Raw genomic sequence first — 72,089 nt, forward strand, 5'->3', positions numbered from 1 at the left:
GAAGTCGAGCAACTTCAAAGCCTTCGTGGTATGCCTTAGTAGAAGTTTCTTCTACTAAATGAGAGTATTAGGCCTATAGTATCCCCAATGATCTCTTGGTCTCAACTTCATTTTTTTTGGCCTGAGCTGCCTTGGCTGATTCAACATCTACTCTCAAGGAGCTTAGCTCAAGCTCCTATTGCTACATCTTCGTCGGAAGATCTACTAGCTCTACATCTCTTCTCTGCACTCTCTCTTTATAGTTGGCTAGTTCCAGTTGAAGAGTACCTTGGAGATCTATCAGCTTCCTGTTGGTGGCTTCCAAGACTAAGTTGGCCTTGAAAAATTGGGTCAAGTTAGCCTCCATCTCCTCTTTAGCCTCCTTAGAAAATTGGTTAGAAAAGGCCAGCTCAACCTGAAGTTGATTTATTTTTTCTTCATGCTCCCTAACTAGGACATCCGCCTGGTCCTCAAGCTTACATTATCTCAGGAAGGCCAAGGTTCCATAGATGTTGGCCTGCTAGAAGAGCAGAATAGTTAGACAAGTGCAAACCTAAAAAGTAAAAGACATGGTAAGAAAAACAGAGAGTTACCTGATAGAGGTCGTGAGCAAACCGACCAAAGCCCAGGTCGGCGTCAGCCTGATCTGCAACATCCCAATCCTTGGGAAGAATAGAGTGGGAAAGCAGAGAAGCAACTATGATAGGGTTCCTTACCCCACAACTTTTATTGTGGAATTAGTAGAAGGGAGGCTGAAAATCATAGTACCACCTTGGAGGAGGGCCTTACGACTCCTCCAAGGGAATATAGCTTCATCTAGAGGAGTTTTGATGTGGTAAACACCCTATTGTTCGGGCTCCTCTAGAGGAAAAGGATCCCTCAAAACTTTCTTGACCTGTCAACTCTTCTTTCGAGGTTGTAGGTCAGGAGTAGAGCTAGGCTCCTTGGGGGTTGGCAAAACTTTGCCCTGCCTTAGCCTGAATCTCTTCAAGGAGCTCAGTAGGAACAGTAACGGCTACAGTAGTACCATCAGTAGCAACCACAGTAGAAATAGAAGTAGAGATAAAAGTAAGGGCAGCCAACCCCCTAGGTATTATAGCCAGCTGTCCAGCATTCCTAGTGAGGGAAAAGCCTCGAGAAGCCAAATTCTTCTTCTTCTTGGCTGGGCCAGTGGGAGGAGCATCCCTGATGATAGGGGAACAAGAGAACGAGAATTCCGAGAGATCGATGTTCATGACATCGAAAGACCCTGGCAAAGTTGTAGACGAATAAGGAACAGAGACAAACGCTTCGAATGGATCTAAATATTCTAGGGTCTGTTCGGCCTGGACAAAGAAAGTCTGACCAGATAAGGCCCATTATCATAGAAAAGGTCGAAGGGGAGTAGAGGCGATGGGAATGGATCAAGATCTTCTAAGATTGGCTAGGCCAGATCAAGAGAGACTCGTCGTGCAAGTGACCGAGGCAAAACATGAAAGACATCTTCTACTACCATCCCCTTAGCAGCTCTGGTTTGGAGGTCCATTGGCACTAGCCTCTGATATTTGGATGCTCTGCGATGTTCCTTCCTAGCCTTAGTAGCAGCAAGGGTAGAATAATCTGTGAAGAAAGAAAAGTGAGAGTTAGAAGCAGGAAAATGCGTAAATCGAGTAAAAGACACAACCAATCAACCTCAAGATATTCTTATCTTGAAAGGTCTTAGGGACCCTAGATCCCTCATGAGGAACACCAGATAAACAGGAGGTCTTTGTGTCACCCTTTGTCAAAATTGGGGAAAAAAGAATTAGTGCCACTGTTGCACTCTTAGAGGACAATGAGTAGTACTTCAAGCATTGGGGGATGGCCTTTAGATTGTATCTGGAGAGGAAGTTCTTGGGTGCTAAATTTGGGTTTCAGGTTTCCATTGCAACTGTCACCTTATTAACAAGGATAAATAATACTTAACTACAACAGTTGAAATGAGTTATATTAATAAACTTGATCTCCTTGATTGGATCGTATTAATGAAAATCTATTTGAAAAGTACTCAACCACTGTTATTACTAAAAATAAAAACTCACACGTTTAAATTCTTATTATAGAACAAGATGAAATAATAATTCTTACCTTTTTCCAAAAACGCTTGGAATACAATGTTGAGTAATATTTGCACTATTGTCATTTAAGATGAGTACTAATCTGGAAAAAAAATTAAGAAAAAAAATTATTTAGTATGATGTTATTAGTTAAAACAAATTAATAAAGAAAAAAATATTACATACCCAATAGGTAGAAGTATTTCAAAAGGAGCAGAGAATTCTCTAGGGCCAATGATTTTTATGTTCAAATCGAATAAAATATTGCATTCTAATCAAAATGAAATAATACAAAAATGGCGTAGAAAATCGTGGTGGTCAATATGACGAGAGATACAATCTCCTTCATCATATATGCTGACTATGCAACTGTTTGTAATACAAGTTGGAGGAAGAATATTTTAATTAACAAGTCTTTTAATCATTGATTTAAAAAGATGATGCATAGGATCAATTTTTTTGTGTTTAATTATACCTGGAGGATTTTCATTTTTATCCTACAAAATAAGTTTTATCATTAAAAGCTAAATAAATAGAAAATTAAATAGTTAATGATATCAAAATCTTACAATAGCATAGTTATAACAATAACCAACTGGAATGTGGCACGTCTTTTTCTACACATCCATTTTTTAGGTTCTGAGTATGTTCATTCTGTAAATCATTTGAATAACACATTAATGATTCTAGAAAAAAAATAAAATAGATTAGTTAATTCTTAATTGTGTCTGTGTGTTTATATATTTATATACATACCTTGTAATTTTTCAATTTGCCCCATACGTTGGATGCTATGAACATAATCGACAATCCTTTTTTGTTCTTGAACATTGAAGATTGTTGTATAAAGCTCAAGTCCTTTGAGAATATTAATTAATTTTTTCTTAATGTTTTCAAAGTGTACAGAGTCATTTTTTTTTCTGGTAATTTGAAATAATCTTATCTGTTCATCATTCTGAACATTTAAATTAAATATTTTTGGGCCATGAGGTCAGTTAAAAATTTACTATTGACAAAAAAAGAAGTTATGAATACCAAAATTTTAAAAAGTTATGCATCCAATACAACTAAACATGAGAAATGTAGATTAAGAATATAAAATCACTAAAAATAATCAACATAAAATATTGATTATGAAAACATTTAAATATATGTGACATTTAATCAGATATTTCATTATCACTAATCTGGAAGTCTAAGTTATTATAAAATTGTGCATCATGAAGATGTTGATACAATAAGTTGTATATGTCTTGACCTCTATTAAATCAGCAATGGTAAAAAAAATATTTTTCACATTGCACAAGATTATCCACATGACTGGTATATTATGTTTCAAGTTTCTATCAATTGGGAATAGTATGTATCCACCATAAACCATATCAATTTGATCAATTTCATAATCGATAGTTAATAGTATATTGTAACAATACGTATACTTGAATTCAACATGCTACAATTCCATTGGGTGGAATAAAGTAAAGAATTTTATAAGTAAGTTTGGTAATTGTTGTAGATCAAGGACACACATGTTTCGAAATTTAAATGGAACAACATAACGACAACAAATATTTCATAACCAATAGTAACCTTCAATTTCAATGTTAAAATTAGAAAATTCAATGGGAAGTATGATTGAATGTAAATGAATTGGCTGATTTTCAAAGAAGTTACTACCACCTTCCCAATCAGTAACTTTCATCATAGCTTAAAATTGTTTAGCTAGTTTTTCTGTTCTCTGATATAAAATTAATTTTATAATAAATCATTGATTAGATATTTCAAGATTTGATAATCGTGTATAGATTGACGAAGATGATGCCATTAAATCCTAAGTATATGCATAGTAATAACAAATATTTGAGAAATAAATAAATAATAATAATGAAGACAAATTTTAATAAGAACTAAAAGATTCACAAAATTATTGATGATACTTATTAGATTAGTTAAAAATTAGTAACATATTTAATGAATCATTTTGGATTGTTAAGGTTTAAATATATTATCATTTAATGACATCAAATTGAATTTATTCAATTTAATGACATTATCATTTAAGTTATGTTGTAATAATCATGCATTGTTCTTTGGATTATACTATTTATTAAGTTGTGCATTGAAATTGATTGAGTTTAATTATATTTTTATTTTTTGAGTAGATGACTGTATTCATTTAATTTTTTTCTATAATAAGGATGGGTTAATCATACTGAATCAATCGATTAAAGAAGCAAAAGATATAGATTTTATTTAGATGTTTAAAATAAAATATTCTAAATAGATATTAGAAACTAAATAATTTAAATAGATATAAATATAACAAGATAGCTTGAACTCACATTGGTTTGACTTTCAACTCAAAATGTTTATTTAATTATTTTTAAAATTTACATATAATCTTAAAAGTTAATTTATCCATTCACATGTGCATAAAGTTTGATCACTTGAATAATGATCTTATAATATATTTATGATTAATTATAACCAAGGTAGTGTAGAAATGGAAGGTGAAAAAACTCATAAGTTTTGTAACTGTAGCTGGTGATAGTCACGTTTCTGTTGAGGTGTAATCTCATATGTGTGAATTCCTATCCCGTTTTGAATTGTTGATGATTCGCATTCCTTATTTTTTGTAATTGACTGTGATCTATTTAGGTAGTTGTACTCTAATGCTTTCATACTTAATTTTATACATCAAAATAATTTGATTAACTTGATTTAATAGTTGTTATGACAATAAAATTTCTTTACAAGTTGTTGTCTAGTTTTTTTTTTTTTTATAATTATATTTGGATATAAAATGTTATGCACACTAAGGATGTGAGATGACTTGCTAGTCTCATATATTTAGGTTGTTTTAATATTTGGATATAATTTGATACATTCGGACGTAACCATTGGTGATATTATTGCTACAATAATTTACTAAATCGATCAAGACCGTTGGGTTGCAGTATTGTTTTATTTAAAATAATTTTATATGAAACTAACATGGAACTACTAATAATTTAAATTCATTAAATTAATCTAAAATTCATTTTAGTAAATTTTAAAAGGTGTCAAACCAGAACCACACAACAATTGTAATTTTTGAAAACTTACAATTGGTTTAGAAGCTTAAAACAAGCATGTAGAGGTTTTATTTACTAATGTTTACGTAAGATAAACAATGACATATAGAGGAAATCAATAATAATTGTTTATTGAAATTTTGAAGTCCATTTATTTAAGAATGAAGATACAATAATAGATTGTATTATAATAATCATAACTAAAATATTAATTTTCCTATACCTTAATGTGGTTCAAAATGACAAAGAATTCAATTGAAGTTCTTCAACAATAATTTTTCTTCAAGTTATTCAATTGTAAAAAAAAAAATATTTCAACCACACGATTTTAAACATCAGCATGATAAAAAGAAGATAGTAATGTTTGCTGAAAATAAATGAATAGTAAATGATAAAAAGTTTTTGCGTGATTTAATTCACCAATGAAATCATGAGATATGAAATTTTTACTACATTAGTAAGTTGGGTGGGTTTAGATCATGAACCTAACCCAATTGAAGCCAAACTCAGACCATAGAGTTTCTTATTCTTAACGCAAGGTACTTATTTGATCTAATAATAGGTATGTGTATTTATTTGAAGGAAAAATGACCATTCAAATTGAAGATTATAATGGATTAAAGTAGTAAGAGTAGAGACAATCACATTTGCAATAACATAGATGTGGTTGAGGTTGACCTGAACAGGATTTGTTCAACTCCAAATTTTTGGATTAAGGTTTTGATGGTGATTATAAGACAGTTAAAATTTATTGAAAAACCAGGTTAATCTTACTTGATAAGATTTCAAATCTTACCAAGGATCTTTGGGCCAACATGGATTACCACATTGGCAATCCAACACCACAGACCTCTGGATTTAATGAAAAAAATTATATATAAATTTGATCCACGCTGTTGAAAATAGACAGATATGGAACTCCCAATTTAAAATTAAAATTCAACAGTGAAGATTAACTACTTTTCGAAAGAAAAAAAACAATGAAAGTTCTTAGAATTTTGTCCTCTGCCACTATGAGGCATTAGACAATGCTTTTGGATGGCACAATGTCATGCAATTAGGAAAATTTGCTTACGAACTGAGAAAGCAAAGTATTTTTCTTCATTGAAGTATGGTAGAGAAACCAATCGCCTCCGATGATTATAAGGCACATGTCATTGAAATTTATAGATGGTAACTCGTATTAATAGAGGGTTTAGAGCCTTAGACCCATAACTGGGTCTGACACATTGCAAAGCAACTTCAAGGTCGAAAAAGCAATAATAAATAATAAATATAAGAAATCACGCCACATACTCCTACCAACCATAAAGATTCCGACCCAATTGATACTCAAATGGTGGACGAACAGTTATTGGATGTCTCTGTTATGAACAAATGCAAACTGCCTATTACATCTTTTTTTTCTTTTTGGGTCTCAGATCACTTAACCAAAACATTCTGACAAAACTGCATGAGCCAATTGACCATAATACATTGTTTTCATGAATCAGTACAAAAGAGAATAAACATGATTCATTTGTCTATATATTCGATCTGATAGCACCCACCCATTGCAAGTATCCATGAAGTTGAATCACTAACGCTGGTCCAGTCCAACTTTAACTCATAAAGAAAACCATCTATGATGGTCCAACTGAATCTGATTGAAGATAGGGAGTGAAAACCTTCAAAACTTCCTCATAAATAAGCTTCTTGAAATCCAGACTGTTCTCAGAGTAATAGGAATCAAACATCATATTCCCATTATATTACGACAAGGATAGAATCAATGGGGAACTAGATTTTACTCACAAGGTCTATTACTAGTTGGGGTGTCATCCATGCCCACTCTGCAAACTCTGCCTTTTCAATCCCGTCACCCGAGAGATTGATTTCTTCATCATTGCCTGTGAATCTAATAAGAAAGCTATGTGATCAAAGGTTTAAATTTGATCAAACTAAAAGAAGCATGAAGCACTGGACATATTTGAGGCAGCTAATATGGCATAATAATCATTTCATACATTTATGGGAAAGAATGTAAGTCCATTTCAGGATATGAGATATCAAGAAAAGAATTCCCAAATCAATGAACAGTTATGAATTTTTTTTATCAGGAGCATTTTGGGATAAGGATGGTATCCCATTACTATCAAAAACGTAAATGAGTTGTCAATTTCAAATATAGCACGCAACCAAAGATATATGGTGCACCTAATATCCTTACCAGTTCTGAGCTTGATAGGAAATTCAATGTCAAAAATCAGTTTAATACCTACATCTAGCTAAAATTCCAATGTAAGCCAAGAATCCAAGTCAGTATATGAACCAATTTACAATAAATTTTCAAAAGTTTTACGTGATAATGTGATAAATGCAAGGCATGAAATTTTGATGATGGATATGGTAAAACAAAGAATGCCAAAATTACAAAGAGGAAGGAAAAGTCAATGCAGCAAACAAATTGCAGTAATAGTGTATCAACTTATTTGCATTGAGTCACGGAAATTCACCAAAACAGTAAGAAGTTTGTCGCATATGAGATGTAAAGCACGAGAGATAAATCTCTATATCAAACCTCTGCAATAACTTGAGTAGATGTAACTCCTGTTTCTTCTCCCAATTCTCTGAGAGCTGCAATTCTTGGATCTTCACATTCATCAACACCACCATGTATAAAATATTGATCAAGAACAATAAACTTTTTTTATCCCGAGTCCAAACCAAACTTTTCACACCTTGGGCAAAGCCAAATTAGGTCAAGTCAGCTTGAAAGGAAACCAGAAGCAGAGATAAGAAAGAAAGTGAGAAGGATAGACAACTGCCACTCTCTGTTTCTCATTTTTTCACTGCCGACAAGCAAGTTCCATTTCTTCCTCCACTTGTCATTGTCAATTTCAGGTTAGGTCTGGTAGACCTAACCCTCAGTTGGAGCCTGTATATGGTTGCTTTTTATAGCAGAGGAAGTGGAAATAAAAGGCCTTTTGGGGTTAGTATTAATCTCAAGGCTGACAAAAAAATGCTTAGAAAAGGCTTCTCTATATATGTAACACCCCAAAATTTTAATTCGTATCTCGAGGAAAAAATAAATAGTGAAATTTTAAGAAAATCTTGAAAGTGGGATTTAGGGGTAAAATTTTAGGATGTTTTTGATCATTTTTAATGGAATCTGACCTCACCATTAGATTCAAAATGATCGAAAAACATAGTTTAGCCTATAAGCACGCTCAAATGCGAGTCCGAATATAAAAGTTGCAAAATCCTCGATTACCGGGTCGGACCAGGCTAAAACAGTGACTTTTTGTTAGAGGAATAATTTTTAAAATTCAATCATACCATTGGGTTCATAACGAAAAATTATTCAACATAGACTATTTATTTGTCATTTTTGGAGATCAGGAAGTCGAATTATCGCCAAAAATGAAAACGACATCAAGTTTAGGGGTCACGTCAGGCCAAAAATGTAAATTTTTGATGGAGACATAATTTGTAGAAATTGACTATACCATTAGATCCGGAACGAAAAATTAGGCGAAATAGTATATTCGTTTGTCAGTTTTGGAGACCGAATGACCAAGTTATCGTCGATCAAAACAATAGGCGAAATACCGATTTCGTCCTAACTTTTATAAAAAAAAAAAAAAAATTAATTTTTTTTATATAACTCATCTTCCCCAACGCGTCATATGGCCGAGACATATAAAACGAAAATTTGTTTTTTTTCTCCGATTTTTCCACTTCAGATCTTTCGCAAACGGTCTATTTTCGACGATCGCCGCAGAAGAGAAAAAGGTCCGCAGCTACGTTCTCTACAAAACCCACCCAACCTATCTTCATTTTACTTTCTATTTCACCCGATATCGTCAAAAATCAGCCGTATTTGGATACGGAAATTTCGAAACTTTGACCTCGGATTTCGTCCGTTTCGGGGTCAAATCGCTTTCCGACGCAGAAGGGAGAAACGTCCGCAGCCTCATTCTCTACATAACCCAACCAAATTCCGCAGCCTCATACGAATGGTTTCTCGTATTTTTCACCCCGTATAGTCAAAAATCAGCCGTATTTTTATACGGAGATTTTCGTAACTTCGACCTCGATTTTCATCGGTTTCGGGGTCCAACCGCCTTTCGCCGTAGAAGGGAAAAGAGACGAGCACATCGAGATCTTCAAAACCATCAGGTCGATTTCAAAAATCAGCCGCTTCGAAGTTCGGTCCGCCTCGATTTCCACGCCGATCGCCTCGATTTTCGCGCACACGCTTTGATCCTTTCGCCTAGAGATTGTAAGGAACTCTCAATTTCTATTAGTAATCATAGATTGTGAAAATTGCATTTAGGATTTTATTGGAAAAATTTGGATGTATTTCCGAAATATAGAATTCTTTGTTTATTTCAAAATTCACGTCAGAAATTGCATGTTTGATATGTTTAATTGTATTTTTAACAAATTATACGTGGGTAGAGTATTTTAACGGGTTATTGCCATAAATTGGGTCTTGTGCACTGCTCGGACCCCGTTTTGATATGAAATCTGTATTTTTTTCAATATTATTGATAGAAATAAATTGTATAGTTGAAAAATGTGATTTAATATTCAATGAACTCATATTGAGTTGATGAATATCAGAAAATGGATATTTTATGAAGAGATTGAAAACTGTAAAAGTCAAAAAAAAGGGAAAAAGGGTATGAAACGGTAAAATGTCAGAGTCACACCCGAGGGGTGATGTCTGCATTTTATGTTGTTGTGTGGTATGCAGGTTGGTGAACGGATATCCAGGGATAATGTTACTGGTTGCATGTTTATTTACTTTCTGTTAGCGCGAGGCGCTCTGTTATGTTATTTATTTTAGGCCGGGTGGCCACACTTGCATGGTAGGAAACTGGATATCTATTCTCAACCTTGTATTGTTAATTTCTCTTTTGTTTTCAAATGAAAATAATATATATAAGTAACTATTTTGTGAGCTGTTAAAGAATTGTGAATGCCTGAAGGGATAGTGCATCATATCATCCGGAGTGGTGTACTATCCTGGGATGTACGGTAGGGACCACCAAACTCATACGTGGTATGGGACGCGTATGAGAGTGGAGTCACAACTGGAATCCGGGTTTATTCCTCTCTATCTTTACCAGTGAACTTGTAATGTAAAGGTGGTCGTATACGAATGGTTTGTATCTTTGGGAATCACATGTACGCCTGATAGGCATAGACGAAGATGATTAGTCAGTGATCACTAACAATCTATAGTAGTCGAACGTTCTGACACATCGAAAAGAGACCCATTGCTTACGGTCACGTCAAACGGCCAGCCTGAGCCGGATAAATGGTCAACCAAGCGTGGTAAACACCGACCAGCCACAAAATCAGGAACTAAAAGCCCGAGAAGAATTGTAACATCATGTCCCGACTGGGAGCGATCCAGTCGTGAATCCCAACTCTCTAATTCCAATACTCCACCATTGTGTATTATGTATCTGTTGCTTATTTTGATATATAAGATGAAATGAATGTTTATTGTTTCCATTTGATCAATTAGATTTGTATAAAAAGAGAATGTTATAGTGAGTACTGCTGATCGATGTAATGTGAGTTTTAAAATGTTTAGTTGCTCATCCCTGGCTATATGTACCAGTTAATCGTAGTTTTCTTCTGTAAAATTTTGTTTATTTTAAAATGATTCAGTATGTTTATTCGTTCATGTTAGGAGAGGTTATTGGCAGAAATTGTTGCTTCCTTACTGGGTAACCCTTGTTACTCACCCTTTCCTTCTCTATTTTTTTTAGTTTCAGATATAAAGCTTGGCGAGACAAGTATAGAGCACGAGTGAGAATCATCTGGTGGGTCAAATAGATAGCCAGACTTTGTCACTTGGTAAGTATTGGAGTTATACTCCATTTGTCTAGGAGTATTATAGATTTGTATTGAGCGTTAGGATTCTTGTTAGAGTGAGAAAATTTTGTATAATCCCGTAAATTTTCTTCTTCCGCACTCTGATAATTCGTACGTTATTAGACTTATATAGGCTTCCGCTAGTATTATATTTTGTGTATGTATGCAGGATTGTATGTCGTTTATCAGGTGCAGGTTGAACGCCTTGGAATGCTAACATAAACAGAGGAGACCATGCCGAAATTTCGAGGTGCTACATAATACCTCGAGATCTGACATGGGGATTTGTGTTAGCGTTTCGGCGGGGCGCCACAATATAGACTTGGAAGATACTGATGAAGTAGAAGGGATAGCTGGCTTGAAGGAGAAGTTATTGTCCGATTTTAAAAAGGAGGTATGTGTTTCAACAAGTGTGGATATAGAACATTTATACTCAGTAACGCTTTAAACTTACACATGGAACATTTAAGATTGGTTTGGAGCATGAATGGAGGATGTTAATGCAGTGCCAACCAACATGCTCTTAAGATATTCTAAGGCAACCTTTGCAGCCCTGTTTTGGGCAATTTCTTTCTTTAACCCATAAGTTGCTGTGCCCATCAATTTATTGTCAACAAGAACATCAACAGTTGAATTTTCTTTCCACTAGTCCTTCATAAATTTGACATTCAATCCCATTTTTTGACAAACCTCCAACAAATCGATCACTGAATGTGTCTCCAATGTTTCTCGAAGAATGATTGGTTCTAACATTTTCTTGAATACCTGCTCACAAGTCACAACATAATTAAATTATTTATCTAGAAATATATTTCAAAATGTTTGGGAAACAAAATAAAATTATATTTATTAATAACAATTCGTGATAATCTGACCACCCCACATGACACACTCAATCGACTCTCCTAACGTGACAGGTTTGGGAACCATAGATATGTACACCTCGAGATACACATCTTTATGGGGAAGTGCAGTTTTGTATCCCAAGGCGTACAGATCTACGGTTACGATTGAGTGTGCCACGTGGAGTTGTCAGATTATCACAATTTTAAGAATAATAATATTAGGGACAGTTAGAAGGATGTAAATTCATTCCTACAATATATACCTTCCATACAATGTCTAGAGAGAAATTACTGTCAATAAAGACAGCTCCGATTATCGACTCCACGAGCAACTTGGGTGTATCAATGAGCCCATTTGAATTCAATGGATAATCCAAAATTGCTTGTTTGAACTGTTGAATCTGGAAAAAATTTAAGAAGCAAATGAGACCAAAGTATGTGCAATATGAACAAAAAATCTATATTTATTTGGCTCAAATTTATTATCAATGTTATTTCTAGATCCTATTCAAATAGAAATTAAAATAATTTAAGCAATAAAAAATATTGAAAAAACATGCTATGATAAAAAGAAAATTATCAAAGACAACCTATGAGGTCAAAATTCACATTTGGATGTTCCGCATAATCAGATCCCAAAATTTGTTGTTTATTTTTTCAGATATACATCTATCTACTTTCATTGTACATCCTATTAAACATGCTTTTGTATTTGTTATAGTTCTCTATACTCATATACTTTCCATGAGCACGCTCATACATCCTCCTACAAACATACTAGGGACTACAATCGTGATTATAGAACCATAATTCTTTTTCTTGTGTATCCCGAAGTAAAGGATCAACGGTTCTATGATGAGGGTGACTAAAAAAAGAGCATCAAATCATCACAACTCAATTAAAAAACATTCCCAACCCTTAAACTGCAAAATCCATCTGTCAAAAATTTATATGTACCACAATAGTATGTATCCAGTAGACAATTGTAAAGGATGGAACTACTAACCCCCAGATGAGTGTCTTGACATTAGGACTTCCCATATACATGACATTATACATCAGCTTAATAATGCACACAATTTTTCTTGAATACATACACGGACCTACATAAAAACTTATGATCTTCTTCTCCTTTTCAATCTTTAATTATTATGAATATTACTAGTTCAGGTCAACTCACATGTTGTCTATCTAACTCAATTTGTTGAGATATTAGAGTCGAGTGGAGTTAATATGTTTCATACAACTAAGAAAGCAATTAAAAATGATTAGAAAATACCTTAATTTCCGATGCCACCCATTCCCAATAAATGCTCAGCATATCAATGGAAAACTACAAATATTAAAATTATTCTTCCACAAAGAATATAATACAATAGGCATTATAAGATCATTTAACTACCAAATTAATAAATATATAAAAAAAAAAGGTTTTAAATGTGCAGTCAACTAAAATTTGAATTGTGATACTTTCCAATTGAAAATTAACACAATCATCCATCCAATTGATCAAACTTGTAGATATAACAAATCAAATTCATCAATAATAAGTGGATGTCGCAAATATACAGTAAATGGCTAAGAACATTAATTAATGCACCTTGCAAGAGGGACCTCTTTCTCAATTTCCCCCACCCCCCTAATTTTTCCATCTTAACTTGATCGTCCATTAAATAATCTTTTTCTTTATTAATGCCCTGCAACGCCTATGAAATCGTGAGATTGACCAATTAAATTGTCGAGATCGAGAATTCAAATCCATTGAGATCAACCTTTCTTCCAATCATTGAGATCAACCTTTCTTCTAAATCGTTGAGATCGACAATTTATGACCCTCAAGATTAACGACTGTAAATCACTGATCTCGACTTTTGAACATGAATCATTCAAACTAAAATTGTCGAGATTGATCTTTTTATAATCCTCGTTCTAGACACTTGAACATGAATTGTTGAGACCATACATTTAAATCATGGTTCTAGATAATTTGAATGGTTGATCTCGATGATTTGTGTTCAAACGTCCATAACTGCAATTATAAAAAATTTAATGTTGATAATTTTAATCGTTGGTCTCAATGATTCATGTTCAAAAGTCAAGATCGGCAATTTAAAGTTGATCCCAATGATTTGAATAATGATTTGAATAAGGTATCACCCCACCCCCAAAACTCAATCTCCCCAAATCTCAACCCTATGCTTAATGGAGATTTAAAAATCTAAAACAATACATATAAAAGAAGTCCTTATTTTTTCACTTCTCAGCTATAGGGTTTGATGGAGAGCCCACATCTCAACCATAGGTTTTATGGAAAGCCTCCAAATCCCATAATTCTTATCTGCAAAAATCTCTTTTTCTCACATCTATGTTGTAGGTTCGATAAAGCGACTAAAAAAACTACGCATCAAATAAAAAAAAAGGACTCAAAATCCCACACCTTCTATTCGATGAACATTCAAGTAGAGTTTTAAAATTATGTTTTAATTATTTATATATTTTAATAAATCTAATATATATACATCGAATCAATGACCATAGTCATCTCCATCAACATCAACATCATCTGTGTGAGTTAAAAGATAACTAGTTTTGGGAAGAGAAATCAAGATTTTTTTTTTTCATTTAGATCATTTTTTTCATTGATCTATAAGAGATGAGGCCTAGTCAAGGAGCATATTATTAATCTTAAAACATAAGAGTACCTCAAATAAAGATGTTTCTGTAAACCTCAAAAATCGTTAAAAGGGTAATTACAACATTTTCACTTCAAAAATCCTTTTTTTTTATAAAGGACTTTTTGATAATTAAAATAAATAAATAAAATGGTCTTTGCAGTCATTGTCTCCCCCTTTTTTTCATTATTAAGAGCCCCAAAAAAGAAAAGCATAAATCTGTTTTTTTTTCCTCGACTCATCAGCATGTTAACCGGAAACTTCAAACATCTCCACGATGAGAACAATTAAATTCTTGATGAAGAAACAAAATATTAAGAAAAAAAATATGGAAATCTTCTTCTTTCCCCAAATCTTTAAAATAAACTCAAATCATTCAACTACACACCAAAGGAGAAGAATAAATCGATTATGAGGTAAAAAGACAACTTCTACTCTTCAAGATTCTTTAATTCAAATACATAAAGAGAGCACATATATCCATGTTAGCATGAGTCATTCAATGGAGGTGAAGTTACCAAAAATGATTTCTCGAAGAAAAATTTGCAATCACTCAAACATTCAAAATCAGTTGTCAATGAAAGTCCAGAAAAACAAAATATAGTAAACTAATATGAACTAATAAAGTAAGATTTCAAATTTCCAAAAAATTGAGAGAACCAAACATCATGTTTTCTCATCTAACTCCTTCATTTTCCCCTGTTTATCCTAATTTGTTTTCAATATATTAGAAGAGATGAACACAACAAAAACTCAACCTGGGTTTCCTTAGGAAACCAACAATTATAGATTTTCTAGTAGGGAAATTTGCAAATACTCAAACATTCAAAACCCATTGTACATTCCAGGAAACAAAATATATTAAAAAAGTAAAATGAGGAGAGATCCACTTAAACTAAAGCAATATTTAGAGAGCTTCTATTGGCACACCACCTTTTCTTAAGAACACCTCAAGTATCATATGAATTGGTGGGTTATTAGTAAAACTTGGTGTGCCAATAGAATCTCTATATTAAAATTCCAAACAAAACAAATGAGAGAACAAAATATCATGATTCACTCATCCTGAGTGTCTTTAGGAATCAAACAATTTTCATCCATGGGAATATCTAGAATATAAACTAAAAACATCCCATTTCAACTAATTAACAACAGGACCAAAACCTAAAAATGATAAAACCTTCCAAAACCTAAAGCAAAAGGTATGGTTAACTGTAACAAGGAAAAAAAACTCCAAAAACTGATAGAAAAAAAAAAATTAGAATCCAAAAACCTAAAACCAAATTTCATATCAAACGAAAAAACAAAAAAAAAAAAAAGAGTTGAAGAACAACTAACTATTGTTGAAGATGCAACTTCGACCCTTTGATGTTCAAGACGATTTGAGGTCATATTTCAGATAAATTCAGAACAAAAAGTCAAATGTATCCCCTTCTCTGTAGAGAGATAGGGAGAATGCGACCCTGCCTGTAGAGAGAAAGATGAAAAGGATGGATTGGAAATTTCTCACAATGCTCTCTTTAATAAGCATTTTCAGGGGAAAAAAACAGAGATTCGTCCGATCGAATCTCTGTTTCCGCAGAACTTTCAGTTGCTTTTTTGACTAAGATTTTCTTTTTTTTGCGCGGGCTACCTACGCCCACTTTTCTGCTCGTCGTTGATGTAAATAGTGTGTAAGATGGTAAATATCCATTTTCGATTTTATTATGTTTTACGTCGTACACCACCATCTAATCCTCACTTAACAAATGCAATATTCATATCGAAAAATCCTATCAAAAATCAATTACTTATTTTTTTCCCAGATTCTTCAGACAAATATATTTTGATCCATTTACGAGGACATTGTTCATTAAAATTTAAATTTTTTTATCATTATATAATATAATTAAGTATTTTGATAGATGAAAGTAAATTTTTATCATTTATTTTCATCATTTTTTATTTTTGGAATTAGTTCTAAACGTTTTACAAATGAATCATATTAAAAATCGATTTTATCTTTATTATTTGCATTAAAAAACCAAATTTTTAGTACATTCTGTTGAGTTTAGTCTCACATCGAATACAAGCTACCTTGTCTCTCTCCTTATAAGATCTTAGGCTTCTCCACTCATTGTCAATTGGCTTTGAATTGAATCCCCAAATTTATCATGGTATCAGAGCGGGCCTCCTTTCTTTCTTCCACATAATTTAGTTCATATCTTCACGTGCTTCGGCCCATTCCAGCCCACACGTACGGGTTCGTGTTGAGTTTAGTCCCACATCATATACAAATTACTTTGTCTCTCTCATTAGAAGATCCTAGGCCTCTCCACTCATTGTCAAATGTTTATCATGCTCAATAGGTGAGTATTGAATTCATAAGCTCTATTTCAGTAGGTACATTCATTCATTTGTATTTTTTCACATGAGATCTTCATGTAAATAATTGTTTGGTGTATACCTATTATATGATAGCATATTTTCAGTATATTTCTATTGAATTTATCGCTCTTAGATCCGTAGTTACAAACCAAACAATTCCTTACACAAAATCCCACGTGAAAAATAAATTGATGGGTGGAACTAGGAAATTTTTTGTTGTATACACCCACAAGTACAAATGGGTTAAAGTAATAAGTGAGTGTGGCGAGAAAAAAAAAATGGACGTTGATAGCATGCCCTTTTTTTGGAATGTTTTTTTAACATAAATTAATTTTGTGTTTAGAAAAGCTTTCTTTGATCCAAGTCACTCAAAAAAAAATCGTGAAAAAACAGCTCCTTACTCTCCTCTTTTAAGGAGAGAACTGCTATTGGCACCCCAATTAAAATAAAGAAAATAAGTGAATGGTTGAAAATAAGTAAAATTTGGGATGCCAATTAAAGTTCTTTCATTTTTTTTTTTTTTTGCTTGATTTCTATTTTTTGTGTTTATGATTTTATATAAGCTTGATTATAATTGTAAATGATTATTAAAATTGATTGAATTATTATTGTAACGTTCTGTAATGTCGAGATTGTGATTTGAGTTAAACCTTCATAATGTTTGAAGAGTATATTTTAATATTTAATTGGGGTGTGATAAATAATTTAAGAAATTGGGGTGTAATAAGTAAGGTTGGGATCCCAATAGCAACTTTCTTTAAGAATTATAAGATGGTTAGGTGCAAAAGTCTATTAAAATAATGTTGTCATTAGCACCCCAACTTTTACTTATTACACCCAAATTTAAATAAAAGAAATGGATTTTTTCCAAATCATGCACAACATATGTTCAAATTCCGATTTTGGTACATTGTTCATTTTAATTTTCAAAACATGCATTTGAGTGAATTCGTTACTTTTATAATCAATGAATTCATAGAAGTGATGAACTCAAGACTTCAAATCATATAAAAATGATAAAGGCATGTTTTGAGAACTAAAATGAACATTGTAACGAATTCAAGATTTCGTCATATTCAAAAATGAAGATTCACCCTAAAACTTACAAATAAGTCAATGGTTAGACTAAGTAAAAGTTAGGGTGCTAATAGAATCTATCTCCCTGTAGGTTTGTATTTGTTAGATTTAGGATCTTATATGAGGTTATCCTAATTGTGAACAACTGCTGGTGTGTTATAATGCCTTTTAATGTTCGGTGATAACACGAACATTTTAAAGATTTAAAATTGTACCAAGTTAGTCATGCTAGCTTGAATCATAAAGTAAGGTTTGTTCTGATAACAAACTTGATAAAGTAGGGGAGTTTTTGTAATAAATTGCAACAGACAGGCCTTGCCATGTAAATCTCCCAAACAATAATGATGAATGACGTGATTTTGATTCTTGCATATCCCGATGGAAAAGATCTATGATTCTATGCCCTTACCACGTTAGCCACGTACCAAATCGTGCAACAAAACCTTATGCATTCATCACGACTCTTAAATGAAACCCATAGGTTAGGCCAATAACACCCTAATTTTTTTAAATAAATTACATATCCTCACTCCTAACCATGTGGATCCCATTATGTAAAATTGATTGCCAATGCCACAAACATCTAGATTTCATTGTAAAACTCAGATTTTGAAAAGATTCACAATAACCTGATGCGTTTGACATGGTAGTGCACAAAACGATAGATAATTTTCTTTGGGATACACAAGGAAAAAGTTCAATGGTTCTGTGAACATGTCACATCTAACACGTCCCTTCATCGCGTTAGGTTATCATTAGTCTTTTTGAAAAATGACCAGTATTTCCTTGAAGTTTTAAGTTTTAATGTTGAAGAGAGTAAGTCTTCATCAAGTGAGGCTATCTTCCCTTTTTAAGTCCATAATAAGTTCCTTGAAAGTGTTTTAATATCCATAGCAAGTTGTTTATTTATTTCTTTTAAGTTCCAAGTATTACTTTAAAGTTTTAAGTTTAGTTTTTACTTTAATGGCATGCATACATACTTGCACACATACCACTCTTTAGTTTCCAAAGTGACTAAGAGTCAAAAGGGTGAGTCTCTCTAGACTTATTTTTAAAACTCTCAAGTTTATAAAAACCAGTCCTTAGAGAACTTATTTTCATGTATGAAGGTGAAGGCTCTCGAATGAATTCATCCAACCCATGGACGTATCCTTGGAGCCCAATTAACAAAAAAACATACTCTTAAAGAATACATATGTATATAATTCATGTTTGAGGTTCAAAATAGTGGAATCTAGATAACTTTACACTAAAACCTCAAGTTCACAAAAAATTTCAGCAAGCATGTACTTTCGCATATGATTTGCTAATTGAACTCATTCGCTAGATTAAGAGGTCGAACTATACTTTGTTTGATTTGTTAATATTCTACCTTATTTCTAAACTCTAAAAACAAGTTTTAACTCACATTTGGCAAATCTTTGATAACCACTAACTTGGTGGGTGAGACAATATGTTTAACACCTTTCTTTTTTCACAACCAAATCTCCTTACCCTTTACCTCTAGGTGAAGACCAGATTTTGATTTACTATTTGGTAAAAAAATTCAGATTTCTAAAATCTTTTTCATGGTGTCCATTCACACCTTACACACTTTGGATGGTGACAACTCTTAAACCCAAGTAGATGAGGTTTAATATCTTAAAGTCTCAACCATATCTACAATCAAAGCTGTGGGAAACTGGGAAAATTTGGTGACGCGTCAATGGAAATCTTAAATAAGAGATTTTACATCATGTAATTTTCAAAGCTTATTTCGAAAGAAAATTCCAAAAAGATGGGAGTTGAAAATCTAGCAAAAATGTTGAAATTCACGTTTTGCTCTTGAATCCAATTTATTAAATTTTGATTATTTGAATTTTGCATTTTTAAACTATTTTTATTAAATCCAAATGGGGTGTATTATCTTATTTTTATTAAATAACTTAAACTAATGGAAAGGTAAATATAAAATGACATTTAATGAAAAGAAGGTGCTGAAAAATAAATATGTTGATAGGGAAAAATTGTAATGAATTGGGGTTCTGTTGGTACCCCTGATGGGAAGTGACGATGTTTGTCAGTGCCACATACAAAGGCAATGTACTCTTGTTAGTGGTACCATTAGTGCCACTGTTAGACTTGAACCAGCATCAATATTTATTTTTTCTTCCTATTCTTCTTCGATTTTCAAATTCACCCAAATTGTCCAAATCAATTCTAAAACATAAACTCATAAAAAAAATATATCAAAATAAAATTTTCTAGATATGAATGTGTAGAATATAACAATTTTTTTCCTAATTTATAGTAGAAATATAAGGTTCTTGAATCACAAATTAAGATGCATCGAAAATTATGACTATTAGGAAGATCTAGAAATTCTCGACCATTCATCACTACGTGAAAATCGTCAATATTGGCAAAAGAATTTGTTGAGCGGGGCCGACGAATTTTTGAAGTGAAATTCCGCGGCCATGGGCACACGAATTTTGGGTATTTTAACTCATATAAACACAGGTCGAATTTTTCACCTCTCTCTCTCTCTCGATTGTGAGACGCTCTCCCTCTAGTTCAATCTCTCTGTCTCTCTTCCTCTCGATCTCTCTGTCTCTCTTCTTCTCAATCTCTCTCTATCTTCCTCGATCTGATCTCTCGCTCTCTATCTCCCTCGATCTGATCTCTCGCTCTTTATTTGATCGCTCGATGTCTCTCTCCGTCTCGAAGTGATCTTGATCTATAAACATTTAAATTGATAGAGTGAAGTAGAAGCTATTAACCTAAGCATCGAAATCACTCTCGAAATTTCTCAGGTTGGTCGATCCATAATGCTATTCAGGTTGTTGAAGATAAGATCTAGGGTTTCTGATTCTACAAGTTCTTCGATCTCAGAGCTAAGTCGAAGCTAGATCTATTGAACTTGTTGAAGGATCTAAAAGCCCCCACAAGCTTTGCTCTATGTCGCGAAGGTCACTGATGGAGCCCCCAACAAACTTTCCAAGATGTATAAATCTCTCTCTTTCTCTCTCTCACACACACACACATTCACTTTAGATTTCATTAATTGAATCATTGGATCTGTTGTTTAATTGCTACTGATTACATCGATTTGATCTTTTTTTTTTTATTGTTTTTGAATTCTTATGGATGTAGTGAGGTGGTGAGGTTGTTGATTCTCAGTTTACATGGTTGGGACAGGTTTTCTTGAATTTTACAAATCAATTGCATTCATAGGAAGAAATCCAACCATGTAAACGTAGCTTCTGTATGGATTTATTGGATGTTTCTACTCTAAATAAGTAGACTTTCTTGGATTACTTCTATATTTGTTTGTGGATTAGAAGGCCTAGTTATTCAATTTCCATTTACGGATAGTAAGCATATAGGTATTGATCAGCTTCTTGCTGGAATGTAGAGCTTTTACCGGGAATCTGATCACTTTACTATTAATTTGTGCTATTATGTGTTAATGTAGTTCTTTTAATTGCTGTCATCAAACGATGTTTTTTCTATACGAACATTAGCAAGTGATAATGGTTGTTTCCGCTATTTCTTAGCATTTTTCCCTATACTATCAATCTCTCGCACCATGTACTTGGCTCTCGCACCATGTACTTGGCTAGTATTCTTATAATTCTTTCGTTGCTTGGTTTGAGGGTTAATTCAATGTATCTATTGTTTTTTGTAGACATTACATCCTTATGTTACTTAAACATTTCCCAATCATCGGAGTCTTATCCCAAACCATTTCAATCAACTTTCTTCTAGATTATGAAATTCTAGCCTTAGGCCATCAAATATAGGCTTTTTCATCAATTTTTCCTTTTTATGCAATAGGTTGCTCAAATTGGTGAGAGTATGTCATGTTTCATTTCTTTTATTAGTTTTAGTGATTTTTGGTGTCACCTTTCATTTTTTGTGGAGGAGATGACTAAGCTATGTTGATTCTTAGTCCACCACATTTTAGTAGGTTTAAATATTCCTAATTACGGATTGACCCATTTTATAAAGTGTGTAGATCATATTGGATCGTTGATTTTATTCATTGAGTCCCATGCCTTGATCACAATTTGTAGTTGCATCGGCGGTATGGTGCCATTAATTATTAGAGATCATGTTCAGAGGCCACTGGTGGTTGCAGCTACATATGCTCACCCAATTTCTATTAGGCAACTAGTGGCTGTAGCTAGAGATGCTCACCTAATTTTTATGAATAATGATGAATGCACGTGATAAAAAAGACATCGAACCTTGTGGAAGCAGGTTATTTTCACTAGTATAGGAGGAACCTTACTTTTCTTTCAACTTATATCTTCCTTATAACAGATGAAATGGCCAAAGATTACCTTAAGCCTGTTTTAGGTATAACAAAATGGGTTCCAAAGATCAATCTCTTCTCTTGTAAGATTTGTTATTCATTGACTTCGTCTTCATCTTCATCTGCTTATGCTTCATCAAGTTTGAGTTCTTCATCTTGAATTTATATGAAGTCCCCACATTGAGGACAAAAAACTAAAGCTTCATCAGGATAAAACAGTACAAATTGAATTTATATTTTTATTTGTATATATATTTTTTTAAATCTGAGTATCTTTAGATCATAACCCATTATTTATTTCCCCATACCATTAGGGAAGAACAAGAGAGTGAGTTGAGAGAGAGAGAGAAAGATGGAGAAAGAAAACAGAAGCAATTGTGATTTACTTTATTTTTGGCCCTCTTTTTGCTGGCATGCAATGCTAAGATGGTGATTAGTGGGGTTGTCTACTCTCTCGGAGATTGGATTGCACAGGTAATCACATATTTAAAGGACTCCTCTGTTTCCTAGGCATTAATTAATTTATTTTTTTTTTTACATGTGTCTTATTGATATCCTACTGATTTGTAGTGCTACGAAGGAAAACCTCTTTTCGAGTTCGACGAGCACGCATGTTCAGATCGGGCCTTGTTGGGTTCTCTCTTCATGGTTCCATTTCTTATTATTATTACCAGTTTTGCGAGGTAATTATCATGGTTGAATTATTTTCTAGAGGCGTTCATTCCAACTTAAAAATTGATTTCCAAGGAAGGGCTGAAAGAAATTCTGTTTCTTTTCAGGCTCTTTTCCCATTCCAGGACTGGTGGGTGGTTCCCGCTAAAGTTGTGTTTGATCAAACGGCATGGGCGGCAGTTTGGAACAGCATCTACTATATGGTATTGGGTTTCTTGCGTTTCGAATCCCCAGCCAACATTTTTAGGGAACTAAAGGCGACCTTTTGGCCTATGCTGATAGTAAGGATTTTCTTCTTCTCTATGTTTTTTAACTCTTTAACATGTTTTCAGATGCCAACTGATCCACTTGTCTGAAAAAGTGGACATAGGGTGAGAATCCCAGTCAAATTAGAAAAAAATAATAATTGTAGACATTGTTTTTTTTTTCAAAAAAATTGTTTGACCTCTTTTTTGGACATTTTTTTTTCTTTTGATGGGTAAGCTAGACTTGAACTCACGACCTCAAAAGTTGCTTTGCAATGTGTCAAACCAACTGAGCTATGGATCTAAGCCTTGGACGGTTTTCAATAGAGTGAGAGAGGTTTCTTGGTTACTGTTTATTGGATTATGTTGATTTTTATGTAAAACTAGGAATCTCCTCTGGGACCCATCATATGATTGGTTTCAAGTTTGCATGGGTATGGTACAGTTAATGAAGAGAGGAATTGTTTCTTTGTGTGTGAGATGTATACTAGATTCCAGATTTGAAGCATTTTGAGTTACTTTCACTCTCTTCTTTGACTTCCATAGCATATCTTATTTCGACACTTATGATAAAAGTTAGTGGAATAGGGGTAGATTTTCCCAAAATGTCAAGATGCATGCTTGTCCTTGAGGGTAGATTTATACTTTTCTTTTTGTAAGTGGAGAAGAATCCTTGCCAATTCTTAGGTGTCCTTGGTGGTAATTTTACATTCTAAATACACCGGAAACGTTGCTCTATTCTGTGTGGGAGGATGGTGTGTAGGCTGTATAGATGGTATCGAGTAGACTACTGGAAAATCAATACACCTACTGGATTTTGATTGTTGCTAATTGCATTTGCTCGAATTGTTTCGTTTCAAATCCTAGTACATTTCTTATTTTGTGTAAAGGCCCTCTGGAAAGAGTGGTTAGGATGCACACTATCTTGCTTGAGAGACCCATGGCCTTAAAAGATTCAGTTCTAGTGGGAGTGATGGCAGTTTGGTCTTCATGTTTTTTTCAACATTCCTCTGGTTTGTGACTGAAACATAAGTAAAATGTTGTTGCAGGAATCCTAAGAGGTTTGATGACATGGTTTAGAGTTTAGACAATATCAATCTGGTGAGGATTAATTGAGGAATCATCAACTTGATATCTGTAGACACTGGGACTCAGAACGGGTAAACTGAATGTATAAGATAGCTCTGTTGTTCTGGGATTCAGGAAATATAAGCAGCTTACTAAGAAATTGACAAGTACTAGTGAGCTTCCATTGAAGCTTTAGTGTCTAAAGCATCTCATTGAGATTTGTTTTTTCTTTAGCACATGTTATGTACCTATTGCTGAGGTAATAGTGGCTAGAACATGGCAATTTGAACTTCTCAGTAAAAAATAAGCTTTCTGAGCTGAGGTGACTCATTTAATCTCCCCTCAACTTCGTAATTGTTTTTTCTGTTGAGAGAAATCACCTGAAGCTCTTGGACCATGACAGTCTATGGCTAATGATAAGAACCCCAATGTATTGCCTATTGACATTAAAAAAAGCACAACTGAGATCGTCAAACATGCTTTCACAGTGATGTGTTTCGCCCATTTTTATAATAAGAATCACGAGCCAAAACCAACACATATGTCATTGGGTGGACGTCAAATCAGTAAAATTTGGAGTTATATACTTAATGATTTAATGTAGTACCAAAGAAAAAAGACCTTATCTTAGCTTAGCTGTTTAGACCAAGGGAAGTTTATGGAATAGTAGTGCCATGTTTTCATCACTACACCCAACATTCTTTTAGTTTCCTTGTTTCAGGAGGTTTGTTTGGTTACTCTGTGTAATGGACCTAACAGTCACAGAACTACTTGAAATCTCAGTAATCATTTCTGCTTTGTGTTTTCATCTTGTGCTTATCTGGAGTTACAATTGCAATAATTTCATTTTTAATCCAATTTTAGATGGATTTGGGATTATTTTGGGATTTTGTTGGTAGTTTCTTGAAGATGATGCTAACCAACCAGAGGTTGAGGGTGCATACCTGCATGCAATGTGAATTCATATTTGAAATATTCTAGATGATAATAATTTCTATATGTAACATATAAAAAACCAGTGTCTAGGTTTTTTAACCTGGATATCACCATTGGCCATGGCCTGCCTTCATAATTTTTCTGCTTGTTCTTGTTTAAGCTTTAGTTAACAACATGTTTTATTGTAATGTAATAACAGGTGTGAATCATTTTCTACTTATCCCCGTACCTACGATCTACTTCATGCTTGGATGATATTTTCGGACATTGAGGATTGTGGCTGTAGTACAGAGGATCTACTCATAGAGATGGACCGGATGTTACGGCCAAATGGGTCTGTCATCATAAGAGAGAAACCCTCTATCATAAACTATATTAGGAAATTTTTAATTGCTCTGCAGTGGGATGGCTGGATATCAAAAGTAGAACCAAGGGTCGATGCCCTCACCTCCAGTGAAGAAAGAGTTCTGATTGCAAGAAAGAAGTTCTGGGAGGAAGGTTCTGCGACTATGTAGATTCACTCTTACAAGTGCTATATTACCAGGTTAGAATATTTTTCTTCCCACACAAGTTTGAGGGCTGACACGACTTTTCTTCCTTCAACTCATGCTGTCTAGTCCCATAGTTTTCTAATTATTATTAATTTTTTTTATATCTTTCTTTTAATATCAATTTTGTGTTAATCATGTTTATGTTATTTGGAATAGAATGAGCAGTTTCTAAGATTTTAACTCCGAAAAGAGACGATAAAAAAAAATACGTAAAATTAATGTGTATGGATAGTTAATGTTCACAAACTGCTTAGTTTTGTTTCAGAGAAGGTGTTCTTTGGAGTAGTGGATGGGCAAGCTACTATCTGATATTAATTTTTTTAGAAGTGTTCCAGTGGCATCCTTCCTTGAGCTAGAGGCTGCTGCTAGGTCTTGTAGGTGTCTCCTACTGTCCTTAATGCATCATTTGTGCTTGGAAACATCTGTACTTCGTTCAGTGGTTAAAGCCATCTCTATCGGAGCGAAGAAAGCTTTCTAATATAATAGATCCACGGCTCGATGGTCAGTATCCTGTCAAAGGAGCAGTACAAGCAGCTCAACTCACTCTCAAATGCCTAGGGACGGATCCAAGAAACCGTCCATCGATGAAAGAAGTTATGGAAGCTTTGGAACGGTTGCAAGCCGTAAAGGAAAAGTCCAAGGAATCCCAAAACGGTTGCTTATTGGTGTCCAATTGCTTTGAATTGCAATAAGAAGCTTATTGGTGCCCAATTGCTTTTATTAGAGCTTGTTTAATAGTAGAATTTCAATATATAATATGAATTTTGAGTTGTTTAGCTTAATTTGGAATTTGTTTTATGATTTTTCTTTTGTTTTTATTTTTTATTTTTCTGATTTTATTATTATTATTTTGTTTATTGTGATTGGTGAATTAGAGGACCGTGCTATTGTTTGTTAAATCTTCAAATTTGACTGTCATACTCTATAGAATTTTTTTTGTTTTTTTTAAAGCTCATTCTCCAATAATTTGATAGTCCAGGACCGTCAAAAAAAAAAATTCTACAAGAAAATATTTGACGGGAGGGTCCGTCAAATTTCTCAAAATTTGACGGGCTAAGATGGGCTTTTTTCACATAGTGCATCCAAGCTATAAAGCTCACGAAGAATGTGAGAAATTAAGTTGAGTTGGATGTTTCACTCTTGAATGTAGTAAAAAACTCCACTTTTTTGGTCAGTTCAGCTATGATGCATATGCTCTCAAATGTCTCCTCATTCAAAACAAGAGATTGGTCAATGGTAGCCCTTAGCATCTCCTTACTTGATTTGATGTGCCAAAACCACGGGCTAAGTGTCGGTTCTCATCTATTGCCATCAATCCTGTCACCAACTCCATCAACACCACTCCATAACTTAAGATGTCTACTTTGCTTGTAATTTTCCCTGAAACTGAATCAATTGGTCACAAAAATTAGGATTAACAGGAGAGTTAAATCGCGACCATAATAAAATGTCAAAATTTAAGAAAGAGAATTGCTTACCAGCATATTCTGGTGCCAAATATCCCATTGTCCCTGCAAACTTGGTTGCCATAGATTTCTCTCCATTGGCGGCTAGTTTCACTAATCCAAAATCTGAAACCTTTGCTGGGTAGTCATCACCAAGGAGGATTTTTGAAGATATGAGATCTCTATGTATGAATTTTTGGTTCGCAAGACTATAAAGGTACTCTATCCCTTGGGCAACATCCAAAGCAATATTGAGCCTCCTCTTCCAAGATAAAGGCTCTAATTTAAGTCACTCCCAGACGAAAAGATGCTTGCTTAGTGCCCCTCGAGGAACATACTCGTAAACCAAAAGCCTCTCATTGACTTCGATGGAGTATCCCAACAGATTTACTAGATGACGGTGTCGGACCTTTGAGAGGACAGCTATTTCAGCCTCAAATTCATCCAAGCCTGTTTTGCTAAGCATTCCAACCTCCATTCTCTGAACTGCTATTTGTGTTCCATCATCGAAGTCTCCCTTATAGACTGTACCAAAACCACCACGCCTGATCTCATTTTCCGGAGCAAAATTTTTTGTCAGATTACAAGGAACTTGAAGGGATATTACATGGTTCCCTGACTCGATCACATGAGATTCACCCAGCCCACTACTTCCTGATACCGTAGATAAGCTTTGATTGGTGTTATTCGGTACCAAAATGTTAACCATATTTTCGGGATCAGACCGGTCCCTAGGGTCACCTAATACAGAGCTTGGGGCCTGGGTGATGCCTTTCCTCTTCTTGCGGTGGTGCCTACATGTTAGAACCACTAAAAGAACAAAAATACCAAAACATACAAGAGGGGCTACAATCACTTCTAGTGTATACTTTTTCGAAAATTTTGGTCTGATTTTGTCATGGCTAGGACTACTATCATTACTATTAGGGCCTATAGTCGGCAATGTAGCTGACCTATAACCACCATTCAATAGGGGATTTCCATTAGTAACAACCTTCACACTACTACTGAATTTGGGTAACGGAGGTTCGATATTGTTTCCACTTATATTCAACAATCGTAGGGATTTCAAACCTGTCAAACTTGTGGGGATTCGACCTATGACATTATTCCCCTCAAGTCTGATTTCAACCAAAGTATCTAGCTTCCCAATTGAAGGGCTCAAAGTACCATTAAGCTTACAATTACACAAAGTAATAATGGAAACTTTTTTATTTCGATTGCAACCCAATCCTAACCAAGGTCCCTGACATGGATCATTACCACGCCATGCAGAAACAACCTCTAATGGATAATTCAGACCACCAACAAAATCTATAAGTATCGTAACTTCATGTGAGCCTGGAATCTCAGGATCAGATTGACACAAATGATTATTAGAGTAAGATACATTACCAGATTTAAAGTTTGGAATCGAACCCATGATGTAGTTGTTACTCAAATCCAACTTTTGTAACTCCATGTTTGCTAAGTTCTCGGGAATTTGACCAACAAATTTGTTTCCATTGAGGTTTAGATCCATCAGAGAAGGCAATGCTCCAATATTTGCTGGAATTGTGCCTGTGAACTTGTTTCCTTGTAGCCATAACTGTGTCAAAGAGAACATCGATGCAATTAAGTCTATCGGACCAGACATTTGGTCTCCACCTTGATTATTCAACCACAAAATCTGCAATTCAGATTGATTAAAACCCAACGGAATCCCCCCAGAGAGTCTGTTGTAGGACAATTTCACAACTGCCAAATTCCCTAAGAAGTCCGGTATTGGGCCAATCAGATTACAATTCACCACAGATAGATTAGTTAATTGAGGAGAATTCTGCAAGGCTGTAGGAATAAACCACCCTTTAGTCTTGTTTAATGGATTGTCATCCAAAGACAAGACTTGTAAATTGTTGAGCCCATTGAAGAAATCGGATGGAATCGTGTTGAACTGACTCGAACCCAAGTAAGTGCGTTGTAATCGCGACAACCCATTGAATGTGGGTAACTTCCCATTGAATTGGTTCCTTTGAAGGCCTAAATTAGTGAGCTCTGTAAGTTGGTTGAAGTCCTGAGGGAGTGATCCTTTCAAACCCATATCTTGAACTTGAATCTGTGTAACTCTGTCTCCAGAACAGAACAAATGAGGCCATGAAGGAGGGCCACATGGATCATTATCAACTTCTCCCTTTCTAGGCCACTTTAAAAGCTCTGGATTCTCTAACCCATTTTTAAACTCATTCAGAATTCTAAGATCGTTTGGATCTGTGATACTAAAAACAAATAAAACAAAGGACAAAATCGCTGTGAAAACTAGTTTTATCTGATCTTCTCTCATGTTTGTTTCGTAAAAAATATCAGAATCTTTCTTCAACACTGGAACTCATCACCGAAAAAAAAGATTAATGAAGAAACTCATTCATCTCAACAACTTAAAAAATAATATAGAAGCCTATATCTCGGATCGAATGGATACTTTTTGAAAAACCCATCTCAAATAAGAAAAAGATTTACCTAAAAAGAGTTGATTTTTAAATTAATTATTAAAATATAATATTTTTCAAAAAAATTACCTAAAACGATTCAACACGCTGAACTATCCAAACCTGTTTTCAATTTGCTGGACTGTCCCAAGGTATTAGGACTCTTTTATATGGGAAATGTTCAGCAACAAACATTTTGGCAAAACATTTTTCAAAACATGGGTTAGAGGTTTTGGAATAGGCTGATTTTTGGTGAGGATGATCTCTACGGTGAGGAGATCATCATCACCAAAAATCAGCCTATTCCAAAACTTCTAACCCCATCAAAAATGGTTTACAAAAAATGGACGGTCCACAATTTTTCAACTTGTAAACTGGGGCTAGAAGTTTTGGAATGGACTGATTTTTGGTGAGGATGATCTTCTCACTGTAGAGATCATCCTTACCAAAAATCAGCCCATTCCAAAATCTCTAACCCATGTTTTGAAAAATGTTTTGCCAAAATGTTTATTGCTGAACGGGACCCCTTTTATATTTGGGTAGGAAAGAGTAAGGCAGCCTAACAACTTCCGTGCATCCAAAAACAGGATCAAAAGAAAAAATTAAGGGGAATTTAGTCTTACTTCCTATTAGACTCTAGGATAAGTTCAAAAGTCGTTATTTTTTAAAGTTTTTTTCTTTTGGATCTGAGTTTTACCATGAAAAGTAAAGGGGTATGTTGTTGGATTGCCAATTTGGTAATTTATTCGAGTTTACGGATTCTTAGTAAGATTTGAAATCTTACTAAGTTAGTAAGAACACTATTTATAGGGAAGTACGATATGTCCAGAGACATTCAGATGTACAATACCCGAATTTGTCATGTTATGGAGTCATTTGAGTGCCACCTGGCGAGTCATATTATCACGACTTTTTTTTTTTCCCATAAAAGAATCATAAACACTTTAAGATTTGTTGAAGAGATTGGAGTTTTTAAGAAGGTCAACCACGGTTAAGAGTTCTTTAATTTCAACTACGAGGTTGATGAGTACCCATTTAACCCACCAAAACCCGATCTAGTTTCCTTTTTTATTGAAATCGATTAGAAACGGGTCTAATAGGAATTGGGATCCTTAGGTTCTATCTGATGGATAACCGTAGGTATTCGGCACCTATTTATTTTGTCTTTCTTTTTATATTATATACATGATATTTTTTTCTTCATTTTAGAACTAATACATACTATTTAAGTACTTCAATTTTTCATAAAAACAATCAATTTGGAACTCAAAACGAGACATCTCTCCTAAAAAGTTTATTAGTTGTAAAGTAGATGAATTTTTATTGAGAAAAAAAAATCATTAATTCATATATTTAGTGTAACAAATAGTAATTAGGTTGATACTTTGTAGATAATATAGAAATTTTTTGAAAGGAAATTTTTTTACAATAATGATTTGAAATATATTTATTTCCCAATAGATTCTTGAAACTGGAATTGACGGACGGATACCCTTGTTTCTTGGTGATTCCGGTTATTATAACAATGTTTGAGGGAAATTTTTATAATTTAAAATTTTCTTTATTGAGAAGTATTTTTTGTAGTTTCAATATGCAATTTAGTGTATCATTGTCAAGAGGTAATTTCATAAATTTATATGCATATAGCTGTAAAAAATACAGGTGGTATTTTTGTGATTTAATTAATTTCTTTGATAAGTGGTGTTTTAGTAATTTTGATCTGCATAGGTTGTCGAATAATTTTGCAAATGATATGAGTTACTTTCTGTAGTTCAAATCATTTAATGAAATTTCTAAAAAGTCAATAATTAGTTGATTCATCCAAATTTTTCGCAATGCAAATCATTTGCATTGAGTAACTAAGCATCCATAAAATTGATTTCAGAAAATTATTCAAATAAAAACTGGTCATAATTTTAATTTTTCCCTTTATGTTGCATGTTACCGCAAACTTTAATCTATTCACCCTTATCTTCAGGCCATCAATTTCTACCTTTCAGTTCCTTAACCCAATATAGAAAACCCTAGTTTCTATATCCAAAATTCAAAATTTCATGTTTTTCACTTATGCAAAAAACCTATATTGCATTAAGCTTTGAAGTAAATGGTATCTTAAGATTGCACATTAGGATTACCTAAAGAAGTTGAAGAAGCCTTGTTTTGGGAATAAAAAAAGAAAGATTTTTTGCTAGAGATTGAAGATCAGGGTAATTTTATCTTTTTTCAATTAGTTTATTAGGAATGCTGAGCTCAAGGGAGGCAAATCATCAGTTTTAAAACATTGTGGGATCACTAATAGTCACTAAAAGTTGGGTGTATGTCTAAATCACTCTTAAAGAAATCTTTACTATAATAATGAGAGAAGGTGGAGTAAAGTGGCTCGACATCAAAATTTGGAAGACCTAAAATTCCCTTACATTTGCTCTTAACTTTATTATTTACAAAGTCATTTCGGTCAAAACAAATAAAATTACAATCACGTAGTTAGTTTTTAACTTTCTAAATTATCAGAATATCTTTTTTATTATGTTATCTACAAATCACCTCAGTTAATATTTTAAATTACAAATGGTCCCTGGTAATATATTAAGTGATCTCATATAAAATTAGATTATCCAACTAATTTTTTCAAAATAATTATACAAAATTTAAATCAGGCATCAATACTTATTTTTTTTGTAATACATGTGTGTTTGCACATGCCACCTACTAGTTATACTTAAAGGGGGAAGAGCTTTGAAGGTGAATACTTTTGTGAGCGACAACCCTCATTTTGGGGGGAAAAAAGTAATGGGTGTATTTAATTAATTTACATTAGTATTGATCTTTAGGACATCTATAGTTTTACTTTTATCCTAACCCATCTGTTTGATAGAGATTCTCAACCATGGGTTGAAACTAGTGGTGTTAACAGATCGGTCTCGATTCAATTCTTAAAGTACTTACAACCATAACCATTTTATCTTTCAGGTCCCACTTCTTGTTGGTTCATGTTTTGACTCTATCATCATTCCTCGCTACTAGAAAGCCTTGATCTTATTGGCTCTGCTTGTTATTGACTTTGAACCACTTTCGAATGGAACAGATTTTGAGTTTGTGGATATTTACCATTTTAATTTTAACTAAGTAAAAAATTTACCCAATATCATGAAAATTATAAGAATCAAAATAAACCTCAAAACAAAAAAAGGTGACGGACCATGAAAATATGGAAAAAAAAATAAATAAATAAATAAATTCAAGGGTGAAAACATGACTATTTCAATATTAAGTAGTGGGTATATATAATGAATAGTGGGTCCCACCATTATATGAAATATATTTGTATATATTACAATTTCCTTAAGAAACCTTCACACTATTTAAGGTATGGATTCGTCACGATTCAATTGTTTTGGGGTGAGAATGGTCACTCAAAATTGATTTTCTTTTGAAACTTATATTTTAAGTTAAGTGACTCCAAGGGTCAATAAATGAGATTCAAGTAAGGGGATTCGGTTGAAGAGTGGGAAAAGTGTAAAGCACCCCACTCCCGCATCATGAAGATGATTACCTAAATGATATTGGCCAATTTAGAAAACTTTGAAAACTTGAGGTGAAGAAAAAAAATGGTTGAAATTAAGTCGAAATAGAAATTCTAAACTAGAATCATCCTCAATTTAAGACTTAGGCCTTAGGTTGATCCCATTAATCTAGAAAATCCATTAAAATGTTGATTTCATGCTAAAAGATATATAAAAAAAAATAATGAAGCAAAAAAAGATTTGGGAAGGAAATGCAAAAGCAATATGATGTTGAGCTTATAAAAAAAAATTTCAATAACATGAAATTTGGATCCTCGAGAAGAAATCATTGTCAACCCCCATCAAAAAGTTTTGATTGAAGAAAATTTTTTTATAGGTAGAAACTAGATCTTTTAATAGATCCAACAAAATAAAAGATGATAGATTTGGGTCCCTGACTTGAGAGTTATAGTCTTAGGAAGTTGTTTTCCATACCTTGCTGTCGTCACATACACATGTGGCTTGTGGAGATACGGGAGGTTGCACTGTTGGAGAGTTGTCATAAATTTAACCTGAATTATTGATGATCTGTTAACGATCCGTATGACCATCTGATCCATTTTATGCTCTTTTGTAACCCTAAGTATATAAAGAGTTTTTTAGGGTCACTATCATTTGTGAGAAAATAGTGCTACAACATAGAGCTTATAATAGGTGTAATAGGGGACTAGGATTTTCTGATGAATTTTGTAAAAATCTCGTTCTTGGTATAGTGGATTGATCATTGTTGCCCGTGGATGTAGGCATCTTGTCGAACCACATAAATCGTGTCTTCTATTCTACTTTCTCTATTTTGTTTTTGTTTTAAATTTTCTGTTGGCAGTTCTTTTTATTCATTGCATGCTTTGGCACAACATGCACTTCTCCAACTCTCAAAGCCAATTTGGCTTATTTCCATAGTAAAACATAAGTTTAACACCCTTAAGTAGACTATTACATATCTCACATCTTTCCTAAAATTCAAGGATGGATTGAGTCCCTTTGGTAATTTTGAAAAGGTTACTCTTCCAAAATACTTTCGAATAACTATTGCTTTATATATCAGAATTGTAGACATTCACCAAACCACTTTGAGATCATAAGGTAAAATACATTATGTATTCACCTTAAAAAATTCACGAAAGTAACCTAAATAAACATATTGATAGATCTATTGCTTTGTTCATAACCCTCACAGTTGAATTAATACTCATGGATACCATTCAAAGTGGGTTGATTCGAATTACAACAATGCATGAGACGCTGAAATATTCCTAAAATCCTTGAGATTGAAGAAAGATATCCATTATCAAATTGATAATTCTACAAAATCTGATGAATTCTAAAATTATCATAAATCATATATTTAGACCTTTAACACGCCTTCACCAACATCCCACTAAAGTTAAAGAAAAAGTACATAAAGGGGAGAAATATAAGCATATTTTCACATAGTTCTCTTGATGGCCAACCATGCACCGCATTCCATTTCTAATGTTGTAGAGACATTTGATCTACCAAATGAAACAAGCTCAATGCTTTTCGGAAACATTTGCTACAGTTTACCGTTTTGATAAATAAGTTTGAAAACTCTACCGTTTTGATAAATTTCTCATTTAAGAATGCCTAAAAAGTAGTTATGAAAAAAAAATGCTTATAACTTAAGAGCTCCTCTTTAAAGGATCCAAGCGGGGTTACATAAAAGAAATAGTAACACTACGTGAAAATACACAAAATTTGACGGCCCAAAACCGTCAAATTATGTAACTATTCATCGGCGCCGACTGTCGAATTTGGCCTTGTCGAAAAAAAATTCGACGGTTAAGAAGCATAGAAATTTTTATAAATTAGACAGCCCAAAACTGTCGAATTTTATAAATTAGACGGTAAAAAACTGTCGAATTTGAATTTTTTTAAACAGAATTTCGACGGCTTTAGACCGTCGAATACTATATTTACGACTGTCGACTTAATTTAAAGACTAATGAAAACTCTTTTTTATACATTTGTCTTCAACGCATACCTGCGAAAAAAATCACACATTCATATCCATATCGACATTCACATCCCATCCACACCAATTTGCATTTAAGCATTCAATTCATAGTATCAAAGAATAATAAGATTTAAAAAAAATATTACTTATATAAGTCAAAATTTTAATCTCACATATTGTAAGAATTCCTGAGATCATGTTCACATACATCAATGTAATGAAGTCTAAAACCTAAAACAAGGTTTTACCATCCACTCTTGATAGCATGGACCTAAAACAACCAAGTTCAATCATGTACAATGAGTGTTTTCTCCGTTGAATTCAGATTCCACAGTAACTTGAAAGACCTCTCGCCATCGAAATGAAATAACGGAACCCCTTGTACCACAAATGAAAGAATTTTAGATCTTCACCTTCAACTTTTGGAGATCGAAAAGCACTCAAAGTACATTGGTTTTAATTGGCCAACTCAAAGTTTTATATTGTTTGACTCCATGAAGATGATCCCATAGAACTTGGCATTGTTGTTTTCATTTTCCCAAATGAAAACGGATCAAGTTCCTTGGAAAGCATCCGTGCTGAACTTGACTTCATCAAAGCACATGTCTTGAAGTTGCTTCTCATCGTCCCATCTAGTGCTCTGCTCTAATTGCTTGGAGAATGAACCTGAGATTGTTCACCCGCTCCTTTATCTGATTCAACTTTAACTCTTCGATTGAACAACACATAAGCTCTTGATGTCTTGATTTCACCTCCACTAATATGAGAAACGTGACTGTCATCAAAATGGTACCACCTGTCCCCTTCAAGTAGCTGCACATTCGATAAAATAAATTACAAATTCTCAATCATACACCAACAAATCCCAAATAGAAGCAGATTCTGGTTTATGTCTCTTACCTTTGCATATGCAAAGTATGACCACCACCAAGGCTACCATAATGATTGCTGCTTGCATAGATAAAATTCACCCATCTAAACAATCCAAAATCTGAAAAAATAGATAAAATAAACAGTCCGAAAGCCTTTACACCCAACCTATTTCCATATAAATACTATATATCTCTTTTTCATTCTAATTAAAGGGATAAGTGAAGAAAAAAAGCCTCCTGGTATTGCCTGGCATCACTTCACAATAAAGATCATGTATTAATGTGTATTTAATGCTAGTCTAAGAGTGCATTTGATGTGTATTGGATCTGCATCTCTACACACTTGTGTGGTGTTTCTTTACACTGCATTGTTGGTCTCAAGCCTATATAAAACAGAGTTACATCAGGTTGGCAGTCTATATAAAAAATTTAACATCTCTTAACATGAATCATGACCCTTCATTTTTGTCAACTAGGGCATATTTTATAAATGACGAACAACAATGGTTTCCTATTGTGGTGGGAAGGTAGTTAAGGATTCTTTCATCGAACTGGACGAATGCAAGTCAAGAAATTAGTCCAAGAGTGTAGTATTTGTCTAATCACTTGGAATATGAAGATTTTACAAAGTTACCCTCTCGTCAAGCACCAGAGAGTCTGTAAGCACTGTGATGAGAAATTCTGTGAGCAAAAAATCACTCATGTACACCGACTAAAATAACAGGTAAGTGCTTAAAGTTAGTGATTCAATGAAAATATGTCAAAGAAACATAGCTTATTTATAATAGATAGCATTCCACCATATTCCAAGCATTGGTCATTTGGTGATACAAGGATTTCTTTTGCCTTTAATTTGTCAGTGTGAATTATGTTTTTGAAACATAGCTTATTTATAATAGACAATTTTTTTTTTTATCATTATTTATTTATTTATTTTTCAAAATTTTAAGAACTAGAAGACCAGAAATACAAATCAAATCATTGGTGAGACAAGGAATGGGAAGAAAAGAAAAAGCCTAGCAATGTTAAGAGATAAAGTTAACATAACAAAGATAAAGTAAATGCCTCATACCAACTTTACCCACACAGTAGACATGATTCATGAGAAGGACCATGTTATGTGAATTGCCACATATGTTCAAATGACACTTCCTCCCTATTGATATAAACAAAACAAAATCATAAAGTAAGCTTGAAAGTATCAACACATTAACAATAAAATCCCTGAATTATGAAGTCAAACTTTCAATCTCATAAAATCAAGACACCTAAATTGGGTTACAAGAATTTAGCAGTTGATAATAAATCAACATCTTAGAATAATAATCCATTTCAATAGATCCTATAGCAGAAGCAAAGATCGTGATTGATCTAAACTAGCACAAACATTAACGGATATAGGAAAATAGGTTCTAAACAGTGATGATGATTAAAGCTTCTGACATGGTCGTGCATCAAAATAAAAGAATATAGAGAACCTTCACAAGATCCAATAGTCAAGTGTAATCTAATAATGAAGTGTGGTGCTGTCATGGAACATTGTTCATGTATTATTTACGTTTAATTTGATTTTTTATTTAGAGCTTGAGATAGTCGCACACAGCAATCTCCTCTTGCAGGGGAATGCCACGCATATGGTCAAAGAGGTGCCTTAGTGCAAATTTTGGAACCCCACACAAAGCCTCTAGTAACACTTTCACAACAGGGAAAAAAGGCATCTTAGTGGAAGTTTTGGAACAACAAAAATCATGCAGCCTTGCAGAAAAGGCTTGAGAAGTTGAATGATGCAATTCAATAGAGAATAGATTGAAAATAAACCACTCATCCCCCAAGCCCAAACTCTCTTATGCAATTCAATAGAAAGCAATAATATTAAAAATGAAATCCATAAATCAAATCCAGATAAATGGTCTTACAATAGTGAACTCAAGGAATGAGAACCATGTTTGGGCCAATCCAGTTGAATGGTCTTACAATAGTGAACTCAAGGAATGAGAACCATGTTTGGGCCAATCCAGTTAAATTGATGAATCCAATTCAAATCCAGTTGAATCTATGACACTCAACACAATGAGATAAATCTAAATAATGGGAGATAAAGTTGAAACTCACCAAATCAAATCAAGATCCAAACTCCTCTGTATGTGCTGCTTGGAGCTCAAAGAATGTCTGAGGGGAGATTGTACACATTAGAGAGAAATTACAACAAAAGCTATTAAATAAATTAACTCAATAGAGGTAGGGTGGGGCAACCAATTGTGAGATTTGAGAGAGACAAATTAGGGGAAAAAATAAAAAATCTAAAAAACATAATCCTCAATTTTCTTTCAGTCACGATCAAACCTACATTAGAACAAGATGTTAAGTTCCAGATTCAGGTATGAATTCCACTCAAGAGAAGTCTCATTTAACATCGGATAGATAAATCATAAAAATGCATATACATAGAGAATTCGAGCTTGAAAATGCAAATCCGTCCTAGAGCATCTGAATCGAAATCATATTAATGGTAGATGAGATCTTAAAATCTCTCCATTTCAACATCTAACCCCAAAACAAATCTTCGACTCCATTTAAGAAAGCAATCAACAATGCAAAGTGACTAATCAAGATTCTTGAAATTTTCAATAAACAATGATAAAGACAACACTCAAATGTTAACTATTGAAGATCATAATTCAACAAAATAGGAAATTTCTTGTGAGAGATTGAAAGAACTTACAGTTGCAAAGCTTCGAGGAACTTATTGTGGTATTCTTCAATCCAAGGATTTGAGCTTAGCTCTTCGATTTGATCTCCAATCTCGATAAGGGAGATGAAAAGAGATTGAGAATATTAGGGTTTGAGAGAGATAAGGGAGAAAGAAAAAACTATTTTTGATTCCTCTAGAAGAAAATTCGGGATTGAAAGAGATGAGAGAGGTAAGGGAGAGAAGACAGATATAGTTTTTACTCTTTAGTTGGTTTTGTGAGTTTTCGATCGAAACGGGAGATTGAGAAGAAGAGTTGTGAGTTTTCAATGAAAGAGTTGTGAGAAAAAAGAATGAGTTGAGAGAAGACAGATTAAGTTTTTTTTTTTTTCTTTTAATTAAAAAGGAAAATTTGGTAGTTCGTTGGGCTTAGCCCGTCGAATTATTTTGTTGGGCTTAAACGTGGATTTTGGGCTTCAAAAAATTAACGTGAGATTCGGGCCGCCGAATTTAACGCTATATTAGTAGCAAATTTTAGCTTTTTTGAGGTAGTGTAAAAACCCTCTTCAAAAGTAAATAATGTAGGCACCATGAATGCTCTCCACATGGAGTCTATACAGAGGTAACCAAGTGGGTACTTAAAGCCCATACATTTAATGGAAACATATAATGGGGACAAGAATGGATGATTAAGAATCACCTCTACAGAGTAACACTAGTAGACACCATGGCTTGATCTCAATATTGAATCCTTAGATTCAAAAACTAGATCTTTCAAATAGAAAACCTGAATCCAGATCTTATACAATGCTTTGACCATTCTTCATGTTAATTATAGAGAAGGGAAGAACTTGTGCGCCTTTCCCCATCTTCTTCTACTATTTACTATTAGAAAAATAGAACTTGAAAATAAAGAAGAAATTTGCTCTGAGGCACGTAGTAATCTACGTTGTCTTATAGACAACAGACACCCCCACTCCGATTGAACACAAAAATGTAAATGGGTGCTAGCAAGCTTATCTTCAGGATACAACAGAGCCCAGTTTTATCACAACTGTATATTTCCTTAAAATTTGTACTATTTTGAGAAAATATGTCATACAAAATTTCGGATACACAAATGCTATTTTTGTAGAAAATTAGAATTAATCTGTCTGTCTGTCTGTCTCTCTCTCTCTCTATTTAACAGACTTGATCTCTATAAATAGAGAAGAATTTCAAAAGTCACATCCATTCGTAAATGGATTAAGGAACTCAATAGGTATGAAATCCATTGGAACCACTAAGCACTTATTTGGATCAAAGAGTTCGTCAAGCATCCCGTGGGGCCCTTCGACACCTTTTGGGTCGATTTTGGAGCTTATCCAAATTTGGACGGCCTTCCTTATTAATTTCTCTCTCTCTCTCTCTCTTATATATATATATATAGGGTCCCGTTCAACAACAAACATTTTGGCAAAACATTTTGGCAAAACATTTTTCAGAACATGGGTTAGAGGTTTTGGAATGGGCTGATTTTTGGTGAGGATGATCTCTACGGTGAGGAGATCATCCTCACCAAAAATCAGCCCATTCCAAAACTTCTAGCCACATGTTTACAAGTTGAAAAATCGTGGACCGTCCATTTTTTGTAAACCATTTTTGATGGGTTAAAAGTTTTGGAATGGGCTGATTTTTGGTGATGATGATCTCCTCACCATAGAGATCATCCTCACCAAAAATCAGCCTATTCCAAAACTTCTAACTCATATTTTGAAAAATGTTTTGCCAAAATGTTTGTCAAAATATTTGTTGCTGAACATTTCCCATATATATATATATATATATGGGAAATGTTCAGCACCCTAAGTTTTACCACACACTTTAACAAACGTTTTTTGTCCTACATGGGTTATAAGTTTTGGAATGGGCTGATTTTTGGTGAAAATGATCTCTATGATTAGAAGATCATCCTCCCCAAAAATCAGCCCATTCCGAAATGTTTAGCCCTATGTTTACACGTTGAAAAATTGTGGACCGTCCATTTTTTGTAAACCATTTTTGATGGGGTTAGAAGTTTTAGAATGAGCTGATTTTTGGTGAGGATGATCTCCTCACCATAGAGATCATCCTCACCAAAAATCAGCTCATTCCGAAACTTCTAACCCATGTAAGACAAAACGCGTTTGTTAAAGTGTGTGGTAAAACTTAGGGTGCCGAACGGGACCCTATATATATATATAGGGAAATGTTCAGCACCCTAAGTTTTACCACACACTTTAACAAACGTTTTTGTCCTACATGGGTTAGAAGTTTTGGAATGAGCTGATTTTTGGTGAGGATGATCTCTATGATTAGAAGATCATCCTCCCCAAAAATCAGCCCATTCCGAAATGTTTAGCCCCATGTTTACACGTTGAAAAATCGTGGACCGTCCATTTTTTGTAAATCAATTTTGATGGGGTTAGAAGTTTTGGAATGAGCTGATTTTTGGTGAGGATGATCTCCTCACCATAGAGATCATCCTCACCAAAAATCAGCTCATTCCGAAACTTCTAATATATATATATATATGGGTCCCGTTCGGCACCCTAAGTTTTACCACACACTTTAACAAACGCGTTTTGTCTTACATGGGTTAGAAGTTTCGGAATGAGCTGATTTTTGGTGAGGATGATCTCTATGATTAGAAGATCATCCTCCCAAAAAATCAGCCCATTCCGAAATGTTTAATCCCATGTTTACACGTTGAAAAATCGTGGACCGTCCAATTTTTGTAAACCATTTTTGATGGGGTAAGAAGTTTTGGAATGAGCTGGTTTTTGGTGAGGATGATCTCCTCACCATAGAGATCATCCTCACCAAAAATCAGCTCATTCCGAAACTTCTAACCCATGTAGGACAAAATGCGTTTGTTAAAGTGTGTGGTAAAACTTAGGGTGCCGAACAGGACCCTATTATATATATATATAGGGGGGCGTTCGCTGGCTAACGGATTGGCGAACTGTTTGGCAAACATTTTCGGACCGTTAGATATAACGTGATTCAACGGACACGATTGAATCTCAGCCCTATTTAACTTAAACGATATAACTTATGTATATTACAGCGCCATCCCTGTAAATTTAGTTAATTAGTACGAAGTCCCTCTTCTCTTTAAACCCGACAGAAACTAATAGAGAGTTCTCTTCGATCTCTCAAGCCCTTTTCTCTTTTCTCTTCGAACTTCATCGCAGCCGAAACCCTCTCTCTCATTCTCTCTCTCTCTCTCACTCTCTCACTTTCTCATTCTCTCACTCTCACTCTCTCACTCTCTCATTGTCTGAAGTTTTACATTTGTTCCTCTCCTATTTCACAGGTTCACATGGCAAATCTACTCTCAGAGGTTGATGACACTGTCTGGGGTTTATAGCTTTTGGAAGCACGTATCCAACCTTGAATGTGGTGAGACCAAGCGCTATCTCGAGATGTTTTATGCCCTAAAGTATCATAAGTTGGTAAGCTCCTTTGCTCATCCCCAATGCCCAAAACTTTGATTTTAAAAATAAAGTAGTGTTGGGAGTCTCCAATACGGGGTGTTATTTTCTCTCAAATGGTTTGTTATTTTTAACTTTATTTCAGCTGATTATTTCTTTTTTGTGTGAAATCATCTTATTTTAGGCACTTTCAGTTCCTCTGGCTGTCGATGAGTAGATTGGGAGTTGTGACCGAAGGATGCTGTGTTTTATGGAATAATTTTCGTTGTTTGTGATTGCAAAACGCATTTGTTTTTTGTTTTTTTCGATTTGTTTGGGGGGGGGGGGGCGAAGAAAGTGGTTTGTATTTTGTTTCATTTCCCTGAGTGAAGGTAAAATGGTCAAATGTTTTGAGATCCAATAAATAATTATACTCAAATGTCAATTTTCTTTTCTCCATTTTCCTCCAGTGCTGTGCTGTGTTGTTGTGCATTTCCATAGTTGATGAATTCCTTGATTGAACTGACTGTTAGTTCCAAAGATAGCAGATTTGCAAATTCCTTTCTTTTATTTGTTCTTCTCATTAGCAATTTATGAATTCCTTTGGCTAATATTTACTCAACTTTTTATAACAAAATTCTCCCTCACCTTCATAAAATTTTTCAAGTACACAAAATACGACCCAGTCCACGAATGGTCCGTCTATTCGTGAAGACAAGTGAATGATGGAGAATCTCATACTCAAAATTTCGGATATTTGTGAAGACAGTGAATAATGGTGAATGACATACTCAAAATTTTGGAGACTTAGATCTATTTTAATTTCTTTCAATTTGATCTGTGGTCCACTTAAATCTTCATTGTTTTCACTTTCACCTTCACATTACAAGTCCCTTCTTAGAATCAAAATTTAATTTATGCTTGTATAGTTGTAATATCTTCATTTGTTTTCACTTTCACATTAGAAGTCCCTTTTCAAAATTTATACTTGTTGTATAATTGTAATATTGAAATGGAGAATAAATAAATAAAAAAGAACATTTTTTTTCCTTATTTGATCGAATTAAAAGAAATTAAATTTTGAAATGGCACTATGATATTTACAATTGATTATGCTTTTATCAACAAATCTTTTGTATATTTTTAGAGAATTGCTATTAACATGCCAACTTTTACTTATAACACACCCATATACTTATGTAAACTACTACTCGATTTCAAAAGGATTGGTGTGTTGTAAGTAAAAGTAAGTTTGGCTATAGATCTTTCTTTTTTCAAAGAATGAGGATATAATTGCACTTTGAAGGATTCAGTGACCAATATTCATGCAACCTTTCAAGGTTTTGCTAGTATTACACTATTGTTGCTCAATGTTGCAATGGTTACATTTATAACTATCATTTCTCTATAAAACATATTTTTTATCAACATGGATCATGAAAGATTTTCAAGATCAGAAAGCTGCTAAGATTTAAAATTTCTACGGATTTTCATAACTCAATAGTTAATTGTGAAATTTGATCTTATAACATTGCAGCAGCCTCAAAACAAACTCCCATCATGATTCCACGATTACATCTATTTAAACACTCATACAGAATTTAAAACTATTACCCTTTCTACATGTAATGCAAATTGACTAGATGCCAAAATTGCACATATTTAGCCTATAGATTTCACCAACATTCCTAATGCAGAAGCTAACATCATAAGACAGCTGAAGATGTGGATTCCTTATAGTGTTAGGAGACCCTAACGATATTAAGTTCCAGTTGTGTCACAGCCGCATTGATTGCATCGATCACCTCCATCTTCCCTTGGCTCACTACTTCATCCATTGGTGTCCACTCATAGCTAACCAACACCCAACATCACAAGCATTAAAGATTAAACAAAGAGCATCTTTAATACACTAATAATGGCTTCAGAATTTGTTTTCAGGGTGGAAAATACATACCAACTTAGAATGGTAACATTCGCTCCTGCCAGAATCAAATTCTTAACCACCTGAGAGAACATCTATCACTAAATTTGCATGAGTGATCAAATTGACAACCACAAGTAGGGAAGCAGGACTATCACCTCGATATGCCCATTGAGGCAAGCCCAATGAAGAGGTGTATTTTTCTCCACATTAGAAGCATTTAGATCCTGCATCACAGAATGAACTCTCAAACGCAGGTTCTCTAAAATGATTTGAGAAATTTTGGAGGACTTGAAAATTGTATATAAAGTATTAGAAAAACTATGTCGTGTTCCAGGCACAGATATTACTTTGGTCTTTAAGAACCAAAACTCAGAAAAATCTCTCATCAGCCAATATAATAATTCATCAAAAAGATGTAAAACATAATTCATTTAGGAAAAATAAAAATTTCAAAAGACAATGGAAGCCAAAGAATTTTTTACCGAAAAACAGAAAGGATATGGAACCAATATAAGGTGTAAAAGACAAGCACACTTTAAATTGAAGTAGTCGATATGGATAAGGGTAAGAAAATATGTTGTATTTAGGTAACATTGATACCAACAGTGAGGTACCCAATAATAGAAGCAAAGAGAAATCCTCACCACTCCATTTTCCTTTGTAACATTCTTCTCATTACTTTGGCTACCATTATACAATAGCCATTATCTCATATAGTAATATTGTTGCACTTCCCTATTTTGGATAAACAAGCGAGCCAAAGATAGGTTGTAGTCTGTTGGTGAAGTTTCGCAAGATGTTACCTTACACTCAAGCAGTTCTTGTCTTTGACTAAGTGTTGATTGTCACCTTCTACCACTTGGAAGTAGAAGCATGCTATACACAAGGGGCCACAAACCCATGATGTACCACAGTGACACAAGCACCTCATTCATTCTAAACCCATCATCACCCTTCAAATTAAGGAGCTTTTCCAAGAAATACATGTCCCTAGACTGGAGAAAGTTCCAAAGTTAACATATATAAAATAAAACAAGAAAAAAGTGAGACAAAGAGCAATTTGAGATTATATTGTGGGAATGATCAATAGTTCAGCTCTAGTACAATCTACACATAGCATTCCATAAAACTCTCACTTGTAACGCAGAGGGAATCATTCACCAATTGATGGTCTTGGATGATAGCACAGTGGTTGACATATTGCAATGCAACTTTGAGGTCCTCAGTTCAAGAATGGTTTTAAAACTCATTTTCACGTCTCATCTCGTCCATGAATGACACTGAATCATCTTGGACGAGTTTTCCGATACGTTTAGGCCACCTCGTTCAACAATGAGAAAAATGAACCACAGTTTTAAATCTCTTCCGACACGTTTGACTTGTCTATCCTCGTTGGTGGACGATACCGAGATGCATCGGACAAGTCATCTCGGTCTCGGGCGAGATTTTAAAACCATGGGTTCAAGTCCAGCTTACTAATAATAAAAAAAAAAAAATCACCACTTGATGGCTGCAAATTATGATTTAAAAAAAAAAAAAAAAGCTAAATATTTCCCACTTCTAGTATCTTTCAACATTTACTATTTTAAAAAATTATTGAAAGTCAGGAGGAACAAAAAGAATAAAAACAGAAAGTAAATTAGTCAAACCAAATAAAACAATGCCAATTCCACAAAAATGCTAGTGAATGAACTGGACTGTTTTTTTTTTTTTTTTTTTTGTAGTTTTTCATCAGACATGAAGCAATGTTCGAATTTCTACTTAGCAATGAGACACACAACAAGATGATTAAAGAAGAAATTAAACTAATCAACCAACAACACCACAACAATTAAACCAACAAACAGATAGAGAAAGTATATATTTCATCCAAAATTTTAAAGCAAAGGGGCGTACCGGAGTTTGGTTGGGTGTGAGCATAAAAACATAGTACATTAGTGCAACCCACAAGCCAAAGAGAATAATTGAAGTTGTCCAGTCTCCTCCATCCCCACCAGTTCCATTATCAAGCTTATTGTTCGTAAGTCGTGCAGCATTTAGCAGTGTACCATCCAAGAATTCAATGAAGTATGTTATAGTGATGAACACAAAACCAGACTCCACTAGGCTGTAACTGCAAACCATACCTGCAGTAGAGATGCAATACCAATAGTTAAACAAATCTTCAAACCAGCCAACTGTTGAAGTATGAGTCAAGGCTTTGAAAGGTGACAATTTTCCATGGAACTTGGAGGATATGGTTGCAAAATGTTACACCTATTTCTTAGCTACCCAACAAATTCAGAATTTTCACAAACAAAATTTAACTTCCACAATGCTGTCAACTCTGGCATGATGAGTCTCCTTCTGGTATGTTGTTTGGTAATTTAATTTGTACATCAATTTAGTTTAAATTTTCGTTGCATAATTAACAGATATTTTAGAGAAATTTACAAAGTGAATCAAACTGATACAAACTCAAAAAAAAAAAAAAAAATAAAAATCAGTGGTTCTCCACAAAGTTAAGCATTTAGAGAATTTTAAAATGGGATTTCACATGGATAACAATTAAGGATTTAATTTAAACACTAGAACTACAATCTTCTCAACAGAGAGATGTTTATTTCAAATAATTCTTACTAAAATAGAATCAAAACCACTTCTACAAACTCAAAAAAAATCGCTCAATAGGTTGAACTAAAATAGAATCAAAACCATTTTCTACCAAGAAACCAGATGTAATTTCAATGAAGTTCTTAATTTGAATCAATAATATAAGAAAAACCCACATTAGCATTCAAGAAAGTATTGAAAATTCAGAGAGTACCTGTCTTCGTCGAGAGGGAGTTGCAGCACACGTGAGCGAGAGTTGCAGCGACAGAAGAGAGGAATTTTGCAGCGAAAGCCGTTCGTGCGAGGGCGAGGTAGTTGCAGCGACGAAAAGGGCGAAAGAGAATGAAAGAGTGAGAGAGAGGGTTTGACAGAACTCTTTGTTATTTCGTTCGATCGGGTTTAAACGAGAGAGAATGAGAGAGTAAGGGAGTGAGCGAATGAGAGAATGAGAGAGTGAGAGAGAGGGTTTCGGCTGCGATGAAGTTCGAAGAAAGAGGAAAAGGGAAAAGATTGAGAGATCGAAGAGAACTCTCTGTTAGTTTCTGTCGGGTTAAAGAGAAGAGGGACTTCGTCCTAATTAACTAAATTTACAGGGATGGCGCTGTAATATATATAAGTTATATCGTTTAAGTTAAATAGGGCTGAGATTCAATCATGTCCGTTGAATCACGTTATATCTAACGGTCCGAAAATGTTTGCCAAACAGTTCGCCAATCCGTTAGCCAGCGAACGCCCCCCATATATATATATATATGGGAAATGTTCAGCACCCTAAGTTTTACCACACACTTTACACAACGTTTTGTCCTACATGGGTTAGAAGTTTTGGAATGAGCTGATTTTTGGTGAGGATGATCTCTATGATTAGAAGATCATCCTCCCCAAAAATCAGCCCATTCCGAAATGTTTAGCCCCATGTTTACACGTTGAAAAATTGTGGACCGTCCATTTTTTGTAAATCAATTTTGATGGGGTTAGAAGTTTTGGAATGAGCTGATTTTTGGTGAGGATGATCTCCTCACCATAGAGATCATCCTCACCAAAAATCAGCTCATTCCGAAACTTCTAACCATGTAAGACAAAACGCGTTTGCTAAAGTGTGTGGTAAAACTTAGGGTGCCGAACGGGACCCTATATATATATATATATAGGGTCCCGTTCGGCACCCTAAGTTTTACCACACACTTTAGCAAACGCGTTTTGTCTTACATGGGTTAGAAGTTTCGGATGAGCTGATTTTTGGTGAGGATGATCTCTATGGTGAGGAGATCATCCTCACCAAAAATCAGCTCATTCCAAAACTTCTAACCCCATCAAAATTGATTTACAAAAAATGGACGGTCCACAATTTTTCAACGTGTAAACATGGGGCTAAACATTTCGGAATGGGCTGATTTTTGGGGAGGATGATCTTCTAATCATAGAGATCATCCTCACCAAAAATCAGCTCATTCCAAAACTTCTAACCCATGTAGGACAAAAAACGTTTGTTAAAGTGTGTGGTAAAACTTAGGGTGCTGAACATTTCCCTATATATATAGGGTCGGTTCCTGCGACACACATTGCGACAACGTGTTTGTCTTATATAGGCAAAAAAGTTTGGAATGGGCTGATTTTTTGTGAGGATGATCTTTGTGATGAGGGGATCATCCTGGCAAAAAATCATCCCATTCCAAAACTTGTAACCCCATCAAAATTGATTTAAAAAAATTGGACGGTCTATAATTTTTCAACAAAAATTGGACGGTCTAGAAGTTTCATAATGAGCTGATGTTTGGCAAGGATGATCTCCTCACCACAGTGATCATCCTCACAAAAAATCAGCCCACTCCAAACATTTTTGCCCATATAAGACAAAACACGTTGTCTATATGTGTGTTGAAATGGTTGTGGTTTGAACCTGACCCATATATATATCAGGATCCGTAGACACATAAAGCTACAATAAAGCTACTCATAAAGCTACAACGTATTTTGTCTTATACAGGCCAAACGGTTCGAAATGGGCTGATTTTTTGTGAAGATGATATCTATGGCAAGGTTATCATCCTCAACAAAAATCAGCCCATTCTAAAACTTCTAACCCCATGTTTACAAGTTGAAAAATTATGGATTGTCCATTTTTTGTAAACCACTTTTGATGGGTTAGAAGTTTTGGAATGTGTTGATTTTTTGCAAGGATGATCCCCTCACCATAGAGATCATCTTCACAAAAAAATCAGCCCATTCTGAATCTTTTTACCCATATAAGATAAAATATGTTGTAGCTTTATGTGTCTATGGATCCTGACCTCTTATATAATAATAATAATAATAATAACAATAATAATAATTATTATTATTCTTAAAATTTTCATCTAAAAGCCATTAAGAGCTCTCAAGGAAATGGTCTTTTGAATAAAGAAAGAGTTGAGAATAGGTTTTTATTTATAGGTTTAAAAATTCCTCCAAAAAATTTTAAAAATAATGTGGGATTCATAAATTATTTGAAAAAAGAACCAAAAAGTACTTCTACAATCTTCAATTCACGTGAAAAGATATCAACTAATAGAAATGATCTAAATAAAAAAAAATACTTACTTTTACTTTAATAAGAAAGTACACCAATCATAAAGTAACTTTTAAATATCATTTTAAAATAAACTAAATTCATTTTATTTGAATTAGTTCTAAATAAATATTAATCAACATTTATTTTAACATTTACAAGGATCTACAATCAAACATTAAAGAAAGGATCCTTCCCGGTTCACTTGTGGAGATAACAAAAGCCTGGTTCTCCTTTAGGCTTTCGTCTACTGAAAGATTCTCTATACTATGCTATGTGAAATTAAAAAAACAACTAAAATAGTTCAAAACTAAGAAAAATACCAATTCTAGAGATCAAATAACAAAGGAAAAAAATAAAAGCAAACCTGAGGGTTTGGGTTGCCGCAACGATCTAAAAATGTAGAAAATCTAGGTGCTTTGTCAATGGCTTCAACGTTTTGCTATCACCAAGTGATAATGAATGTATCACCACCCAACTATGAAATTCCAAGAATAACAATCGAAATTTGCAACGACAGATGCAAATGCAACTTGAACCAAAGAAAATAAGAAATGACTAACACACATCAATGAAATATATAACAAAGACCCCAATAACACAATGCTTAATATTTCAACCTCGTGTTGTGATTTATATAATGAACAAAAGTAATGAAATTTTAAGGGAATTAATATAGTACATTAATTTCAAAAGATTTTACAATTTGTCAAAATTTTCTTTTATATATATAATTTATTTTGTTTTATTTGTTTTATACCTTGTACCAAGTATGTAACATTTGATAAGTTTCCTTTTTTTGCTTTTTTATAAATCATGCAACGCAAATATCGATGAAGATTCATTAATTTTAAAAGATTTTACAACTTGTCAAATCATTTTGTTAGTAATGTATTTTCTTTTATTTGTTTTAAACATTGAATCAAACATGTAACATTTCATAAATTTCTTTTTTTGTTTTTTACACATCATGCAATACACATATCGATAATTCTGCATTAATCTTATAAGATTTTACAACTTGTCAAATCAATTTGTTGGTAATCTATTTATTTATTTATTTTGTACATTGAACCAAACATGTAACATTCAATAGATTTTCATTTTTGTTTGGAAAAATTACTTAAAAGACCCTCACGAAAGGGTTTCTTTCTAAATAATCCCTAAGTTTTGCACATAAACTTGATTGCTTGATGGGACATTTAGTAAATTTTTTCCTTCTTAGTGGTCCCTTATACCGTCGAGTTCATAATTTTTACTGTTGAACTCGACGCTTTTTTATTTAGTATCGAGTTCACATGTTTTATTATCAAACTCACTACTATTTAGTGTCGAGTTCACCATTTTTTTTTATTTACAGTTGAACTCAACGCTTTTTTTTAAAAACAAAAAAGAAACTTATTAAATATTACATGCTTGATTCAATGTATAAAACAAATAAAAGAAAATAGATTACTAACAAAATTATTTGACAAGTTGAAAAATCTTATAAAATTAATGAATCTTTATCCATATTTGTGTTGCATGATTTATAAAAAAAAAATAAAAAAAGAAACTTATTGAATGTTACATGCTTGGTACAAAGTATAAAACAAATAACAATAATAAATAAATTATATATATATATAAAAGAAAAAAGATGTGACAAAGTGTAAAATCTTTCGAAATTAATGTAATAAATTTATTCCCTTAAAATTACATCGCTCTAATTCTCTATGTAAACTCCATCTCAAGATTGAAACATTAAGTATTGTGTCATGGAGATCTTTGTTATTTATTTATTTTTTTTTTTGCTTGAAGATATATTTGCATCAGTCAGTCGGAAATTTTGAATCATTCTTCTTGACATTTCATACGTGCGTGGTGATCAGTTCGTTATCACTTGGTGATACCGAAACCTTAAAGCCATTGGTGAGAAATCATTTCGATGGGATGTTGTCAGGTATCCACTTGGTAAACAAGTACTTTTATTTAAAGAGTCCAGCTCTTCCACCGTCGTCTATTAGATTCTGAATGCAAACCTCGAGATTTTTTCCACGTCATAATCTCTCACCCACCAACTCTAAATCAAATTAAGGAAAAAAAAATCCAAATTCAGCTTTTGATTTTGCCTCTCCCAGATCAGCAGCAGCTGCCGGCTGCCCTAACTCTTCTTCTCTAATGCGACAAACGTCGATCAACAAATTTGTGCTATTGTGGTGATCTATTTGAATATTATGTATTTCTTCATGAAATTTTAGATCCAAAGTGAGAAATTGTTGTTGTTTGCTAATTGTTACAGGATGCTTTCTAGGAAAGATAATGGGATTGCTGTGGTAAATGGGTCACCATTCATGTTCAAAAGTGCCCTTGATTCGAAAAAGGTGAACTAAGTCGTTCTTGGGCAGTGATTGAAGCAATGTAAGTAAATTCTTCTATGTTTTTAATTGAAGCTCGAAAAGCATTAAAAAATCACTTAGTTCAGAGTGATGATACGTTTTTTAAAAAAGATTGCTTGAATTTTCAACAGATTTATATATAGTTAGGTTTATAATTCGATCATTGTGGGATCATTCATGAATGGTTGATTACTTTGGTTGTATGAAATGGATCACTTGAGTGATGTTTTCCTTTTATAAGCTTTTGGTTGAGTTAGATATTTCATTTTATCTACATTGGGAATCCTAAGACCGATGAAAGTGAGGGCTTCACTAATTTCAAATTTATCATAATTTATTGTTTCAATTTTATGAATAGTTTGGAATGATGTAATGAGATTGATGTATTCGATTTAAATTTGTGTACATTAAAAAGATCTTTGCCATGTGCATTTCTTATGGTCTTGTTTCCCCAAAATTTAGTATTCATGATAGACTTACTGCCTTTTTTGGTAGTGTTATATGTTGTAAAAATTCAAACATTCAAATATTCGACATTACCTTCATTGTCCCAATAGAAAGTAATCAACCCATATTTCAAACATACATAGTCATGTTAAATAAAAAAAGTAGGGTATGGTTACTTACCTTGTGCCATCGCAATTTAATATTTGATTCAATGTGTTTGGAGGTGCGTATTTCAATCCACGTTCCTTGTAGTCTTTTGAAACCCCAATCGAATTTGATCTTTTTAATTGCTAGACTCACCTTCTCTCTATGTTGATCGGCTGAGTTAGTGATTGATGGATATCACTTATCTTATTTTGTTGTTTCTCCACAAATCTTTATGTGTCCAATGTACTCAATATGGCCGATCTCCTTTTATAGACGAAGGTTGAGGGCCTAGAATCATTCTCTTAGTAGATTTCCTATCCATCAAGGTCTTATGCTAAATCTTAAAAGAATGTAGAGTTCTAATTATATTGAAATTCTATTAATATTAATATTCCTAAATATCATAGAATCCTTGTGCCTTTTGAAAACAAAACCGTGGAGGTCAATGGGCAACACGTTACATGGGTCTAACATTATATAAACTCATTGATTGGTGCAATTTCATGAACTTTTTGAGGAACATGAAATGCTTGGAATGTGAAATGCAGTGCAAAAGAAAACTTACTGGTGGAGATTTGGAATGTCCTCAGTAACATTGTTTACTTTATTTGTTAATTCCAACTTATATTAATTCATGGTTTCATCTAAATTTCACTTTTTTCAGATGGGGCATCTTTAATTTGGGAGGAATTGTGTACTTAAGGTGTGATTGCAAGTGTCCTAAGGAGGCCTCATTCAACATTGTTGACCGAAGGTCTTGTTTGGTGCACAATAGTGAGAGCAATGTGCATAAGGCTGATGTTGATTTCACAAGACACCCCTAGAACTGAGAGTGAAGAAGGAAAATAATGAGAGTTGAAAATAAAGGAGCATTTTGTAATAGAAGGTTGAATGTATATCCCAAGGATTTGGGTTGACAAGGGAGGGTCTTGCAATATAAATTTTTAATTACAAATAAATTGATTTGGGTTGTCAAGGGAGAGTCATGTAATAATACTTTGGGATATTTTTAATCCACAAAGAAATTCAGTTTTCATGATTTCATTGTCATTGAGATTTTTTTCCAAACGGTAAAGCCTAATCCAAGAATGGCAAAGATTTTTCTTCGGTTTTTCGAAGGGATAGATTTTTAACAGCAGACCCTCTTTATGTTCTTTTAGTGAAAATTGTGAATTGGAAGCTCATGTTTGTGACTAGCATTTTTTTTTTTTTTTAATTATCAAATTAGTCATGGTGACATGGCTTGGAGACATTCCAGTGTTGGATGCTATTCCCCTTGATGTGAAATCTCCTATATTTGTCGATCCCTTATCCATTGCCTTCCACCATTTTGAGTCTCCAACTTGTGTATGACTGTTCTTCTGGTGTTGCAAGTTTTTGTTAATTAAATATACTAAACCTTGAGTTACTCTACCAAATAGTTTCTCAAGCTTATTCTTGTTGTAAGAATAAGATACATTTGTATGCATAGCCATTACTCTACATTGAATCTGAATATCAACACATTTTGGATGTTTATCTTAAGTGTGCCCTTGAATCGCAATATCAACATATTTTAGATGTTTTTATCTTTTAAGTGTGCTGAGTTCCCATTTGATAGATACGAGTTATGAATAATGCAGCAGTTGTCAAAAAGGTACAAGATACAACTCTTCGTTTCTTAAAATTCAGGACACAAATACTAATGGGATTTCTAATATTGCAAAGTTTTTGTAGTAAGTACTTTGATTCAATAGGATTTTCAGTCTCTTTGAAGACACTTTTGTCAGCTTTCTGAAATTCAAAAAATTGTTTTAAGAAACAAAATTCCTTTATAGGTTAGAAGAACCAATAGAACTGAAAAGTGAAAAGATGAAGACTAAAGATCACTCCATGGCTGTTATAGCTGCCATCGTGAGCTTCATGAAACTAGACAACTTTGCAAACTCTGTTGCATTTGACAGTAACAAACACAGCCCTATAAAATGAATAAAAAAAATTAACTTGAAGGGGAACCCACTCTTATTTTGAATCCCCTAAAGCTCTCTTTCATACAAAAGAATCTCTTAAGCACGGCAGGGGCCTGGAAGTCCTTCAAAGTAGCAAAGACAATTGAATCAGGAGTGATGTTAATGGGGGCCCATTTAGCATCATGACATTGCATTGATTATTACCACCTTTTGGGGTCAAATGATATTCTTCCTCTCAATGGTCCACCTCCCTCTTGCAGTTGCAGATTTTATTGTAGGATTTAAGTTCAAGTCGTCAACCACCAAAACAATGAAGGAAGTCGAGTTGGAGATCTTGATCAGTGGTATTAGTGATACTTGGCTATGATAGAGAAAAAATAAGCTCATGTCAGAATTTAAAAGAAAATCTATTAGTATGTGATACATTGAGAAAATTTGTAGAAGTAACTTAATTGAACAAAAAAATTGGAGAGAAATAAAGACTAATGCTACTCGCAGAAGTATGCGAAACATATTTTTGTCCACTGTTAGAAGCATCACCACCTTCCCCATTTCAACATCACCCTTCAAAGCTATTACACATCATGTACATACTGGTTACCATCTACCTTTGCTGCAACTCCAGATCCACATAGTTAATTTCCTGACATGACATGAGTTTTAGTGTGACATAAAAGAAGAATTTTGGTGGCTTCTGTTTGAAAACTTAAGATCTTAATTATCGAATTCGAATGTTTTGATATTGTATCCATTCCAGATGGTGTACTTGATAAAAACACGATATTGTTTCCATTGGTGATGCTGGTAAATGGGGCAACATTGAAGCTTTTGTCAAACAGTACCTTGTACATGTCTTGGCAGTGGAACCATCTCTAGTATGGCACCAAACTAATCCCCAAAACAGATTCATAATATAGATGATAGGAATATAAAATAAGAACTATAGAAATCCACATTGAACTACCATTGCTCGTTTCACAAATCCCCAGTCCGAGGCTCCATAGAATTCTATTTCTATTAAGCTCAATGGAACACGTGAAATAAGCACCACTCAAATAGATCTTCAAGCGGTAAAAGATTGGAAAAGTAAACCTTCTACAATTTGAAGTATGCACATGGAAACCTGCAGGGTGTACCTCAACCTTCACAACTGGAAAATTCGACAGAAAAAATTGATGGGCCAAGGCCCACGAATTTTAGAAACTTAATTTTGATGGTCTAGGACCATCAAAATTCTTGATGTTCCCAGATTTGACGGCTTAGAGATGTCGAATTACTCCCATCCTTCATTAATTTGACAATTTTGGCCCGTCAAAAAAAAATTTTGACAATGAAAAATTCGACGCCAATTCAACCTCTTGGTCCGTCGAATTTTATGAAATTTGACAGCCCAAGGCCATCAAATTTGGGCTTTTTTCACGTTGTGTGATAGCTTCATCTTTTTGTTCTCACCATAATGACATCTATACAACTGCTCATATGTCTTTGCAACCAAGGTTTCCTGAGCACACTAACTGGACTCCTCCTTTAATCAATTACAATAACAAGTCTTTATCCTGCAATTGTGATGCTTGAGATAAAGGATAAAGGAGTCCACTTAATATGCCTTGAATCATAAAATCGAAAGGGAATTCCTAAAGGTGAGTGCACTGTCTTGAGTGCTTGGATCTTTGATAGATTACAGAATTTACTGAGTTAGAAGAAAATTATTTTTAATGTGTATTTAGTATTTTTAAATAAAAAACAACACCCTAAAACTATCTACCCACATCTCTTTTAGTATTTTTTAAATAAAAAAATTAAGTTTTAAATAAAAAACAACACCCTAAAACTATCTACCCACATCTCTTTTAGTATTTTTTAAATAAAAAAATTAAGTTTTAAATAAAAAACAACACACTATAACCATCTACCCACGTCTCTGTATCCAACATATTGTGAATATTTTCACCTCTTTTTATTTAAATTAATGATATGCCCTTGTATCGATAATAAATTTCAACAAATCTACCTCGAGATTCATGAAATAAGATCGCAAATGATTTTATTGATTTTGATGAAAATAAGTGTACAAATCTCAGTGTTTCCCTCTGATTAACAATCAAGTGCAAAATAATGATGTATGTAGCTTTTCGTCTCTCTGAGCTTCGCATTTGATTGGCTGAAAAGGTTGCTTTGACGGTTGTTTTATTTGTGCTAGATTTTCTTAGAGGCTTCTGTAGATTTTCTTCTTTTTGAGCTTCACGCATTATCGACTGAGAATATTTTTTTGACTTTTGAAGAATGACTTTTGAGCTTGATCTTTTGTATAGGTTTTTGTAGTTTTTCTTCTCTCCGTGCTTCACACTTTATCAGTTGAGAATGATTTCTTGACTTTTGAAGAAGGGCTTTTAAGTTTGATCTTCTGTAAAAGTTTGTGTAGATTTTCTTCTCTCTAGACTACAAGCTATATTTATTGAGAATGATTTATTAACTTTTAAAGAAGGACTTTTAAGTTTGATCTTCTATAGAGGTTTATGTACATTTTCTTCTCTTTAGGTTTCGCGCTTTATCGACTGAGAAGGATTTCTTGACTTCCGGAGAAGGACTTGATGCTTGATCTTCTCTTTAATCGGAGTTTGGATCTTTGAAGAACTTTACTTTATCTCTGGAGGAGAGCTTGAGAGCTTTTTTTCTAGAGGGAGGGCTTCTGTCTTCTGAGAGAAAGTGATTCAACTCCCCCTATCAATGAGGGAGGCTCTTGTATTTATAGACTTAAAGATAATTTAGCTTTCCAATCATACCCCAATTTAAAGAGATTTGATTGGCTTGTTTAAAGCTTAAATTCATTCAAATCCAATTTTAAAGATTCTATAGATTGTTATTGGGCCAAACTTATTTATTTGGGTGTAGGGCCCAATATTTAACATGTGGATAACTTGATTTTATTTGGATCATGGGCTTTATCTACGAAAACCCAAAATGCAAGCTTGTAGGAGCACATTCCCAATTAATGGACTCAATTACAAAACCCATTTATAACTTTAGGGATTTCATTTTTATTTATAAAACTTGTAAAGGCTTCCTCAAAATTTTGATACCTACAAATGCCTCCTTAAGGATGCATTGTCAGTAGTGAAGCTGATGGTGGTGCATCATTGATCACCTTAACCAGTACGTGATATGCTTTGGACTATGATAATGGTCATTAGAGGGATTTGCAGGGTGTATTAATGGTTAGATTTGGTTTAAGAATAAACGAACCCAAACCAAATATTTGATTGGTCCCTAAACGCTTAAGATTAGGTGTTGGTGAAACAGAGGGAATCAAATCCATTTTTTTCTTCATGTAACAATGAACCCACTTTTCAAAGTCTTTTTAAGATTTAAAGGAGATTGTGATGGGCTTATAGAAATTGGATTTTGAAGTGAATCATTTATGAAGAGTGCAACCCAGAAGTGAATAATTTATGAAGAGTGTGAAGCGCACAAGATTACCAATTTTTTTTTTTGAAGATTCCAACCAGAAAAAAGTGAGCTACATTCTGTTATATCTATGTCCGGAGGCGTCCTTACATACAATGTCCCTAAGATGAGTTGGGAGATCCCCATATTCAGAAATAATTCTGCCTGTATTGGGAAGGAAGGAGACTAAAACATCCGTTGCTTGGTTGCATTCTCTAAAATAGAACATGAACCTGATTTGATGGAATGACGAAGCTTTAGCTCTTATGGCTTTGACCAACCTCTCTTCCCTCCATGGTATAACGTGTTTCCCCTTGATACATTCAACTGCCACCTTAAAATTTGATCTAACTTGCAAGTTCTGGATATTCTCTTCTACTGTTATAGTCATTCCCTTTAGTATTGCTTGAAGCTCGTGGAAAATGACGAACTTTTCTTGTGTATGCTCAGATAGGGCCCTGACTGTAATGCCCTTGTTATCTCTGATTATGGCTCATTCTCCTCCAACATCCCCTCTTAGTGATCCATCCGTATTCAAGACATGGAATTCCTCAGGGGGTTTGTCCTATTTGCACTTCACAAGGGTTCTAACCTCAAAATTCGACAAGAGGCTCCATGAAGCCATGAAATTCCTGGAGTGGGCATTATCTTCGACGCTGATTGCCAAGCTTTGGAATCTCATCTGGACATCTCTTACAATGAAGGACTCTAAAAGTTCTAGAGGGTTGTAGTTGTTCTGAAAAAATATTCTACATCTTTCAACCCATAAGTGGAGAATGAAGGCATTGAAGGCGAGCTTCTTCACGATGGATATTGGAGATTTATCGCTAAAGTTGATGCATGCCCAATTAACTTATTCTCTCCAGTCTTTGTTTGAGTGACTAATACAGGGCCTTTTTAAGATATTTTGCCAAAGCTTAAAAGAGAACTTGCACCATAAAAATAAATGGTCTTCATCCTCCGATGAGTTTTTGCAAAAACAACAGCTTGATGTTTGGATGATGCCTTTCTCCTTCAACCTATCTTGGGTCTTATGCCCCTTTCTAAGATATAGCCAAGAGGTAGCAATGTGTTGTTTAATGTTGTTTGGGAACCACACCAAGCTATGCCACCTGACTTGAGGAGAGGAAGGTTTAATGTTTTTATAGGTTGACTTCATGGTGAACATACCTTTAGGGTCTAGGGTCCATACAACTCTGTCCTTCTTGGTGCAGTCCAAGTCCAAGGCACTGAACTACTGTCACATCCCCACCAGAGAGGCCGCAAGGTGGTAAGGCAAGCACCATCGCTCATTCAAAATCGAGGTGCTAACCTTAACTTTTTTGTGTAAGTTGTTCTCATAAGGGTTGTGCTATAATGTGTTTAGAATTACCCCCCTTTCTACCCATGGGTCTTGTCAAATGAAGGTATCATTGCCGTCACCAATTCTATGCACAATCCAGTTTCGGAAAATCTCCCTTAGTTAAAGAATTATCCTCCACATCCAAGAGATTTTGTTGTGTTTTATGGCATTGTCCAGAAATGATCCCCTTTAATTATGTTTTTCTTGATCCATTCCACCCAAATGCTTATTTTGTTTGATGCGATATCCCATATCTGCCTTGCTATACCCGCTTGTTTTGAATATCCAAATCACGAAGATCTAGCCCACCCTCTTCCTTATCTCTTGTTATCTTCTTCCAACTTATGCAATGCATCTTATTACTCATTCTCATACCAGCCCACATGAATTTCACGCATATACTTTCGACCCCTTTCAGCACATTCTTAGGTAGCATCAACACATTAGACCAGTAGACCTCCATGCTACTAGTCACCAAATTTTCTTTTGCTATGTGACATAGAGTTGGCATTGACTTTGGATGGCTACAATACATTTACTGCAAGATGTGATGCCAGCATGACAAGTGGCACTACAAAATTTTCTATTGAAAATTTCTCTTTATTATCCAATCAGTGTAGTGTTGCTCATTTAATACACATGGAATTGTGCCATTGGATCATTAGCTAAGCACATAAGTTTCCCAACAAAAAATCTTTGTTTTTAAAAGCAACCTGAATTTTGTCTTTTATAAGCATATGGCACCAGATCATAGCTTTTTTGTGTGCCTCCAATTGAATCAACGTCCCTTAGTAAGATTGGAATCTTACATAGTTAGTAAGCTTAGCCTTATTACACTTTCAACAATTTTTTTTTTTTGGAAAATGCTGGAATGACACAAACGAAGACACAAAGGTAACAAAAATGATGTGGTGGCATGCACATAACTGTAGATGCTTTTTACTTGTATCTCACGAAAAAGTATCTACGGTAATGTGCGCAACACCACATCATTTTGTCACCTTTGTGTCTTCGTGTGTCACCCTAGCATGACTTTTTTTTTTCTATTTGTTTTTTCACGTCTCTACTGCGCTCATCCATTCTCCTATTCCTTTTCCAACTCTTCTTCTCCAATCCTTCTCTAACACTACTTCTTTTTCTCTATACATTCTCTTTTTTTCTTCTGTTTTTTTGTTACTTTTGCACAACCGTAGGAACAAAGAGATAGGCACACCTGCCCCAAGTATGCTCTTCTTTCTTCTTTCCTTTATCTCCTCCATCCTTGGTATGTGTTGCCGCTTTTAGAGCAACCCCTATTTGACACAATGTTGCTTTCTTTCTGCTCAACAATTTGGCTTTTAAAGACACACCTTTTCCAAGAGCAGCAACAGTCGGCAAGTACATCTTCTCCTCTTCATCTTTTTTCTTTTAATTTTTTTTTTGTTTCTATTAAGAACTACCCACATCAATGGCAACAACAAGGTTGCGGCAAGTTGCTTGACAGATGAGAAGATAACAAAAACAATGGTGTGTAAGGATCTTATTTGGTTGAGAATTCTTATATGATTATTACAAATGCCCCAATAGGGTATTTATAGACATTACATCAACCAACTATCATAATCTAGAAGATTACAAAAATAATTTAGAAATTCCCAACTATCCTAATCTAGAAAATTACAATAATAATTTAGAAAGTCAAGAATGATCCTAATCTAGAAAGTCAAGAATAACAACAAATAATCCGGAGATATCTTATTAGGCCCCCTCAAGATGGTGATCGAAAGGAGACACCAACCTGATAACTAAGTCACGCAGTCGAGTCCGAGAAAGAGGTTTTGTAAGAGCGTCGACAAGCTGATTAGTGGAAGAAACACGGGACACGCGAAGCATAGAGCATTGAACAAAATCCCAGACAAAATGATAATCAATGTAGATGTGTTTTATGCGAAAGTGAAAAACGGGATTAGCACAAATATATGTTGCACCAATGTTATCACTGTAAATAATCAGTGGCTAGGGAAGTACGACCCCAAGTTTAACAAGTAGAGACCTAACCCACTGAACTTCTGATGTAGTAGAGGCAATCGCTCTGTACTCAGCTTCAGTAGAGGAACAAGCCACAAATCGTTGCTTCTTCGAGCTCCAGGAGATGGGATTAGGACTAAGAAAGAGAACATATGCTCCTGTAGATATGCGATCATCAAAATTCCTAGCCCAGTCATCATCGATTAAATAGTGAAGGGACAGAGAAAAGCTTGCACGAAGGTGAAGTCCAAAATCAAGAGTACTATTTAGATAGCGAACTAACGGTTGGCAGCACCCCAATAACGTTAAGATGGTGCATGCATAAATTGCAAGAATTTGTTAACTGCGAAGGCAATGTCCAGGCGCGTGACAAGGAGGTACTAAAGACTTCCAATAACCTATCAATACAAAGTGGCATCTGTGGGGGAAGAGCCATCATAAAGTGAAAGTATAGTACCAATTGCAAGAGGTGTCTGAACCGGTTTAGAAAAGAGCATGTTGTGTCGGGCAAGTATATATACCAAAAACGAAAAAAGAAACAAAAAACATAAACAAAATATCAACCTTACTACTTGCTTCAAACTACAGGGATCGCGTTACTATCGCTCTTGCTCAAATCTGGTCCACTAACCGGTTGGTTAGCATGGAATGCCGACTATCTCAAAGGAACTCCAACCGAATGATAGTGCCAGGCTCAAAACCATATGAATAGTAGTGGGCTTAACAATCGGGCTAAAAGTGTCATAGTAATCAATGCCAGGTCGTTGGTGAAAACCCTTGGCAATGAGGTGAGTTTGTATTTGTTAATAGATCCATAAGGATTGTACTTGATTCGAAACACCCATTTACAACCAACTATATTCTACAAGCCACTAGAAACAACAAGATCCCACGTACCATTTCGAAGAAGAGCATCAAATTCAACGGACATTGCAAAGCGCCATCGTGGATCAATAAGGGCTTGGGTTATACTCATGAGCTCAATGTCAGTAGGTGAATAGAAACAGATAAAGCAATACTTGGGGTTCGATTTGTGAATGTTATGTTTGGAGCTGGTGAGTATGAGGTGCCCATTGGAAATGGGTCTGGGCAAGGCAAAAGTTATTAGGGGAATGAGAGGGACAAAGGAAGAGCTCGACGATGAGGAGTCATCATTGGAGGTCGTGGACGAGATCGAGGATGAAGGTGCATTATTGAGCAAGAGAGGCAAACTGACAACACCACCACGTGAGGTAGACGAGACTTTAAAGAAAAAAGAAGAAGATGACAAAGGACTCGAGGGTGGAATAGATGAGATAAGTATGGAAAATAAAAAAACGTCTTCGATGAACTCAACATGACGAAAAGTAAATATTTTGGAGGAAGATCAATCATAATAGAGATAGGCACTTTGTGTTGACGAGTAGCCTAGAAAGACAAAAGCATGAGATCAATGTTCCAATTTATGAGCGGTATACGGACGCAGCCATGGGTAACACTGACAACCAAAGACATGAAATTTTTGAAAATTAGGGGAATGACCAAATAAATTTTCAAATGAAGACATCACGAAGAGATTGGATTTGGAAATTCCGTTGATAAAGTAGGTAGCTGTGGCAAATTCAATGGGCCAAAAAATAAGAGGGATGGACATATGATGGAGGTGAGACTAGTATCGACAATATGACGGTGTCAGCATTTTGAAAAACCAATGTGATCGGGAGTATGTGGAGGTGTTGTGAGATGTGTAAACCCACTTGATGCAAGAAAGGAATGAAGTGCAATATATTCCCCCCTGTTGTCTGTGTATAAGGTAACTATTTTAGTTTTGAAGTAGTTTTTCACAAGAGACCTAAATTTGACAAAGATTTCTAGAACATCCACTTTTCGTCTTAGAGGATATAACCATATGTGCTTAGTAAAATGGTCAACAAAAACATCGTAATACTTAAATCCATCAATGGAGATAATGGGAAAAGACCACATATTAGAAAAAATCAATTCAGGGGATGTCGAAGATGAAAGTGTAGATTCATAAAACGGAAGCTTATGACTTTTATTAATTTTACAAGAATTACAAGAAAAGTTTGATAGAAGACAAGAAGATAAAGAAAAAAAACATTAGATGAAACTAAATGACGAATAATTTTGTGGGATGGGTGACCAAAGTGGGAATGCCACAAAGACAGGAAGTGAGTGACAGATGAGATAGCACATGGTGGAGTCGACGAGCCCGTCGTGAGTGGTCAATAATAACCTCCGTCCTTATGTAGTCCTTGAAGAAGAAGGCTCTCGTTTGACGATCATTTACTTGGAAGCTAAACATAAAAACGACAATAACAACATTGTTAGTGTTACATAATTAGAAAACAGAGATAAGATTTTTTGTCATAGTTGGAACACAAAGTGTATTTGGGAAGGACAGAGAAGATGAGGTGGATAGGTTTAGGGAGCTAGTATGAGTGATAACCAAGCTTTTACCATTATCGATGACAATGTCATCAAAACCATCATAATGAGAATGAAGTGAAAGGTTCACAAGATCAGTAGTGACGTGATGAGAATCACCCGAGTCTAGGATCCATTCATATGGTGTTGAAGAAGTCGTTGGATGAGTAGTCGTGTAAGCACTTGGTGCCGTATAGGCCGGACGAGGCTGGGGACATGACTGTTGGGTAATAGGAGTCTATGGCATATGCTTGAAAACGGAATAACATTTTGCGGAATGGCCGTGTTGTTCACATAACTAGTAGCGGCCGAGATATGAGCATTGTCCTTGATTATTGAAGGGAAATGGAGGTCGAGATGTCAAGGAGGCGTGTGATGATCGGGCTGACTGACCGCGAGTTTGGTTAAAAAAACGGGGAGGACCACGCGATGGCTAAGGCAATGAAACATAACTTTGTGGGGAAGACCGAGTAGCTGGAAAAATTGTGGCAGGGGTAGGAGAAGATGAATTTGTTTTGGCTGCCAGTTGTGTTTCATGGTTGAGCAGTTTCTCATGTAACTCATCGAAAGAGATGGATGTTTCTTGCACTTAAATAACATTAGAGAGTTCTTTATAATTCTCATCGAGGTCATTAAGAATTTTGATGACGAGATCTTCATAATCAACCGAGACGTCTATAAGGGCTAGTGCATCAACAATAGTTTTGATACCTTGCATATACTTAGTGATAGACTGAGTGCCTTTGATGGGGTTGGTGAAGCGACCCTTGAGACCGAGAATGCGACCATGAGTTGGCTTAGCATAGGTGTTGGAAAGAGTCGTCCAAGTATCATAGGACATTTGTGCAGTAATAATGAATGGGATTAGTGACGGTATGAGAGAGCCGATGATGGCATTAAGCAAGAGTTGGTCTTGACGGATCCACAGGAGATAATCAGGATTGGGTGATGAGACATCGTTTTGCATGATGGTAAAAGGTGGACATGGCTTTGTTCTATCAATAAACACAAGCAAATCATAGTTGATGAGAAGCGTTTGAAATTGGAGCCTCCATACGATGTAATTTGTGGATGTGAGTTTTAGAGGTGCTTGTATCGAAACATTAATAGCAATGAGGTGTGTGGTGTTGTCTGAAGGATTAATGGCGGTGGTTTGGGGAGTGGTTGATGACGGTGTGGTTGGAGTGGAGGCCATGACTTAGAAAGAAAAATTTTGTGGTGGAGGTGTGATCGGCTAGCGTTAGAGAATGGGCGGCGTTAGCCATGAAGCTCTGATACCATGTAAGGATTTTATTTGATTGAGAATTTTTAGATGATTACTACAAATACCCCCAATAGGGTATTTATAAACATTACATCAACCAATTATCATAATCTAGAAGATTACAAGAATAATCTAAAAAGTCAAAACTATTCTAATCTAGAAGATTACAAGAATAATCTAGAAAGTCAAGAATGATCCTAGTCTAGAAAGTCAAGAATAATTCGGAGATATCCTAGTATGGTGATGGGGTATCTCAGAGCCATGCAAATCGTTGACATCATTCATAGACATCCTTATCATGGCTACTTTAGCCAGTTACTCAGCGGATCTCCAAGCTGATGTTGGTATAAGAGGCTTCCCATTCTCATCAAGAAAAATTGCCTCTCACTCTCACTCGTTCTCCTTCGTTGGATCCCTAGAAGTTGTTGTTGATGGTGATGCTGCCTGCGCCAATGTAGCTCTTTCAATTCGATTTCCTAGTAAGGAGATACTCATCAGATGAGATTGTGTTTGATTGGAAACAGCGCATGAGCCGAAAAAAGTATATGGTGTGCTCCAGATAAGTCGTTATGCTCCACTAATACCCAAACCTCGGCTACATCATGAGTAGTAACGAAGAGGTTTCTCAGTTGTCCAATCTTTGGATCCAAGGATCCAACGACGTGAGAACAAGGGATTAACAGAGTTTGTTCTTTGCTGAAGTTGATCTCTTAAACAGTTGGATTTTTGTAACAACATCGGACGGTAAAAACGTGATGGGCTCCTACTGGAATCGTGGGAATTGTCAATTTTACCAATAACTCTCTCCTTTCTTTTGTGTAGAAATCATCAAGACAGACTGAACTGGATCCAACTACTGTAGGATCATCGATGATACTTATTTCTAGAATAATTTTCAGTCATTGGATTTTGTGTTTACATGATCAAGATCTTGTGTCATATTCCTTGTGTATACATATATAATACATGATATATAATGACTCATGAAAATAACACATGATCCCATACCTTTAAACACAAGATCCAATGGTTGAGATTTATGAGTATCTTGATAATACAAATCTTGGAGATACTTATTCTGAGGATAACTCTCAACTATTAGATTTTGCATTTAAAGGATTGAGATCATGTGTTTTGTTCATGAGTCATTCTTAGGGTTTGGGGTTTAGGATTTATATATATATATATATATATATGGGAAATGTTCAACACCCTAAGCTTTTACCCTATACTTTGATATCTATGATTAGAAGATCATCGTCACCAAAAATCAGTCCATTCCGAAATTTTTAGCCCCATGTTTACAAGTTGAAAAATCGTGGACCGTCCATTTTTTGTTGGGGTTAGAAGTTTTGGAATAAGCTGATTTTTGGTGAGGATGATCTCCTCACCATAGAGATCATCCTCACCAAAAATCAACCCATTCCAAAACTTCTAACCTATGTAGAACAAAACACGTTTGTTAAAATGTAGGGTAAAGCTTAGGGTGGGGAACGGGACTCTATATATATATATATATGGGAATGGATCAAGGGACCTATGAAAAAACATATGTAAAAACAATGTAACATTAATAAATTTTCAAAATATGGGTTAGAAGTTTCGTATTGAGCTGATTTTTTGTGAGGATAATCTCTATGATGGGACGATCATCCGAAAAAAAAAAAAAAAATCAGTTCAATCTAAAACTTCTAACCCCATTAAAAGTGATTTAGAATGTGGATTGTTGATTTTTTACCAATTTTTTGTCAATAATTTGTAAATCATTTTTGATGGATTTAGAAGTTTCAGATTGAGCTGATTTTTTGTGAGGATAATCTTCTCATCATAATGACCATCCTCGCAAAAAATCAGCTCAATCCAAAATCTCTAACCCATATTTTGAAAAACCATTGTTTTTACATATGTGCCATGAACCGCCGTTATATATATATATATATAGAGAGAGAGAGAGAGAGAGAGAGAGGGGACAGTTCATGGGATAGACTCGAAAACATATTTAAAAACGATGTAGTTGAACCATTGGTTCTTGCGCAAATGAACAGTAATTAAAAGAGACTTTACAACTGGTTCGCACGATCAGACGGAATGACTGTATATTTCGGTTTAATTTGATCTTCTTCCCTCAAAAAAATTTTATTTAAAAAAAATTAAAAAACAAAACATTACGTTTACTGTCTCATTTTTATTCTCTTCTCCAAAGCTTCGTCCTATACATAAAGATATGTTTGACCCAAATTCAGTTTGATTACTTATCAAATGGGGTCCTTTTTGGAAACCCAAATCCTTGATCCGGATCCTGAGTTATTAATAAGGATCGATTGGATTTTGGGACTGATCTGAATCATTTACAGCCCTAGAAAATCCTTCTTAAGAACCCACTCATTCACTGAATTTTGACATAGTTGAACTAATTTTTAAATCTTTATTTTCAATATAATAAATAAAATAATGTATTATGAACTAAAATTAGCATCAAATCTGTTACAAATTTATGAGAAATACATTATATGTTTAGAGTTCGTCCTTAAGAGGAGGAGGATCCTTTGGGAGAGCACTTGATGGGAAAAAAGGCCTCTAGCTATCCCACATAGCCCCTTTTTAAGCAGAGATGTCGCTGTGCATCCTTATGATTTATTTAGTGAATATTTATCATAAATTTATCTCTTTCTTCAAAGTTATTATTATTATTATTATTATTTACTTCGTCTCATTGGTTTGGTCTGAGCCACCAATGAAGAATGGAGAAGAGGGTTCGATGGGGTATGTATATAAAGGACAAAAAGTGGAGAGTATACTTCGCTGACGGTGAGAGAGAGAGAGAATTCGTTTGGATCTGTAAGCAAAAGAAGAAACTTTGAGAAGAGAGTCGAAGTTTTGCAGAAGAGAGAGAAGAGAAATAAGAGAATGTAAGTAATGTACAGTTTTTGAATTTATTTATTTATCTTAAATCAAAAGTTTACTTTACTTTTGCTTATGAATTCGTTTTCAACTTTTTATTCTTTGTTGTTTGGCCAACATCCCATTGAGATCCGACATGATCTTAGATACCACGTGTAGGTGCAATTATTAAACTTTTCTAACTAAGTTGGAAAATGATTTTTTTTCTATATCTTCTACTTTTCATTCTTTGTTATTTCACTGGAAGATATAATAAGCAATAAGGACATTTTTGTAAGGAAAAAAAATCAATTTTCAATTTGATTAAAAAAGTTTAATAATTGCACCTACCCGTGGTATCAAAAATCATGTCGGATCTCGATTTGATGTTGGCCACAAAATTTTAAGAATTTAAAAAAAAAAATTTATCAATGTTGATTTGACAGAATTTAATGATTGCACCTCCATGAAGGGACAAGATTTCGAATCAAAGGGCTCTGTAAGATTTTTTTTGTGCAACTATCTTCCTCTCTCCTCCACAGTGATGTTAAACTAAATTTTAAGAAATTTCAAAAAGACTAAAATAATAAAAGATATTAGTGTTTTTACAATTTTTTTTTTCTCAAGTCTAAACAAGAGAATTATGTGGTGGTGTTTGACCATCACGACAATTCAATGTGGGGCCACCAACCCAATTCACTTTTAATATCCAAACTTGTGGAGGATGTCAATTCCCCGGGGAATCTTCCATGTTAGTATTTCACGTATATATGCATTAATATCAATTTTCGTGAGATTTTGAATATTAATATTTTATGTACAAGAATATTGATTTTCATTTAAAAAATTCTACTTTTAATTATTAAATTTCAACACTATCATGCAATTAGATTATAATCCAAACATTCAGTCCTAATTTCAATATAAGTTTTTCAAATTATTTTTCTCTTATGATCAAAGTGCTCTAAATACTACACATGAGTGGTTGAAAGTTCATTCTCAGCTTACCTAACCCCAAAGCTTTTTAACCTCACATTTCATTATGAGCTCTCAATAATGCAATGGTTGGGCCTATTCCATTGTTCTTCAAAACTCGACTGATTTCTTTTCAGGTATTTAATGACCCTTCGAGGATTGATGAGATTCCTTATTTGTGGATGAAAGTTAGGCTAGCTGATTTCTTCCTATAATTTAGAATGAACCATGCTAGCCTTACTCTTAGTAAGGGTCGTTGGGCCACATGGATTATCACATTTGAAATCCCACATCACAACCTGCTAATTTTTTCTGAGAAAAATCATATTCAATCAAAGAAAAAATATTATTTTTTGAGCTTGATCCAAGGTGTGTAAAATATTTGGCTACCAAACTCCAAAATTTAAAATTAAATTTCAATGGGCAAAATTACCTTTTTATTTATTTATTTATTTATTTATTTATTACAATTTCATCCTCTACAACTTCTTGGCATCAGATCATGTTTTTTTATGACACAAGGTGATGCAGTCAAGAAATTTTTCGAAGCAAGGGAGTGCTTTTCATTAGGGAGTGGGCCACGAAAACTCATCATTACAAATGAAAGGAAAATTTTATTGACACACTAAGAAACTCTAAGGGCCCTCATATTTTTAAGGGCGCCTCTAAAAATAATAATAATAATAATTGTTGGGCACTCCATGTCACCTTAAATCTCTAGGATAACAAAGAATTACTCAAATACTTTCGTAAAACAGGTCACCTTAAATCTCCAGAATAACAAAGAATTACCTTCATTTTCAACATTAAAAATTCCATGTTAATCTTTCAATATCTAAGAGAATATAAACTCTCTAATTATTCATAAATTGTGTTATTCCCAAGTTTACATCATGTGAATTTGTCAAAATGCTGAAGTGACCTCAAGATTGGAACGTACATCATACACCCTGATGTGAAAGTGTATGGGAACCATAGATGTTTTTCCTCATGACACAAGTGAAAAATCATTTGTGGTTCTATCCACTTTCACGTCAATATGTGTGATATAAGGTCCAATCTTGAGGTCACTCCAAGATGGCTCTTGTCAAAATATTAAAGATGGCTCTTGTCAAAATATTAATTGACCCTAGAGGGAGACTCTTTAAATTAAGAGTCCTTCTATACTAGCTTCCTACAACACTGAGTTCAACACTGGGCTGGCATGGTGTTGCGCACATAACCATATATACTTTTATTTCATATCTCAAGAGAAAAACATCTATGACTATGTGCACACCTACACATCAGCATAATGCTCTAAGAAGTTAGTTCATCCTTTTCTTAAATTAATCATCATATAGTTTACTCTATCAATTAAGCATGCGTAGAATTATTAAATTCAAATACTAGCTAAACAAGAGAAATATTTTATTTTATAACCCATTTATAGATAAATAGACAAGAGGAATAGTAAATAAGTTTTATTAATTAATTTTCTAATATGTTTATTTTATTAGCTGATGAAACCTTTTTAATTATTTACTTTTCGTATTATCAAGTGATGCTAAAACCAATGAGCGTTGTGCACAGTGCAAAGACATTCCTTCAAAAAAGGTTAGGTCTTGAATTCAAACCCCCCTCGTTGACCACCCACAAAGATTTATCATTGCTTACCTGGTATGTGTGATTTGTGAGGTATCGCATGTATAAGAGGGCAATTACTTCATTTTTTATAAGTTTTTAAGAAAATCCTACAATTAAGGGGCATATCCAAATTACCAAAAGAGTTATGATGATTTTGAAATTTTTATATTAAAAATTATTATTATTATTAGTATTGGTAAGGTTTTTTTTTAAGAGATCAGTAATTCGGTGCTGGCGAGATTTTAACCTAGGTGTCTGGTATCATCACACAAAGACTTTACCGGTTATGTTATCTGAGCCTTATTATTATTAATAACATTATTGTTATGTGTATTTCAATAATTTTATAAGCAAATGATTTGAATGCTCCAAGTTAGGCCTTAAACGAAACATCACCACAAGTGGGTTGTGCATAAAAATTAGGAGAAATTACCTGAGAATTATTTTTGATTCTCTTTATTTTTTTTATTTTTGATTATGAAAAAAATCAAATGCATAGTCCAACACAAGACGATAAATTAAATTGTAGAATCTGATTATGAACGAAAATTAAATTATAGAATCCAAACCAAAGGCCTCTTAATTTGAGATTAAAAAAGTTATATCAAATCACTTTTCATGTCGTGTGTTAAATGTGTGGTTAATATGGCATAAATCTCATGGACGTCTAGGAAAAGTGCTTGATTTTTGAGTCCTGATAATATGACGTGCCAGATGGCATACTCAATCAGCTCCCTAACATGGACGAGTTCAGGAATTGTACATCTATACATCTCAGGATACACAATTCCCTAGGGATACACTTTTTAATGGGGGAGTCAATTGTGTATCCCGACATGTATCTACGATTCTCGAACTTGTCAATGTTAAGGAGTCAAGTATGTATGCCACTTGGTGAGTCATATTATCGTTACTCGTGTTTTTTACCTTCAATTAATTTATGCCCTATAATGACCTTTGAGGCTTAGAAAAGTCTAAGGATAAAGCTTATTGATCAAGATCTAGAAAGTTGTTCCTAGAACTCTAATTACATAGATTTTATCAGTAAATCATATACTAAACCTTCTAATTGCGAATAGTTCATTGTTAGACCGTAATAATTCTTATTTTCAATTTAATTATATAATTTGAAACTAATTACTTTTATTTACGTGTAACAAAAATTATTTGTAAAGTTTCAAGGTGAATCAAGAAAATTTGAAGTTATTACTGTGATACATGATCCAAAACAAGACCGTTGATCAAAATTCAAGACATTTGAGCCAAATTTCACCATGGTGGTGCGGTCAACGAAGAAAGTCAAGCCTCAAAATTTGTACTGAAGCACAACGACTGAAAAACATTCGTATTGAAGTAGGAATTTCGTATTTTTGTAATCACGAAATATTTTTGAAATCCTAATTACCCAAGAAACCCTTATCTAGTCTCTCTATAAATAGGAGACCAGAGTAAAGGGTAGGAGATCTCCAATCTCCCCCGGAGGGATATCCTATCTCTCATTTTACGTCAAAATTTTTATAAATAACACAAATCAATAATCCCATTGAATTCCTTACGAAAAATCGATTCCAAAACATCCCGGAACATCGAAAACTGACTTGAAACGCAAAAGTTCTCTTTGGGGGAAAAACGATAATTTTTTAATTTTTAAAAATTTTAATTTTAAAATTAATAAATAAAATATTAATTAACGTAGAGTAGAACCTTAATAAAATTAATTTAAAAATCTAAACCAAATCAATCTCATAAAACTAAATTCAAAATCCTAATTAAAACCCTAATCTAAAAAGACCAAGCCAATCTCATAAGACTTAAGTCAAAATCCTAATTAAAATCCTAATCTAAAAAGACCAACTCAATCTCACAAGACTTAATTCAAAATCCTAATTAAAACCCTAATCTAAAAAGACTAAGTCAATCTCATAAGACTAAATTCAAAACCCTGCAGATCGAGGGCGCTT

General features: G+C 34.2%; 2 protein-coding genes, 2 long non-coding RNA genes and 2 pseudogenes across 8 annotated transcripts; 2 read left to right on the plus strand and 4 right to left on the minus strand.

Moving 5' to 3' along the window:
* Positions 1-12,150: 12,150 nt before the first annotated feature.
* On the minus strand, positions 12,151-16,158 carry LOC147400150 (uncharacterized). Its single transcript, XR_015179198.1, has 3 exons — positions 15,858-16,158; positions 13,127-13,160; positions 12,151-12,248 (listed from the first exon to the last, which is right to left on the minus strand). It is a non-coding gene; the product is annotated as an uncharacterized LOC147400150 (long non-coding RNA).
* Positions 16,159-22,273: 6,115 nt separating this feature from the next.
* On the plus strand, positions 22,274-26,486 carry LOC147400151 (uncharacterized; annotated as a pseudogene). The gene is made up of 5 exons (XR_015179519.1): positions 22,274-22,400; positions 22,652-22,734; positions 22,831-22,943; positions 23,040-23,213; positions 25,381-26,486. The product of XR_015179519.1 is annotated as an uncharacterized LOC147400151 (transcript).
* A 331-nt stretch (positions 26,487-26,817) lies between these two features.
* On the minus strand, positions 26,818-29,637 carry LOC147400152 (receptor protein kinase TMK1-like; annotated as a pseudogene). Its single transcript, XR_015179199.1, has 2 exons — positions 27,211-29,637; positions 26,818-27,118 (listed from the first exon to the last, which is right to left on the minus strand). The product of XR_015179199.1 is annotated as a receptor protein kinase TMK1-like (transcript).
* Positions 29,638-35,288: 5,651 nt separating this feature from the next.
* LOC147400153 (uncharacterized) lies at positions 35,289-39,089 on the minus strand. Of its 3 annotated transcripts, XM_086445757.1 has the most exons (5): positions 38,775-39,089; positions 38,165-38,221; positions 37,125-37,208; positions 36,081-36,171; positions 35,289-35,993 (listed from the first exon to the last, which is right to left on the minus strand). In XM_086445757.1, exons 3-5 carry the CDS (start codon positions 37,165-37,167, stop codon positions 35,813-35,815), a joined length of 315 nt encoding a protein of 104 aa, XP_086301883.1. In that variant the 5' UTR covers positions 37,168-37,208; positions 38,165-38,221; positions 38,775-39,089; the 3' UTR covers positions 35,289-35,812. The 3 variants fall into 3 exon arrangements, 2 of the variants coding, with proteins under 2 accessions (XP_086301883.1, XP_086301884.1); XR_015179200.1 differs by lacking the exon at positions 37,125-37,208; XM_086445758.1 differs by lacking the exons at positions 38,165-38,221; positions 38,775-39,089 and having other exon boundaries at positions 37,125-38,131.
* A 2,773-nt stretch (positions 39,090-41,862) lies between these two features.
* On the plus strand, positions 41,863-42,634 carry LOC147400154 (uncharacterized). Its single transcript, XR_015179530.1, has 2 exons — positions 41,863-42,217; positions 42,381-42,634. It is a non-coding gene; the product is annotated as an uncharacterized LOC147400154 (long non-coding RNA).
* A 1,034-nt stretch (positions 42,635-43,668) lies between these two features.
* LOC147400155 (uncharacterized) lies at positions 43,669-47,178 on the minus strand. Its single transcript, XM_086446651.1, has 5 exons — positions 46,909-47,178; positions 45,999-46,228; positions 44,258-44,326; positions 44,133-44,182; positions 43,669-44,029 (listed from the first exon to the last, which is right to left on the minus strand). Exons 2-5 carry the CDS (start codon positions 46,224-46,226, stop codon positions 43,918-43,920), a joined length of 459 nt encoding a protein of 152 aa, XP_086302777.1. The 5' UTR covers positions 46,227-46,228; positions 46,909-47,178; the 3' UTR covers positions 43,669-43,917.
* Between the last annotated feature and the right edge of the window lie 24,911 nt (positions 47,179-72,089).

This window comes from Akebia trifoliata, chromosome 6 (genome assembly GCF_017979445.1).
Source record: "Akebia trifoliata isolate Shusen 1 chromosome 6, ASM1797944v1, whole genome shotgun sequence".
In the NCBI taxonomy this organism is placed as follows: Eukaryota; Viridiplantae; Streptophyta; class Magnoliopsida; order Ranunculales; family Lardizabalaceae; genus Akebia; species Akebia trifoliata.

Excerpts from the sequence above, each read along its gene's own strand:
- LOC147400153 (XM_086445757.1), bottom strand. The coding sequence starts at position 37,167 with ATGGTCCTTCTCATGAATCATGTCTACTGTGTGGGTAAAGTTG. Across the intron at positions 36,172-37,124 it reads CTACTGTGTGGGTAAAGTTG|ATTTTGGATTGTTTAGATGG; the intron begins GTATGAGGCATT and ends CTATTTTTTCAG. Across the intron at positions 35,994-36,080 it reads CATACTTTGCATATGCAAAG|CTACTTGAAGGGGACAGGTG; the intron begins GTAAGAGACATA and ends TCGAATGTGCAG.
- LOC147400155 (XM_086446651.1), bottom strand. The coding sequence starts at position 46,226 with ATGGTTTGCAGTTACAGCCTAGTGGAGTCTGGTTTTGTGTTCATCACT. Across the intron at positions 44,327-45,998 it reads TCACACCCAACCAAACTCCG|GATCTAAATGCTTCTAATGT; the intron begins GTACGCCCCTTT and ends TCTGTGATGCAG. Across the intron at positions 44,183-44,257 it reads GCCTCAATGGGCATATCGAG|GTGGTTAAGAATTTGATTCT; the intron begins GTGATAGTCCTG and ends ATGTTCTCTCAG.